Genomic DNA, 63135 nt, shown 5'->3' with positions numbered 1-63135 from the left:
CCTAAATTTAAATACAAATCGTATTTCTGAATTTCTTGGCGTGGGTTGACTTTAATTTCTTAAATTGGCATTCTCCCTACAATAATAACGAACAGTTGGAGATCGGTTTCAGTATCCTTCGCAAACTTATCGTGATCGTCAAAAGCTGCATGCGTATTTATCATAATCATTCTTGCTGTAATTTCGAATTTGTCTATCAGCGTATATATTCCATGGACTCATGTCAGTGTTCAATTAATGATTTTGATCTTTGTACGGTCAACACTTGACTAACACCAATTGGAATTTCTTAAAAATAGCAAAAGCTTAAAGTCTCTTGATGTTCCAGCAATGGTCTTGCGAAATTAATACCCCGGCCAAAGATAGGTGACAAAAATTTCTGTCGTTCATGAATTACTAAGGAGCAGTCAGAAGAGATGATATCTCAAATTTAAAAAACTTTTTTTACATCTGTCACGCCAATCTTCAAGTTCAAGTTACTACTAAAACCTGAGTGTACCCGGACCCAGTGCCGGTTACGTGTCACCGACTCGAACAATACCCACCATCAATTCAATTTTGATTTTGAGTTTATGAAAATGAGATAAGTGTGTAGGTTTTCGGTTCAAATTTCGGCATAGCCCATTGCTTTTTAACCTACTAGTTAGATGTTATGCTCTCCTGAATTATAGAAATTAATTTACTTTTCTATTGTTATTATTTTTATGTAGCATATGCTATTCATTAGAAAAATAGGCTTTATTTGAACGGTTGCTCATCAGGTCTTTTTTTTACTAATACTTTATAACTTACTAAGATTTTATTTATTCCTTTCATAATATCATCTTGGAGTTTAAAAGTGACCACAACCTTTCTAATTTGCCATCACGTTCAGACGAGTGTTTGTTGCGTCTTTTTGAGTTGAGGAGGAAAAGAGCTCTCCTGCATTTAGAACACTTTGCCCAATCGAAAATCGAATAATCAGAAAAACAAGATAATCGGGTATGTAAATATTTTCCTTAGACGGTTTTAATTAAATATTTGTTTGAATTTGTTCAATTTCGATCTCCCTGTAACCTATACACCATTGGGACGAGACGTCAATCTAAATAACTTTAATTTTTAAAAGCCAAAGTAAGAAAGGTTACAGAATTATCATGATAATTTTTTTAAATATCATAACATATATTTTATTTATGTGATTTGTCATATTTATTATTTTATATTTAAACTGATTTTATTGTATGATTTATTTATTATGTAACTGTCTGATTTCTGCGTCAGTGTAGAAAAAAGCGAGAACCAAAGGACAATTTACAGTGAAATCCTACTTGCCAGCATAATTTTGTAGGAGAAGGTTACACTGTATTAACATATATTTCGGAAAGTTTGATTGAAATTTTCTTTTTACTATTAATAAAATAAATAGAAAATCCCAAGTTGAAAATCTCACAAATAATGAAATACGTCAAATAATTTTTATTCTACCATTGTTAAAACTTAAAATATTTGTTTGATATTTTATGTTATTAATTATTTGTCCATTTAATCAATTTTATGGCATGAGTAATGGTGGACTAGATCGATACACGAGGACTTCAGACAAAAAGAGGATCCCATGACCTACGATATCTGACAAATTTTCGGCAAAGTGTAGTAAATGAAATGTGAGCTTATATTTTTACACCACATATTATCAAATTACTTTGTTAACTTATTTTTATCATACGAGAAATGAACAGAAATGTGAAATAACTTCAATTTATCATAATTCTTAATGATAAATTGGTTTAAAAAATTATATTACATATTTATCGTTATATAATTTTCAAATAATAAAATATTTATCTGATGCATAAACAAATATTCCATTAAAAAAATAATTAGTTGAATCATCCATAGCCTATTTAGCATTCCACTGTGTTAAACTTAACTGCAGACTAAAAGCGAAAATGGGCGGTACAAATATGTACGTTTGTGGGCTGATAACTTATTATTTGTTTAGCTTATTTCATCGACTCTTTTAAATTAATATGTATTAAATTGAATGAACAACCATGGTAGATGGTCTAACGTAGTACGTCTCCAGACTATAACCGAAGTTCAGTGGACAATATGTGGTCACGCTTCTCGGGGAAATTCATAGAAAATAAGGTCTAATAAACATAATTCTGTTTGTTTTGGGATCACTTCGATCCTTCATTGTCGTAGGTTTTGCCAGACGGTAAAAACCGCGGATCGTTGACTTGCAGTGCGATGACTTTCAGTCTGTTCCACAACACGTGGAAGCCACGTGTGAAATCTTTGATTAGTCATAGCTATCCTGCAAGTATACATCGGTCAACTTCACACTTCCTCGCTTTTTCACTAACGGAGCAGTGTATTTAAAAATAATAAACGCTTCAAAACTGCCGTTATATCAAGGGCGTACAGTTTAAAAGAAATGATCAACAAATAAAATTCCATAAAAACGGTAATACTGCAGCAAGTCAATGATTTTATAAAAATTTAGAATTTTACATTATTTCTATTTACCCTTCCAAGAGCAACTATATTCTCATCTTATTGCGTTTATGTGTTTAAATGTTTTAGTGTACATTAAGCCACATTCATGTAATATATGAATTTAACATAATAACATAATTACAAAAAATACATTACAGGCAAAGATATAAATTGGAGATGTAGAAAAACGATGTAAATAAGAAGTATAGAAATTAGTTTGACTCGTTCGTGGCGTGGGGTTGCCCGGGGACGGGTGAGTTTGGGTGGTGCTGGACTGTGGGGTCCGGTGTCATAAGCGGCTTGGGCGTGTTTTGCCCCGGATTCTATGGGGATGTGGTCTTTTCCATGGTGTTGTAAATGGTTTTTATCCACATCCCCGAAAATGGAAACCGTATATAGGCCCCAAAAAGAAATAAATATGTATGAGTGCTGGTCCCCTTAGGCAGGCTTGGGCATTCTCCCGCTTTCCGGCTGCACCTTGCTTGCCCCTTCGGGCTTCCACATGCTGCGAAGGAGGGAGAAGAAGAAAAAGAAATGGCGGATGCTCAAACGGCGATGCCAAAAAAAAAGTCTAGAAAGAGAGAAAGAGACAGAGTATGAAGAAGAAAGAACATACTTAAAATATTGAAAGAGAGAAAGAGGGAGAGAGAGAAAAAAAACAATAGAGAGAAACAAATAAATAGAGAAAAAGAAAACGTAAGAAAAATTTAATAAATAAAGAAAGAAAGAGGGGGAGAGAGAGAGCGTGAGAGAGAGATAGAAAAAGTGAGGGAGAGGGAGAGAATAGGCTAGAACAGAAAACTTAAGAAAAAGCAAATAAATAGAGAGTGAGAGTTAAAGAAAGGGAGAGTGAGAGAGAGGAAGTGCGAGAGATAGATAGAGAGAGAGAAAGATAAATAGATAGATAGAGAGAGAGTGAGAGAGAGAGTGAGAGAAAGAGAGAATGACGATAGAATATGTAGATAAATAGAGAGAAAGAAAAGAGGGAAACAAATAAAGACACGTAAAAAGTAAAGGAGAAAGTAAGAAAGAAACTGATAAAGAAGTAGACAAGGAGTGACAGAGAAAATAAATTAAATATACAAATTTGATTGATTGGGAGAGTCAGATAGATAGATAGATAGATAGAGATAGCGAGAGATAGCGAGAGAGAGAGAGAGAGGGAGAGCGAGAGAGAGAGAGAGAGAGCGAGAGAGAGAGAGAGAGAGTGAGTGAGAGAGTTTACTTCAACTGATCACAACAAAACATCCCGAAGAATCGAGAACACGAGCATGTGACCCCTCAAACCACTTTGATGATCGATTGCACCTGGCAGATCTCAACAATCGATCTAAAAACCGTCAAAAATCCTGCAAAAAAGTTCACCAAAGGATATCCTATCAACTTAATGATTTTAATACATTTAATTTTAGACTTATCTCACCGCAGTACTTTTTGATACATTAAGTCCCTGGCTATTACGCCCAAACGTCTCGATGTTCAAGTTGCATAATAATCGTGTCAAAGGCTGAAATTGCCAACATTTATCATGCTAGCGTCATTTTTATCATGTTTAGCGCTACTGTTGTTAAAAAATAAATAAAGTTAGATCTATTTATACAATCACTGACCATTCTTGACCTCTGCGATCATTTTAGTACGGGTTAATTTTGAAGTTTTTAATTCTGCTTATATTTTAATAAATTTTGACTGATTATTACACAAACAAACTATACCGCTATAAATCGATAAAAATATATTTGATTTCCACAAGGCTGGAAATGTTGACAAAATTTTCAATCAGTGAGCCATTTTAATATTATTTGAATGGAGCTGTATTGATTAAACGCCAAAGGGACGATGAGGATAAAGCCGTTCGGTCACGATTTCTATTAGCAGCTCCAATTTATTACTCAATGAGGATGACTTGACTGTAGTAATCACCGGCATCCTAAGCCCTACGACTTCAGCTGAACGTCGCAATTGTGAAGTTTGCCCTTCAGCTAGTCGTGAAAAAGAACCTTTATACGGTTCAAATTTGAAAGGGGTTTCATTAAACACTATCAGCGTATGTTTACAGTTTTAGAAAAACCGTTATAAACTGGCCGAAGAGCTATTGACCCCGTGCCACTGCTTGTAACATTATTGGAAATAATCTTGTACTGCCACAACAACAAATTATCAATCTAGATTGTCAAAAATAAAGTTTTCAAATAATAATTCAGTTTTTTATATGGACCAATCGATCTATTTACTTTGCTAACGATGTATCGATAACGGTATGCGCTTGTCCTGTATCGACCGAATAAGTAGTCATGGGAACGGTCATGATGGAGGCAGAGGTAAGATGCTCTACAACATATGTATATCATGGTTTTCTTCTGTATATCCACATATACAGAATAAATACAACCTAAATCGTTATGATTTAAAAACGAACCTTCCATTAAAAGAACAAAGCCACTTTTAATTCTTGAAATTATGCCTAAATTTGTTGCGCTTAGTACAAAGAAGAAAATGTGATAGGCAGTAGTTGCTTACTGACCTAGTAACGCGAAATTATTATTTTTCACGACAATAAAATTACATAATTAAGCTAATAGATTAATCTAAAATACATATTTTTTATACAATAGCTTAATGCTACCAATTATGACTTTTGTGAATAATTGGAATTATGTCAAAACAAATAGAAAACGCAGGTTATTGTCAATTTATTTAGGCTTTCTATTTATTATCTGTGCTATATTTTGTACAAACTTTAGCTAGGTAAAAACGGGACACTGATCAGAAAAACATCATCAACAAATACAAAAGCCAAAATTCATCATCATTTTTTGCTATTTGGTTAAATTGTCAATGACTGTAGACATAGATATTTTATAATTGTTGATAGGCTACACTCCTTTCAAGGATTAAAATTACATTTTCTATTTTGATTTTATAATTTTTTGAAATAAAACTCAAATAAGTCAAAATTTGGTAGTGCTGCTTCAACATCTCTTAACAATTACAATCATTTAAAGAAACTAAATTAGTCTAAATAATCCTATAAGTTAAATTAAGTAACATTTGACAGTAGTTACAATGCATCTATTGGCTATACAATTTAGATTTATATTCCTTTCTTTCTAATTACAGTTGGAAGATCTTAAATTATCTAGGTTCTAAAAAGGGATTCTGACCCCAACGGGTAGTTGAACTTTAAATCCTCCTGTGAATTACTTTACTCTTCACATAATGTTAATCATGACCAATAATGTTGAACATAACTGTTAATCCTACATCTCTACCAATGTTTTGACTTATATATTTTCAAGAACTAAAAATAAAAATAAATTAAATAACTTGTAAATTACTTTTCCGTTGTTTGATTAAATATCAAAGATTTACCAATAATGTTCAAACTTAAATAAACCTCTTCTTTTTAATGAAACCCAATTTTTTTCTAAAATTTCAACAAAAATATTAATTATTTTTTCCAATTTATGAGTAACTAATCACAAGACAGAATAAGAAAATAATATTGTATCCAAGTAGATTAATAATAATCTGGTTTATTACAGTAAGAAATAGATTTTTTTTAATTCTTTGTCTAACGTTTTTAACCTAGGTCAAGGAAGATGAACGTTATTTTTTATATAGAAAATTTTAATCACTTATATTTTTTAATGAGTTTGATAATTCTTAAAAAAAACACTTATTCTTTGTTTTTAGCCAAAGTATCGTGATACCCATTATTACAAACTTAATTAACGATTAAAACATAGTTTTTCGTCATTTATGACTAATTGTCTATTCGTATCACCTAACAAAATTCTTTTACTTAATTTGATAAGATTTTAAAACGAATACATTGACACCAGTCAAAATTTGAAGTTGGGGGGGTTTGCAAAAGTAATTATAAGTTGAGTATATGGTGTTTTTGTTTTATAATCGAATTTTTTATCGAATGTTTTATAATGAAAAGGCCACCGCGCGCCGACAGAACAATAATCAGATCAGGAAATCATTATCGACTGGAGCAAAGGGATACAATGCGATCTTAAACGGATAACAGAAAGTATTTGTAGACAAAAGGGTCCTTTATCATCCATTCCGGCCAAATCTGACACTGAGAGACGGTTCAAAGTCAGGTCATTGGGCTCGACCTGGTGACTCCGAGTGAGTAGTTGAGATGTGGCCAAAATCCCAATATCTGCATTACACTTTTGCCATTTTATTCATATGATTATGAAAAACTTTGAACTTCAATTATATTATCGTTCCTTTACAAAAATCTCTTTTTAACTTGAACAGACTGAAAATTTATATTTATAAATCAATTTCATACAAAACCTACTTAATTATATTTTTTCTTTCAAAAAGGATACAACTTCACTAAAAATTAAAACATAAATATTTAATATTGGTAATTAATTGTGTGTAATAATACTATTAATGGTATCTATAATATAACTGTAAAAATCTTTGAAGTAAATTTTTAATATATATATTAAAATTTGGAATACAGTCAAGTTGCTTCACAGAAAAATTTCCAAGACAAAATAAATTGGTGTTCAGAGCAAAAAATAAAACCAACCCTTTTTTTTGTAATTTTAATTAATAAAATGCTATGAATTGAGGTGTAACTGTAAAACATCACATACCTTCTTATTCTAATGTTCAGATAGTTTTGCATGTTGAAAGTGATTTTTTAAATGGAAGCTTTCTTTTTGATATCCTATGTCACAAATCAAGTGTAAGGACAAATAAAAGAAAAGGACAGAGTCATAAAGATTTATAGCTCAATATCAGTGATCGATATAGAAAAAGATTTATTAAGAAATTAAAATTTTGGGGTGCGGGTGTGTTTTTGTGTGCGTGCGTGCGTGCGTGTGCGTGTGCGTGTGCGTGTGCGCGCGCGCGCGTGTGAGAGAGAGAGAAAGAAAAGGGAAAGAAAACGGAGAGGGAAATCAGATAATTGATACGTAAAGACATTAGGATATTTATGAAAATGTGAGAGAGCGAGGTATATTGTAAACGTGGAATCAAATATAGAAAGTAAAAAGGGAAAAAGATATTAGAAATATTGTCAGACAAAAAAAATGTGCGTGTATATCTGATAGAGAAAGGAAGGGAGAAAAGAGAGAGAGTGAGTGTGAGAGAGAGAGAGGGTGAAAGTGTCTGAGTAGAATGAAGATATTAGCTAAATTAAAATATTAGCGAAAATAAGTAATAGAATAATAACAGTAGGTTGGAAGAGATTACAGCATTGTTGAAAGAAGTGTGAGTGGTAGAGAGTGAGAAATATAGATATAGGAGGAATCTGTATATATATGTGTATATATATACACACATATATCTGTTATATCTCGCTCTATCTATCTATCTATCTATACTTGTCTAGACGAGATTCGTGTTTTCACAAAAGATGGAAAGTAGAGTGTGAAGCAGCGAGAGTTCGCAAAACGATATTGAACGATAAATATAGGAAAAGGGTTAGAAGGAGTGTGAAAAATGAGAAAGAGAGATAAGGAAAGATAGAGAATAAAGGTTGTTGGATTGAAGAATTTGGAAAAGAAAAAGCGAAAATAAATAGAGTTTATAGATATTCAAATAGAAAGATAGTGTGAGAGAAAGAAAAAAGGCTTTAAATATAGGTAAAAAAGAGATTCTTATTATATTATTCAGTTATTAATCTTATTATCTGAATGAGATTCGAGTTATTATGTGAATAGAGAGTGGAGTGTTAGTTAGAGCGTAAAGGAGGGAAAAGAGATAGGGTAAATTAAAAAAGAAAAAGAGAGTGCGAGAATGTAACAGATAAGTAAAACATAATGAAATGAAAAAGATAGAAATCAAAAGAAGAGGAAATGCATAAAACCTAATAAACTTAACAAAAAATAAATTTATTTAGCCAAATATAGAGGTAATCGTAAATATGGTAATAATAAATAGTATGAATTATCTAACTATTTATGATTTTATTACGAATAGCAAATGTTCAATTTTCAAAAATGCATATAATCCTTGCTGTCCTCATGAGGCTAATGACCCCTTCAGCAGAATACCTGTTGTGATTTATAATCTTTTAAATAGAGGGCAAGATACCAATTAGAAGAAAATTAATCAAAAGCTATCCATCATACACCCACTCTTATATTGAGTAATGACAGTTTTTTTTCTTTCATGATTACGTCTTTGTTCGTGCGAAACGTTAATTTTGCGAGATGGCCCGACCGTTAAATGCTCGAACACATTCAAGAAATATCAACGGATAATTGTCAACAAAGCGAGATGTTACGTGCCCCGAGGAAACCCTTTTTATCCAGACAGACGTCATTGTCCTATTATTTTCACAATGCCAGATCCGTTACCGGACTGTGACTATTCCTTTCTGCTGTAATGATAAACCGATGGTTTTCGACACTGACCTTCCTTGACACACCACTTAAATTTATCTCGGGTCAAATTATTCATCACTGGTGTCGTGCATAAAAGTCAGAAATGAAAAACTTTGAAAAGAAAAAAAACTATGCGGTTTCTTCTGGGAAAACGTTCAAGGAAGAGATGTCGTAGATGGATCCGTCTTGGGGGCCTTTAAGAAGAGGTCTTTTCAATGGAAAGACGCTCTGGTGGCAAATTGATTTTCAAACGCACCTTGACATTCGCGACAATCCCATCATTATCTCCATCTGATTTAAGAATCTATTGAGCCGGCGGATTCGTCGCCCTCGTCTGCACCGTTGTCGGAGACCACGTCCGCTATTGTCAAATCCACAATTATTCGAAATCCGTACAGGCAAAAATAAAATGTCGCCAAAAATAATCATTACGATATTTTACCGTTCAAAATAAAAATAAAATTGATATTCTACTTGATACTTCAGTATTATTGTTTCTAATTTATATTGGTTGTCACTAGATGATGCAGTCGCCTCCGAAAGAAAATGGCCAACGACATGACCTGGGTAAGATACAAGGTTCGTTTTAGCCGTAATAATTTATTGGATCGATTTCCATTCTCATTTCAAGAAAGCGGACTGGAAGAGATGACAACGGCCGTAGAAGAAACATTTGTGGAAAATGGAAGCACCAAGGATGCCCAGAGTTCGAACAATAGCGCCCTATCTCCCAACGCGTCCATAGAAGACGAACATTTGCAAAGGTAAAATAATAAAATGATTAATCGTTTAATGTTGGGCAAAAATTTTTGATGTATAATATAGGAAAAGGGACCGCAGTGGCCAAGTTCCTACTTATTTTACCACATCGGTTATAACCCCGGGATAGCCCATGAAATTTTAATTGAGAATAATTTAGAAAACATTGTAGTTTGACCATTCCTTGACAACCAACTGGCCATTGGACGTTAAGCTCCATGTATGACAGGTATTACTTTACTGCAATGTAAATGAAAAAGTCCAAACGAAACATTTATCCCAACTCTTCTATTCAATAAAATCAAAGGATAATAACAAACAATAATGTTGAACCGGCACAAGGCCACTACTGGGTCTGTCTTCACTAGCGGGTTTTTTGTTTGAGTTATTCAAACGCGTTTCGGCATTACGCCATCTTCAGTGAGAAACTGTCGGTCATTTTGTACGAGTACGGTTTATATATTATTGGGTCCGTCCTATGTAAATCGTACTCGGACAAAAGGACAGACAGTTTCTCACTGAAAACGGCGCAAAGCTGAAATGTGTTTGAATAACTCAAATAAAAAAACCCACGAGTGAAGACAGACCCAGTAGTGGCCATGTACCGGTTCAACATGAATTCACCGACTCGCCGACCAAAACCCAACATCTACAACAAACAATAATATAATATATATGAACTTGAATTTTTATGTTCAACAAAATTTGGAAGAAGTACATAAAATGATACTTAAAAGATCAGAAAAACTCAAGAAAGTATACAATCACAACATATATGAAAAATATTTAAAATTTTATATGTTAATTATTTACAAAGTGACAATTTCTCAACTTAAAATTTCGAAGGGTGAGTGATTGTTAAGATCTTTAAAATCATTTATCCTCTAAAAAGGCTGGCAAATTATCTGAACGGTTTGCTATGGTTGAGACGTGCTGTAAAAACTTTCGCAGAGAAATACGACTTTTCTATTTGTGTTAGTAATCTAAAATCTAAATTTAAAAGTCACATCTAAAATGAGCCAACAAAAAAAGACATTTTTCAGTATATCATTGGCAGACTTTCAAGAAAATTTGTCTATAGCACAATGTCTCCATAAAAATGCTACAATCCGTTTGAAATTTTCTTCAAACAAAAATTATTTGATAAATGAAGTAATAAGTAAAGTAAAGCTGGTTAATGGTTTTTAATGATGAGAAAATGCCTTTTTGGTTACTTTAAGAACAATCATCAACGACACCAGGCAGGCTAATAACAATATGTCAAATGAAAATCGGAGCTTTATTCTACATCAGGACCCACAAGCACGCACAGACACGCACACATACACACTTTCGTTCATTCTTTCACTTTATATTTTTCTCTATCTGTTTCTATCTTACTCTTTCTCTCTCTCTCACTCTCTCTCTCTCTCTCTCTCTCTCTCTATCTATCTATCTATCTATCTATCTATCTCTCTATCTCTATCTATCTATCTATCTATCTCTCTCTCTCTCTCTCTCTATCTATCTATCTATCTATCTATCTATCTATGTATCTATCTATCTCTATCTATCTATCTATCTAACTATCTATCTCTTTCTATTTATCTATCTCTCGCTCTCTCCATTTTTATTTGTTTTGTTAATACTCTCTTTCTTCTCTCAGTCTACTCCTGAATCATTTTCTTTCATACTTTCCGTCTATCCGTCTGTTCGTCTATCTATGTAATGTTGCTAACTGCCTATCTCTCTCTTTCTCCATCTTTCCCTCTCTCACTCTCTGTCCAAATTTGCGGGACTTTTTAAGTATAACTATATTTCTTCCTTCGTTCATTCTTCCATCAAATTTGATTTTATTAGGACATTTACCATACATATATGCAAATAGACACTCAAATTCGTACATATTCTGATATATTTATTTACTCACGCACTCTGACTGCGGCTAGATTGGACTTCATCCATAGATCACTTTGCACTAAATCATGGTCGATTTTTTTTTCCACAAACCAACCAAACTCAACCAAATACCATCCCTTATGAACCGTTTAATTTATGGCAGTTTCAAAAAATAGTTCTTAATGAAGAGAAATAAAAACGTTTGCATGATCATTGCTGTCATATTTCTTTGATGACGCGGCGAAAAATATTCTTGAGCGTGCCAGCACAATTACATTATTCATATATACAAAATTTAGGTCAATGCATGTAGTAAAAACTTTACTGGTTAAGGTCAAAAGATGAAATATCTCTGAATAGTTGGATGAAACGTTAAATATCTTAAGGATTAATTATTTAACAGTCTGTAAGAACAAAAGCATTAGTGGATAGTTTTGAATATGTGCGTACACGTTTAAACGCTTAATTATTCGTTAACACAGGATTTACAGCGAACGTGAAGAACTAATAGGACGAAGATTCAGGCATTTGGCTAGATCATTCAGGGAAAGAACTCAGAGAGTGAGAAACCGATTTGAACTACCGCCAACGCCTTCGACGGTCAGTTCTGAGCCAGGTATTGAATTTGACAATATTTGTACTAATTTGACGTGCTAACTAGTTGATTAAACTCCTTTGAATTAGACGCTCATATTTCGATCAATAGATTAAGTTTATACAAGGTAAAAATCAATAGATATAACTAGCGTTATCAGTTTGTACTTCAATAACCGAACAGTTAGTTAACAAGTAAAGCCATCGTAAATACAAATTTATACGTCGAGTGATTTTCAGTGAGAAGTCGCGGTGTCATTATTTATGAAAAGTTTATTGACCCGCTGTCAAGTGTCGTATTGACTGTTTGTGGACACAATACGGCGTTTTAAGGCCGGCGAAGCTCTCAAGGGCCGACTCGGCGCAAACTATTTGAAAGTCATCTACCTTCCGTGGGCGCCGATACCACGACCACCGTAACGGTCTTGGGGGCCCCGTTCGCCTATTTTGTATTTTCGACAGCCGGAAACGTTTGTTTATTTATTTATTTTGCAGAAGACACGAGCTGCAAGGCAGTCAGCTCAGCGGCGAGCGGTACGGCGAGCGGGTCGCAAATTATGCATAGCTTGTCGAAGGAGTGGTCTTCGGATGATAACGTCGAATCCTCAGGTGCTGTGGTGGAACCTCAAGGTATAGTAAATATCAGTTGTCTAATTAATTTTAGTTTGAAATGAAAAACGCACACTCATTTTTAAAAGAATATAAAAATGCCGACCATTCCAATCGCTACTGTGTCCATCTAATTTACAATACTTGAAATATTTTACAGTAATTTTCGTCCTTTTTTTAAACTTTTTATTTCAATTCATTAGATTTTTATTTCTGAAATCCTAAGAATTATGTGATATCATCTTACTATCTTCATCGACTCCCTTCATGACAACATTTTTATTATGTCAAGGTTGGTAATGAGCACATGAGTAATTCTTCAACTTTATATTTCAAGTAGTATTAAGTTTTCTTGTGTTTTGAATTTGTAGTGGTTCCTTCTCATTATTTTAAGAAAAGATCATTTATTCAATTTAATTGTCTAGGTCCATGTTAGTCTATTTCCTAAACTTATCATAAGCATTTACTTCCCCTAGTCCTATATTATTTTTATTTTTAGTAATTCCGTTTTACTTTGTGTATTCTAGCGTTTGTTATTGTTTGTTTGGAGTATTTTTTTTAACCAGATAATTGACAAATGTTAACAACAGGTTGAACGAACCTACCTAGTGAGCCACTCTGGCAAATTCTTTTTGACTTAAGACTGTTTCATCCACCTTTGCCCTTGCTTTATTGTCTGGACGGATTTCTTCCAGACCTCTCGTCCTTCAATTACTGAGAACAAAAACTGTTTGCAAATTCGTCATGGGACACCGTACTCTTTAAAAAACGTAAGCAATCTAATACAGTGTTTTTTTGGGCCACAATGTACAGCTCATTTCAAACTCTTAAAAGATTCTAATATGTCATACATGATCAATTTGGAAAATTTCTAGGATTAATTAAACATCATACACTTTTATCCCCAGAAAAAATAGAGAGCAGTACATTTCAAATAATATTTCATTCTTTCATGACTCAAAAAAAGTACTAGATAGTTCGAAAAAGCTTTTTTTAAATTATTTATTAACTTCGATCAAAATTTAATTGCTTCTATTTGAATATATTTGGAAACCATATTTACTCAGTTAATAAACCAACCATTAAATTGATTATACCTTAGCGTGACGATGCCACGTGGGGTGCAGGCCGAAGGTCGTACGTGCGTTTATCGCTATGATACCTTTTGTCGACGGAAAAACAACTCAATTACACTTTTATGTAGAAGACGTGTCGGAACTTTCTATTTCTGGTCATCATGATCAAGGTCGTATGATTATGTTTATTAGGCTGCCTCTATGTCACATGGCTGACAATGGTGACGCTCTCTTTCCTCTACAACTGTTTCGTCATCCCACTGAGGACGACCTTTCCCTACCAGACTCCGGACAACACAGTGACATGGTTGGCCCTCGACTACTCCATGGACGCCTTTTATCTCCTCGATATGGCTTTGGTCAAACCGAGGATAATGTACCTGGAAGACGGCTTCTGGGTTAGAGACGTCAAACTGACGAGAAGCAATTACATGCGAAAAACCGAATTCATCGTAAGACTTTCAATATATAAAAAAATATCAGAATTATAATTATGACATATTTCAGATGGACATAATGTCTTTAGTACCGTTAGACCTTCTCTACTTCTACTACGGACCAATATACCCTTGGCTACGTATACCTAGACTACTTAAGGTAAAAATAAAACAGTGATAACAAAATTGTTCAGGATGTTCTTTAACAAAAATAAATTCATTTCTAGATACACACTTTTTGGGAGTTTTTTAACCATTTTGATAAAGTCTCTCCGTCTCCTTACATCGTTAGAACTGCAAGGACTTTGACGTACATGATATACCTGGTCCATCTGAACGCTTGCGCTTATTACGCTGTCTCGGTGAATGAAGGTATCGCCTCGAATCATTGGGTCTTCAATGGTGTAGGAAACGCGTAAGTCCTCAGTACTTAACTAACTTAAACTTAACCATATACTATACATTCAATTTCATTGATATGAATAAAAGTTTTCATTATATACGTTTCTCAATTATTTGTTTGCTATAAAAATTTGTGCATAAGGGATTTTAAGGGTGCTTAAAATTAATCCATTTCTTTATCATTCCTTCTCACCTATTTGACGTCCAACCTCATTATCCACGATCTAAAAGGTTTCTGAGTTGTCGATACTAACTGCTCTAGAGATTAAAGAATATTGTTTGAGTGCGTTCATAGATCTAGCACAGGTTTTGACATGGTCTGAAGTACCCGGGTCTACTTTATAAACTTAAACGCTTCCTATCCACTCCTTATTACCTATCGTGGAATCTGGACCTATCCTGTCTAACTGATCGCTGAACGTTCAGAGTGACGTGCGGCAACGAGTTCTGGGAAGTCGGATAAGTATTGTTATATCTGTATTTGCAAATCTGCGTCCTAAAAGAGAACATTCATGGTCCCATCCTTTATTACGTTTATGCTGATGATCTACCTATACATCCTAATACCACCTACGCTGACGACACCACAATTTTGTCTTCTGTCTCGAATCAGATCCAAGCTACCTCTAACATTTAAGAACGCCTTATCGAAGACTGTTGCATAGAGTGGAGGGCAAGACTGAATGAAGAAAAATGTACTCAGTGTACGCTCGCGTAGAAAAATCAGTCTTGACCTCCATTGTACATCAATAACATATACCGACTTCCATTCAAGTCAAATACTTAGGGCTGTACCTATTACTGCATGCCCTGGAACCCATTAGAGTGTAATCTTGTTTTGCACTCGTGTAACCTAATCTGTTTAATTTAGTTTGCAATGCAGCACGATCCTTAAGCTACCGATGTTTGAGTTTAATGTGGCTGCCCGGCCCCCTTTATTCAAATCGAACTGAGTACATCTCTCATTTTTGGATTTTGGCTTGACAAATACTGTGTAGACCCATGGGCTCGGAGTATTTGGTTTTTGGCTCCTGTACCTTGCTTTCCACAACAAAGAAATACCGACTTTAATTCAAGTCAAATACTTAGGACTATATGTAGACAGCAGACTGTCGTGGAATGTCCACACTTTAGAGACAAAATTAATAGAAGCTTTGGGCGACTATGAACACTTCTAGGACTGAAATTCGCCTTGACAATCAACACTAAACTAGCTTTATACAGGACTTACTACGACCACGTTTGATGTACAGAGTGGAACTGTGGGGTTCTGCCAGGCCATACAACATCCAGCTTATTCAATTCTTCCCATCATAAGTCTTCAGACAAATCGTCAAAACACCTTCTACGTTACTAGTATTTTTATCGTAATTATACCTAGGTTTATAACTATAATAATAAATACCTAAATAGTTAAAAGAAATAGATCATTCTAAAATATTAAAGTGAGGTGGTTAAATTGACTACTTTTCCAATCAATTGCGTATTAAATAAGAATCATTTTACACTCGTTTTTTATAAGTAATCAGCCTTATTTAAAGGTACATCCGGTGTTTTTATTTTGCTGTCAAAACTGCTACGTCTATTGGAAAAAATCCTAGGCCTGAAAACGAGGCAGAGTATCTTTTTATGACTGCATCGTGGCTAATGGGAGTCTTCGTTTTTGCCATTCTGATAGGCCAGGTACTAGATTGCTCAATAACCAAAACAAACAGTAATTTTTCAAATTACTTTTATTAATTATAGATAAGAGATATAATAGCAACGGCAACTAGGTCTCAGACGGAATACAGAAAGCTTATGGATGAGACACTCCACCATTTGAGAAAATTAAACTTGCCGCCTAGACTACTTGAGAGGGTCAAAACCTGGTTTTCCTACACATGGCAGCAACAGCACACTTTAGGTCAATTGAATTTATATTTAAAATTCACCCTGGGATAAATATTTTATTTATTAGATGAATCGAGAGTCTTGGACACTCTACCGCATAAAATGAAGACTGACGTAGCCATAAACGTCCATATACAAACTCTCAATAAAGTTCAGCTTTTTAAAGACTGCGACGAAGCTTTGTTGAGAGAACTTGTTTTAAAGTTAAGACCAGTTTTATACTTGCCGGGTGATTATATTTGTCGTAAGGTAATAAACTGGGTTTCACGATGAATTTGTTTTGATTCGATTTTGTTTTAAGGGAGAAGTAGGAAAGGAGATGTATATAGTGAAGTCGGGACAGGTGCAAGTCGTGACTGGGATCGATGGCTGCGAAATATTGGCAACATTGACTGAAGGGTCGGTTTTTGGAGAAATATCCCTTTTGGCGATTTCTGGAGGGAACAGAAGAACTGCTGATGTCAGGTAATTTTTATTACCTTGTCTCTAACTATTAGTTACTATTTATTTTTTAAGGTCTAACGGTTATTCAAATCTGTTCGTTTTGAGCAAGGATGATTTAAACGAGGCCTTACAGTTTCATCCGACAGCGCAGGAGATTTTAAAGAAAAAGGCTAAGTAAATTCTTCGCTTTTTGTATTGGTAGCAAAAACTAAAATACGTCAATTTTAGAAATTTGGTGAAGCAAAATTTGGCTAGAGAAAGGAGGACGAGGGCGGAAGTGTTGATCAAAAACCCAGACCCTGCTCGTAGACAGCCAAAACTTCTACCTATTGTCATGAAGGTTCGAAAAAACATACATGTTTGGGTGAAACTAACTACAAAATTTAAAACTGGTTAAAGGTTTTACCACCGGATTCAGGACCTGCCCGCCTGTTGAAATACGGATCGCGTTGCGGTTCGAGGGGAAGAAATAGGAGGTTGAATACAACTAACAATGACTTTCACTACAGAGAGGTAATAAAATTAAACTTATTTATCAAAAACAAATTTGATTAACCTAATAACTTGTAGAAGTCCACTGGTGGCACTTACTTTTCATATTTCAACTAAGAACGCGTGATTAGACTGTTTATACTTTTGTATAACATAATAACTCTACCATTTACAACATGCTAAAAGAATATAGGTACAAACGGAAAAAAAAGTGAAAAACTAATTTTAACACGAAGAATAACTCCATGGCCAATCAAACACATGTACAAATTTACCTACGTTTAATTTTAGCCTTTCAATCAGGAAAATGTACGAAACTGGAAAAACCATTTACTTTTCCGGGTCTGTAGGACAAGCTAGAGTCCGATGCGAAACCTGGAACTAATGTGTGCATTACATCAGGATTGAGCTTCCTATTGAGACATTTAAGCCAAGTTCAAACTATTCACAAATTCTGCCCACTCCGGAGCGGTTCTTTCATAGCAGGACCAATTTTATGAAATCCTCCATCCCTATTCAACAATGGGCATGATGTGTCCAATTTCCATACCCAATCTATCTCGAACATCTCTCGTGCCCACTGCATACATTCAAGTTCGTATAGGACGCCATCCATCGATTAAACCAAAATTACCGAGCCTTCTGTTTTCTCCATTCAGCTGAGGTACGAGAGAAAATCCTGTGTCCAGTTAATAATTTAGTAAAAAAATAGTCGACCACCTCCGTACCCTTTTATGCTTAGACAGTACGAATTTGTATCAACCTTGCTGTCCATCTACCGCACGAATTGAAAAGTAACCTCTTTTTCCAATTATGAGAGACATAATTTTTTCACTTTTTTGCCAACTCTTCACCAAGGGCACCCGTGTGATCGTAGATCCACATTCTCTACAGGGACGTTAGACGAATAGGGATTACTCCCGCTATCATTAAGTCTTCTAGTTCACAACCAGTGTAGAAGCTTGTTATTCGGAAAGACCTCCTCCGTTGTTCAGCACTTTTACTTCCGATATTTACCTCTTTTTAAAGCTCCTTACCTTCCTTAGCCCTTACCTTAAACCTGTAGCATGACTGAGTGGCAAACCGATATTAGAAGACGACGAAGGCACCATAATATTGGTCAATTAGGCTAAGGAGAGTCATTTTGATTTTAGAAGCCTTTTCCCGATGCACCCCGGACTTCTAAATATTTTACTGTGGCCTTTGTAACTAAAGGAGCTTCAACAACAAGGTAATCAAAAATAGTGGAAATACACCGTCGAATTAAAATTACCAAAAAAGTACGCATGGATTGAATCAACTAAGAGTTCCTACATGTAGGGTTTTAATTTCAACAAAAACATATTTTTTAAAGCATTTTCGAGCTTTACTTATTCTTCAGAAATGTTTAGGGTCAAAAATAATTCCTGGAGGAATAAATGAACAAATAAATAAATAGGCGATACAAACAAACCTGATTCTTTTTGTTGAAATTAAAACCCTAAACACCAGATGTGTTCACAACAACCAAGAAATATAGATGAAAAAAGAAGTGAGTTGACATTTTATTATTAATTTAAGACTATTATCAACATATTAAACTTCCAGTATAGTTAGCTTTCCGTTTTCGCTCAATTTCTTTGTTTTAATTGAAAATTTCACACACAACACTCTAGCGTATTGCGGTATTGCATTCTTTACAGGGAACGGCGAACAATCTGTTGAATTGACGCGAAAGTAAAACAAAAAGTTATTTATGCTACATTGCCATTTTTGTTTATAAATTTAGTCTTTTAAAAACTAAATTATGTATTTTCAATGTATTGTTTATATTATATTTATTATGATTTCTTAAGAACGATGTCTGTAAATGTCCAACATCCGTTAGTCTCAACAAGACCTAGAATTCTGATATATACCTTTCCCCAAGTGGCTTTACATTAAAAGTTATTTTGAAAAATTGTTACAATTGAAAAAAAATTATACAATACTTACAACGGGAAGCAATGAACGTTAGATCACCAATTTCTATACAATTTTCTATAATTATACTAAGTAGAAAAATATTAGACGCGTGTCCCAGCATTCTTGCCAATGGGCTTTAGAAATCGAGAAAAAATATTTTAAATAATTTAATTGTTATATACATAAATATCATTCGATTCATTTTTTAAGCAGGATAAGAAAATAATATGTAAGATTAGAACTAAATGAGGTTAGATAAATAAAGTTACAAATGCCATAAAACGCCTCCAGTAAAGTAGCTTTCAAAAATTATAAAAAACGAATCGGATTCGTCTTAATCACCATTTAAAGCCACTTAACATGATCTTTTACAGCAAACATACAAATAGACATATTTCTCGCTGGATTCGATGTGGGCAATTTTTATCGCCGCTGTCCTGTATTCCACTTAAACATTCATAGCTTCACTAGATTTTGTCCAAATTAGACATTTATACAACCTTTGGAAAGCAGAATATTTAATTTTTTTAAGCTATGTCAACAACGGTTAGAAGTGAGTTAAATAAGGGCCTAGCTGTATAAGGGAGCCGAGACATTTATGCCATTATGTGTCGTAGATCGGAGGCCTTTACAAGATGAAACTTTTATGGAAAAAATTATTTTTTGTTTTTCCCAAAAATTTGAGTTCTTGGATTTTTGGGAGTGCAAAAAATGTCTATCAGCTTGCTTGCAGACATAATATTTTGGTCTACTTTGTTAATTCCCTCGTTCCCAAATTATGTATACCGATGCTATGACTATCTGCCAAATGAAATTTTGGCGCAGTAACCGAATGACAGCAAAATAGATTAAAATATGATTTACAACTTATTTATCAGTTGAATATTTGAATATACAGCAATATAAATCTCGAAAAGTATAGCTTGACATTAATAAATTGCTTTAAAGAAGAAAAATCATAATAAAATTGATTTTGTTTATAACTTCTTAAAACACAAATATAAGTTAGTCAGTTTGAGATTTTTTTGTAAAAATTAACTAGCAATAAACTAAATTTGGAAAAAGGTGTCACCGTCAAGCATCTGAATCACTGTTCCATTTTCTGAATTCTTTTGTTACTGATGAATGGAGCTAATTTGTTGAATTAAACGTCCTCTATCATTTCCACTTTAAACAAAGGTGGAATTATGTTGAAATGGTTATACAATGATTATGACTGTTGAACTTTTGTTATTTGATAACACGATGAATTTGTTTTTAGAAAATGCCAACAAGGTGCCAATCTTTAGACCTCGGTATGCTGGGATTTCTAGACCGAGAGGACCGGCTGGAGAAAGACGAATCGACATTCCAATGCAACGTGACTGTGCATAGAGAAATGAGCAAATAGGCAGGCCATTAGGCTCTAATGGCCAAATCAAAATCTTTTTTGGGATAGACCAATTAGCAAAAATTCTCTATCGAGTCTCTTCACATATTTAAGTTGCCATATAGATACATGATTAATTTATTTTTTTACTTATTCAAAACAGGAAATAATTATGACTTTTACAAAATAAAACTAGTTTATTCACGTTTGTTGTTACTCACGATTTCCCCCACTTTTGTTATAGTTATCTTTGTAAACGTTTTAATATATTTTAATGAAACATGGAGAAGGTATAGAATGTACATAAAAATTATAAACATTTACTGATTCAAAACTTAACAATAACAAGTGCAAAAAATTACTTAGTAATAGGCAATGTGGTTGGCCAATGTGGTTCATGGTGGGAAACACTTTAGAAATTGTTGATAATTACATAATTGTGACTTTTAGTAAATAGAATTTTAGTGTTTTCTATTATCAGCCACCGTGCTGGTCCTGTACTTGGGCAACCTATCGCCTTGCAACGAGTACTGCAGCGTGGTTCCCGAATGACTGGTAAGAACGTCGACCTGCCCTGATGGATTGTGAACTGGACCAGTGCCGATCGGTTCACTCTCTTCCCTAAAATCATAATTAAGTTAAGCTTTAAGAATACTTGTAAATAGTAATTGTGACCTATTTCATGAACTAAGTATATCAATACAATGCACAAGTTGTTTAGTAAAGCCGTATCTTTTAATAATACAGCGTAACTATTAAGCCATAAATAACTATTATAACTTAGAAAAATGACATTTTTAAATTACTTACTTAACAACTCTGTATCCGTTTTCGTCAGCAACATAATGGACAGTCCTTTTAAAATATCCATCTGAATAGGAGTAGAGTCCTGTGAGCTTAAGTCCATCTCTGGTCTCTTGTCGAACTTGGGAATTATCGTTGATGCCATCGGCTACGGAGGACTGAAAAGAGTATTTGGCGCTTTCAGCCTGTTTTTTGAAAAGTTCGTCTTGTGAAGTTAGCACTGGGGCAGGAGGATTGTCGCGTACGGCATGGTCGACAGGGGATTCGAAGTTCTGCCTGATCCTCTGGGGCCGTCTTCTACGAGGTTGTTCATCAGCAGTCTTGAATGTATCTACCTGTTGGTTCTGCACGAAAGTCTGCTGAGTCGGCCTGAGCTGACCAAAGGATTGAGACTCAGGAGTCTGCACGAATGACGGCGATACCTGCTGAGCCGAAGGTTGTATTCTTTGGAAAATCTGAGTGTGTTCCGTTTGAGGAGGAAGGAAAGTCTCTACTCTTTGACTAGGCGTAGGCTGGTGGTTAAACGTTTGCGAGGGTACGTTTTGGAAAAATTGAGCTGGTTCGTTTTTCGGTGTGTCCAATTGCATGAAGGGCGGTGGTGGAGGAGGAAGAAAGTGTGCCGGTTCGTTGATCGGCTGGGAAGGCCTGAACGGCTCAGAGTTTCGGGTTGGTACGTTCAAGCCAAAATTTTGCTGAGGTTGGTTTTGAGTACTGAATACCTTTTGGCCGAAAGCTTCTTCTCTAGGTAGCTGTTGAAAAACCATTTCTGCAGGGTGGACCTCCCCGTTAAACCTCTGCTGATTCGCTTTAGCGATCGATTTTCTAAAATCATCCTGAGCTTTGACAAAAAGTCTTTGCTCCTCCGTCAGCTGAGGGCTGGTCCGACTGGGAGGCGTATATTGGCTATTTGTTATAACAAATCCTTTTTGGTTGTTAGGCAGGTCGGTCAACTCTCTGTACGTGACTTCTGGTTGGCTAGGTCCATTTGAAAACAAAGAAGGGAATCCGAAAAGCGACCTTCCAGTCTCCTGGCACAGCACTTGGTAGCCTAAACTTGCAATCTACAAAAATCAATGAAAAGTTACAAAATGCATACACCATAGGAAAACAAGTTTAAACCTAGGAATGAAATAACTCTTGGTGAAAGTTTTTATAAATAGCCCTAGTCCATTCTAGTTAATATATGACCCAAAACTTCTTACACTTAATCGAAAGGTTCTTAAATTATATAAATATGCTAAGCACCGTTTACTTTCTCTTGCTAAAAGGAATTTAATTGTCTTCTGATTAATACAACGGTTGTAAGATCAATATAGATGTATGTACATGTATCCATGCTCATTTCTGCACATATACTCTGCCTCCATTATACTTATTAACCTTAGTGAAATTTAATGAAAATTTTAATATCAAGTAAAGCTTTGTCTATAAGCTCTTAGTATTTAAATAAAGAGTTCTACTGTTATCAGCTTCAGAAGTTATGAAGTTAATTTTTTACTAACAATCAAAAAATCGTTGTTTTTTTTAAATAGGTATTAAAAATTTTGATTATTATGAAAAATTAATCTTGAAATAAATCGATACGTGTCAATACCTAAATAAAGTATATACGAGAAAAGAAAACTCACAGTCAGAAGGAAAATGTACGGCTTCATGGTGAAAACTGACCATTGTCCGCCGTCCTAGACAAAATTTAAGCTTTTCTCGTTCAATTGGTAGGGGAAGGAATGTCCCAATGGATTTTCGACCCACTAAGTGCTTTTCACTATTAACATGTAAACAATTTCGAAATGCCACTTTCTTCCTTTGGTTCATCTGGTGGAAAAACGTAAGAAAAATTGAAATTAAGTAAGGAGTTGAACACAATATTAATAGGTAACGAATCCATAATAATTTGGTAGCTTGCACTTCATTTTTGAAAGTATCCCAGTGACTGAAATCAATTTTTTGAATCAAGTATGGATCTCAATTTAGTGATTGGTCACTTTTCGCAGCAGACACGATAGACTACTCAAAAACATAAAACCTTTTGGAAAAAAAATCGATGTTCAAGATTTTCATTACACATTGGCGATTTCGAATAAAGTACAAGAACGGTCTTTCACAATATTTTAGAACCAGAATAAGTTGCTGACCAGTATTTTCAGCTATGTTCAATCTACCGAAGCAACCTTAGCTTTCTATATTTTTATAATTTTACTTTCTAGATCAAAATCATAAAAAAAACTGCTTGTCATAATAATATTTATATGTTGTTAAACAGTAGTTTGGCACATTGAAATTATATTATTCCAGTCAGAGAAATCTCGTTGAACAGTGTGATTTATTCTTTAGGTTTAGTTGTCACGAACGTATGACCTGGTTAGGAGAGTTTGATACCACTTTTACAAATTGGGTCATCTAATGTATACCGATTTCATGGCAGGTGATAGTTTTGATACTAAGGATAGTATTACTAATCCATAGCGCTTTGTTGAACCCTGAGATGACAAAGCGCAATAAAGGTGAAGTGTACTGCCGAAAAAATTAGATATCCTTAGTATTACTCCTGAGAGGGTTATACAGATATTCATTAGTGTACCATTACGGTAACAGATCATATAGCAAGTTAGCCCAAGATACAATTATTTTATGCTTGTGGAATCTATTGTACACTGCGTGTAAAGGCTCATGTGGATTAATGATGGAAACTACGCAAACTAAAAACAAGGAATCGGGTGTTTTGGTTTTGACCTTTGTCTTGCGTGTTCAGGTTTAATGAAGATACACACATATATTATACATACACATGTGTGTGTCTTAGGTAGTATCGGGGTATGTTGCACTCGACAATCCCAGTTATTTTAAAGTTATAGTAAAACAAAAATATTTGATCTGCATGATCATGATTATATCAACATGGTACACAAATAATTCCTATCTAAGAGCTTTCTTGGTTCTCTATTCAGTGTACATTGAGTACTATTATGACGATATTTTAATCCACACATATGCAGACGACAACCAACCCAGCCCTTCAGAAACCTCCCGTCTCTATTCTTTGGAAGAAAAGTTCAAGAAATCGGGGATTAAAATTAACGAAACCAAATCCCAGGAAAAATATTTATTTTCCACCGTATTTCTTCCAATTTACTACATCTCTGTTCCTTTTTAGGCAGTTTTATTTGCTCACCGATGTCCGATGTTTCACTTAAAAATACACCTTGCTTTGTCACCGTCAGATGTTTCAAGACTTTTTAGAAAACAGACAATAAGCAATAAGGATATTTTATTAGTTTTGAAGAATGGTATATATCATAGTAAACATAGCACAGGTAATAGACTTTGGGATTTTTCAATTTGGCTTTTTTTTGGAATTTTTTTACTCTTTTGACGGGACTGATACAATCCAAGTTTCAGTGAAAATATTGATTTTTGTACAAATCGGAGGATGGTCAGTCTATTGCAGGAATGTAGAGTGCGAACGTTACTGATGTGAAATGAACATGGACTAAGCTGTTTTCATAATGCGTTTTGTTTTTACCAAAATGAAACTCAGAAGCATTGATGCCAAGCCTTTCTTTTCTTTTTTGACTTTGTTGGCCAGTTATTAGTTTTATGGTAGGTTTGTTGAAGTTCGATTTGAATAATGAGAGTCTTTCTTTTTTTTTCTTATCACTTTTAGACGATGTTTTTATTTTTACGCATTATAATGTAATCTGCGGATTTAAGTGACTACATTATGACTATGTGTGCACGTTTGTATATATAAATTATCCTCCTTTCTTGCTTATCTGTATCCTAACAAGATTTTTTTAATATAAAAAATGGGTTGAAACATTTAAAAAAAATGGCTGGATATAGAAAAATATAAATTATATATTTGGTTTATAAAGTTTATATTGAACGTCTGCTTCAGCGGGTTTTTTCTTGTTCCCTTTTGAATAAAGCGTCTTGTTCGTGAAGCTCAGCTTCTTCAGGGGAATCCTCTCCTCCCTGAAAGATAAAAATAAACACAAGTTAAAATAAATTCAAACAAGAAAATAAATTTAAACATGAGTCATAAAAGAGGGATACATTTGCGCAATGTGGAATGTAAAGATAAGGCAAAAAGTTTATTCTGGTAAAATATCCCTGAGGTTTTTTTACCTTAATAAAACATTCTAGTTATTATCACTGTTCTTAATTTTTCAACTTACTTAATAACCCTGTACCCCTGGTGGTCTGCGGTGTAGACCACTTTGACCCAGACGTGTCCATCGGAGTACTCGTACTTTCCTTGAACCTGAGATCCCCTTTTTACCTCGGCCCTCGACTGGCTGAAACCTCTCGATGGGTCCGATACTTCGGATTTGAACCAGTAGCTCAACTGGAACGATCGAATCAATCAATCATCATAACGGTCTAATGATCGTGACATGTGATACCTCTCCATCGTGGGCTTTTGGGATTTTTCCTCCTCGAACGGTTCCACGTGGGAATTTATGTGACGCTTCCAAAGTTTCTCTCCAGAATAGCGCCACCAGAAAAAATACTTTCCACTGAAAAATGCCAATTAAAAAAAATTAATTAATCCCTTGATTGTGTGTTAATTTTCACAAATAAACGTATTTATAATGTCATTTATGACTTCGCTTTGTTCCAAATCTTTTTTTTTTTTGCAATTTCACAAGGTGATTAAATAAAAAATTATTCTAAAAATGTTATTTATTCAAATAATACTAAACTTAGCCAACAATAATTAATAGTTTTCAACCTGTTTACAGAGATTAATAATTACTGTTATCTATTTATATAGAAATAATAATCTATTATTGAATTAAGTTGCCTTTTCAAAATTCGGTCGACATTCTCGTATTCTCGTCAATTAATTAATGTGTTGTCTTACAACACTATTTTTTTCTCCTAGTCCCATTTAAAATTAATAATCTTACATAAATAACATCGTTTAGACGAAAATAAAACTATCGTGTTTATTGTATCCGCTCGAAAGTTAAAATTACAATATACAACTAACATAACTCAAACAAGAACATCATTAAAAAAAAAAAAATAGCCGAACGTCGTGGGTTCGAATCCCGGTCGTGACACTGTCTTTTTCATTTCAGCCAATACCTTACATAAAGCCTAAGGATTAATTAATTGAAATAAGTTATTTGGTCAATCCGTTCACGAAGTATAATGGAATTATTAAAAACATTGATTATATTTTAGATTATAAATGCCAGCTCAACTGTTTGTCTTTAATCACATTTTTAAAGTAATTCATTTAAATTTATTTGATTGTTGTAAACAAAAACAGATTGAATTGAGCGCTCAATTTAAAGGTTAATCCAGAAATACTTCTTATTTACCCCTTTGGGTATAAAATTAATATTAATATTTCATTCAACAATTTTTTAGTCGATTATGTACTCTAAGAGGCTTTGAGTTAAATTATTATTAAATTTTCAACGAAAAAATCAAAAAATGATACATCAAAAACATATAGGTAAAAATCCATCAAGACCTTTTTTTAATGATCTTATCTAAGATATTCGACCAAAGAGATTATTTTGGAGAGTTTCTTTTCTTAATTTTCAATTACCATAAGACAATAGATAAATAACAGTAAAAAAATAACAATTAACAGATAAATCATTAAGAACTCAGCAATAGCAGGTATTGATAATAATTCGCAAACATGTGCAAATAAGAATAAATGAATATAACGATACATAACAATATAAAATGGGAGCAAACAACCATTCATTTACTATTAAATACCGAATAAATAAATACACAACCACAATGTTACCAATTCGAGGGAAAATACAGGACATGCACCTTACACCATTCAAATGTTTATGTTGCAGACCTTGGCTAATTCGAAATATATAATAACCATCATACGCTTCAGTCTGCCTCAACCTGAAAAGTTTCAACCCAAATTGAAAAGTTTCCCGATATCAAGTCCATATAGATTTTATAAACCTCTGTCTTTGTGCTGTATTTTTTCACAGGAGAATGACAAAATATTTGATAGTTACGTATCATCTTGGCGGGTTCTGGCGGTTGCTGATTTTTATTGGTTCAGACGCGTTTCTGTATTTCGCCATCATAAGCGTTTGGTGATTTCTGTGAAAAAACGCGTCTCTATCAATAAAAAGCAGCGAGAATAGGCAGACCTAGATGATAATTATCAAATAATAGGTTTATCCCTGACCAAAAGAGAAATCTCATATAATGACAAATGCACAAGATTCTCCCCTACTCCCCATCTTTCACAATAAAGGGCACATATCAGTCAAATATTATGCAAATAGGATCCGCAGATACCATGACGGTTCATAAGCGAGAGATCGTTCAAAAAAATGCTCTTTCCCTTATTCCACCTGGAAAAACCATGTTTTTTCGAATTCTGGAAATATAATACAATAATATTTCTCTATTGTAACTTCATCATATATTATTCATATATATTTATTTACTAGTTTTTTCTTTTTCTATTAGTATAAAAATTGAAAGCTTTGACTAAAATGTAATCACAACTGCTCTATGATAAAAACATTAAAACAACGGTTCATTGACTCTCATCAACCCTGGACTAGGTCGTCTGACAATTTTATATCTATAAGATAGGAAAGGGCTCACCTTGAATAAAATCTATCTAACAACTAGTTTTATTGTCGGCCTTGAATTATGTTGAGAATATGCTTTTTTTTAATGTCTTTGATATATTATCTTTTAAGGGAAAAAGTTAGTTATTTACGACGTATTTTATATACTTTAAGAACCACCTTATTTAACATTGTAGGCAATAAATAAATACCTTGTACATTATACCTTATTATCGTTAATATCCTGAAAAATTACGCAAATTAATTTTAAAAGATTATTCAAATATATACATATATATAACATAAATATATTATCATTATATAAATGCATTAATTAAATACAAAATGTTGTGATTTTTTGACAGAGAAAGCAATAAATAAGGAATATAAATATTTATTTTTAGAGTACAAACAGGGGTTCACGACCGATAAGTAACATTTATTTGTTCCTTTAAAAAAACCCTCAATGATAAAGCTAGGATTACATATTGTCTAATAAGGTAATTGATTTGTTCTTATTTATTAGTTGACGGATAATTTATTCGATCTGTTTTTATTAACTGAATTTAAAAATAAAGTAAACCATACAAGTAGATTGCCAACTGAAACAAAAATAGACAAGAATCAGTCTTTTATATTTTTGTTTGGGAATATTTTTCATATGGAATTTACAAATTAGAAGATTATTAATTACAAAGGAACATTGATATGACAAGAATTTTAGAAAAATGATCCATATAGGACACATCCGGCTTGTTTTGACTAATTTATGTGTTGTTGTTGACAGTCTTGGAAATTTCACATTTTCAGATAATGTCTGTACGCTCTTGTGATCATTAATTCGTTCGATAATGATTGTTTTAGTTTTTATGAGATTTTTTGTGTGCTCTGCGGCGTTATGAACTGCAATTTGATGGTTTGATCTGCCAGGCGCGCTGAAGCATTTCGGCATCTTCGGGGTTGGGTCTGATTATAAGTGATTTTTGTCAGAGTTGAAAAAATTGTGATAATTTGTAAATTGGCTTCTGTACGTATTTTTTTTTTTTTTTTGAGTGATTAGAAATACTTTGATTGAATATAAAAAAATATATTTTGCATTGTATAAATTCATTTTTTTCCACATCCTACATGTATTTGTTAAATGTAAACAATGTTTGTAAATCCCAGGCCCTGAAGATGATCTCAATAAAGATCGAAACGATAAAAATGTTTTTCTGAAACCTAAATCACACCAGACCGCATCTCACGATTTCTGAATAATTATAAAATTTGTTGTTTTTGTGTATTTTCTTTTGAGTCGTTTCAATACTTTCTAAACTGTATTGCCATACGTTTGTGGGGCTACAGGGTTTGTAGTTTGTTGGTTTTATTATCAATAGCTTATTGACTTCTTATTTGTATTGGATTTTCATTTTGCCCAGTGAATTTATCGCTTGTATTATCTGTAGAAACTTACATAACGAAACAATCAATAATATTATTTGATTCTCTGAGTTGTCTATTATTTTCACACTCTCTCTTTCTCTCTCTCTCTCTTTCTGTTATTTTTCATCTTTTCCTTTCTTTCTTGCGCCTCTGATTATCATACTTTCTCTCTCTCTCTCTCTCTCTCTCTCTCTCTCTCTCTCTCTCTCTCTCTCTCTTTCTCTCCTTTCTCTCTCTATTTGTCTCTTTTTCTCTCTCTTCCTCTCTCTCTCTCTCTCTCTCTCTCTCTCTCTCTCTCTCTCCCTCTCTCCCTCCCTCCCTCCCTCCCTCTCTCTCTCTCTTTCTATTCTCTCTTTCTTCCTCTCTCTCTCTTTTCTTTCACTTTCTCTTTGTCTCTCTCACCCTCTCGCTGCCTATGTATTCTCTCTTATTCTCCCTATATACTCTCCCTGTACTTACTCACTCAGTTCTCCCTTTCCCTTTCGCCTTCTGCCCCTATTCATTTCTGCGCGTTTTTTGTATGTGTTTTTATTTTCTAATTTTCTGCTTGTTCTTCTACTCATATTTTTTTAAATTCTCCTTTACCATCTATCTCTTTCTCTCCTCCTCATATATAAATAAATATTATAATTGTAATTACACGTTTAGTGTAAGAAAGGTCTTAGAGACCTAACATTTGCGTGTATTTTAATATATCCATCGTTATTAATCAACCCTTCTTCTCTCCCTCCATCACACACTCTTTCAATCTCTCTCTCTATATATATATATATTTTTTTTTACATATGTGTGTGTATCCATTTATCTATCTATCTATTTATCTATGTATCTATTTTTTTATCTTACTCTACATATATGCCCAGAAAAGTACACACAATATCTAGATATCTCTACTTATTAGATTATTTTCTACAATTGTTATCAATAAAAAGAACCCAACTATCAGGTGCAAAGGAGTACAAAATAAAATAAAAGGAAACCCTTCATCTCAACGCACAAAATCATTTTTCCAGAATTGTATGAGATAGTATGATGTCAGGTAATTCACATAGTACAAAATCTTTATAAATTATTTTAACTTGGCTGTCACTATAACAATACTGTTTGTCAATTGATTCAATAACGGGGCTTCAAAACACGTTCTCCGTTATAAAATTTCGAAATACGTTCTGAAACAATTGGGGCCATTTTCCTAATTAGAAGTCGTGATTCAATGCGGATTTAACTGACTAATTAAGAGGTTAAATAAAATAACGGTGTACCAGAGATAAAACCGAAATGATTGTGAATTATGAAATCTATTTCCATCTTGTTTACAACCAGTTTTATATTTACACGGAGTGATGCAACGTTATAGAACAAATGGTATATTCTGATAAGATAATTTTTTTAATGAAAAAGATTTTGATGCTATTTAATTTAAATTTAAAAAAATTAATAATGGGAAATGTGACTGTTTTCTGACGTTCAAATATTGCAGTCTTACTTGACCTCGAACACCCAACCTAGCAATACGGATCGTCCATCACCAATATTGTACACCTATATATAAATATTTGAAAACGGATTTAACAAAAAAAAAGTTTCCGCAATAAATACTTAACTAGGCTGATTTGAATGAAATCTAAGAGGAAAAATTGGGTCACGAGAATAAGCGCATGTGCAGAAGGTTATTCAGAAAATAATCTCTAGAAAGTCGGACCTGCCCTCGGCGGTCGTCACTTACACGAAAACGACGACTGTGGCACCGAGCGCGATGCCCGCTGATGATGGCGTCTCTGCCATCAGTTTTCTGAACCGTTTGAAAATCATCGCAGATCCCGAAGAGATGACGAGACCCGCCCGATTAACATCGAAAGGCCCAAACGTTTCTTACATCACTGGACAAGGCGACGTTCAGTACTGCCAACGATCCCTTCCAATTTCCCCCTAGTGACCTATTTTATTAAAAGTGGTCATTCCTGATAATATTTGATATGTACATCCAGATAAAAATGACTAACAGACATGTCCTGACTCCTCCAATAAAAATACCCATTTCTTCACTATTTATAATACGAGCAAGCTCTATTTGTGACTAGTGAATGGCTAAACTTTTGTTAAATCTAAAAACTACTTTAACCAATTAATTTTTTATATTTTATATAATTAAATATATATAATGATATATAATAACATTTATATACATAAGTTTTGTATATATAATAATATATATTCCAAATTATTAATTATTTATTCTTAATTAATTATTCTTTTTGTCTAAGGTTTGGTTGAGATGAGAAATTAATGTCACGAACGGGATGCGAACCCACGACATTCACACTAATTTTTCATCTCAACCAAAAACCTTAGATAAAAAGAATAATTGGAATTATTATACTTTTTACCTAAGGCTTTTGGTTAATCCATATTTGCTTAGTGGTCATAATTTACCTATTAATTATTACAATTAATTATGATTAAAGATGAAAAATTAATTATTGTCAGCCGAAAGTCGTGGGTTCGCATCCCGCTCGTGACACTAATTTTTCATCTCAACCAAAAACCTTAGATAAAAAGAATAATTGGAATTATTATTCTTTCTCTATTATTATTCTTTTATTCTCGACCAAAAACCTTAGATAAAAAGAANAATGTAATGTATATTATATAATATATATATTATATATATTTATTTATTTATCTGGCCAGCCTCACACTATATAAAATATATTTTATTAAATTCAGTTTTTTAAACACTCCAAATTGTAATTTTGGATAACATTCGTTGAACATTTTGTTAGTCTAATACGAATCTACTTATGGATTTAATTTTGACCGAGTCACTTGGTCCGAAGGATTTGAGAATGGATAATTTGATTCTTTGGTGGTTGGAACGCTTGGTTGAACTCCACAGTTCAATTACGAACGTCCACATTAGTTCAGTCATAAAGTACAAATGGGGCGTTCGGTTTTTGATGTTCATTTTGTTCAGTTATTCTCTTTAGAGTCGAGATCGGGGGGGGGGGTTGAAGAAAATCTTTTATAAAGTCCCAAATAGTAGACGACACTAATTGCTGAAAGAGGAGCAGATTTGTAGTAAATAGTAAGAAAGGTGACACTTCGGAGAATGAAAGTTGTTTGTTAAAGTTGTTTTGTTTCGTTAAGTACGATTTTCCATTTCTTGAACCATTTTTCCTAACAACATAAATGGTTCTCAAGATTTCTGAAAAATCACTACTGGGTCTGGATGTGCTGAAAAGATGGTTTCTTCTGTGAAGGAGGAATAAGGTATCTTTACCGATGCTGTAGATGTCGACAGTCTATACTAAAAATAGAATGGAACCAAACCCTTGTGGAATAGAAACTCTGCTTCGGTGTAGTGGCTGCTTCGTGTCACGGCTGGAAAATCATTGAATCACTGTTGGACTTTACAATGATGTCGCCTGAACCGGAATTGATGGGAAGGAATGATAGTGGAGCTACTTATAGCAACAAACTAGTGGGGTGATATGTTGTAGGTATAAGAGTGATGATTTTGACGTTTCGGAATGGGTTTTATGATAGGAAATTTCCATTGGATTGGAAAGTAAATAGTTCTAACAACTTCCAATTAGTTGTCCTTAGTTTTCCTAAAAACCTGAATTTACTTTACGTTGTTAATTGAAAAAATCGTGACGATTAATTCAAAATTTGTTCATGGTATAGATATTTAACACCTGGCCAAGTTAATGTTAAAACTTATTATTACATATTAATATCTCTTAAGGTTAATGTGTCTTAAATTTTTGTTGAACTTTACTTTTTTCAAATTCTTCATCTTCAAAACTACCCGAACACCGAGGCCAGCCGCTTGATTCCTAGTCAGCCGCAAGACGACTGAAAAGTCAAAGTTAATTCAATTAGCTGTAAAAAGTTACGAGGTGAACTCAACTAGATAAACTTTGACACTAATGAGTGGGGTAAAGTGTATTTAGTAAGTGACCGTTTTAAAAAATAAATGTATTAATATTTATTGTAAAAAAAGGTTAGACAACCATAATGAAAATTATATATTAAACTAATGATACAAAAATCCTCTAGAACTAGATCATAATTTAAAAAAATTAATGCGGTTGACTAAATCTCAAAAAGTTTAATTAAATAAATAATTAAAATAATTTAATGTTATTTAATTAAGACTTGATGTGTAATTTGCTTGATTTCTAATTTTAAGATTCACGGGAATCCAACGAACAGCCATTTAATTTATTAACAACTCGTTTGTTTTGTCTTTTCACAAAGAAAGCAACTTCAAATTGCTCGATTGTTAGTTGGAATTTTAGAACGTTTGCCATAATAGTGCAACAAAACGTTTTTAGTCCATTAGCCATACAAATGGAAAACAGAAAGTAGAAATAAAAAATCCAATTTATCCAATCAAATACAAAAACGTGAGTGTTTGCATTTGTTTGTGTTCGATGTTTTGTGAAATAATGAAATCATAAAATTTATGTTGTGTTATTTTAAAACCCTGGGAGTCTGGCTCAAGAAATATGCCAAGTATGAAGAACTGTTAAAAGCGATGTTTTCGGCCGCACCTGAGGGTTAGAACCTTGACTTAGTTATTCATGACTCTTTAAGGACATGGACTCCACCAATGCAAACTACTGATGATGTATGCTCACAAACTCTAAAAGGATTGATTACCATTCACCAAAAGTTTTTATAATTTAAACGGGTAAAATATAAAAAATTTTTTAGTTATAAATAAATAACAATAGTATAGCCATATAATAAATACAAATGATAAAACAAATAAATTATACCATGAGCATCATATAATATGTAAAAAGATAATGAATGTTTCATATTTATGTTTAGAAAATCATTGTAATACGGTTATTAATTCGGATGGCTTTAGTACAATTTTATTGACATTTAGCTGAAACATATTTTCAATTTTGGGAGTGTGAAAAGAGAGACATAAAAATAGAATGAGTAATTGGTTTCATGAGTGGAAAGGAGAAGAGTGAATAGAGATAGAAACATACAACAAAGAGAGGCATAGAGAGATTGAACCAATAAAACATTCCTAACATATATTAAGAGATTTATAAAAAAATGCTATTTTCTCTTAAACAATTCACTTTCTAACGTACCATAAACAGTTCAGAGTGAAAAAAGCACGTATCCTGCTAATAAAAACGATACAGGTGGGTTCCGACGCCAATTAGCCTGAACTGGGTTGAACGATAGAAATGTATTATTTGAAATCTATCTTTGGCTCTTTTCTATGGTGCCAGATTAGCAATAACCAGCAAATTGAAAGGCAAGGCACTTCGACTTTTAAAAATTAATGCGTTCCGCAACATCCTAGTCATCCGCGTCTTGCACAAGAAAAGAATTTTAAAAAACGAACATCATTGCGCATTATCTATTACCGTTATGTCGTATAATGTATTACGTTCTATGCATCTTACTAGAGGCCTTTTTCTTTTGATCAGTTGTGCAATATTTCAAAATTGCATCTCGTGAATTAATTTCCTAGAGCACTTTAAAGCTTTTTGCAATGTTGTTTGAACCGGATAAAAACAATAATAAAAAATATTTAAAAATCTGATCGATTGTTATTATTAGCCGTATTATTTCATCTTAACATTATCACAGAATAAACAAGTATTTGCCCAAACTTTGAAAATATCTTGCCTGTCAAACATACAACGTACCAAAAAGATAAACACTGAGGAAAAATCAATATTTAACAAATTCCATCTATAACATGTAAATTGAAGGAGAAAAAAGATGCAAAAAATGTTAACATCACTAGTAAGAATTATTTTCTACGGAAAGAATAAAAGTTGCTGGGGCGTCGGTGGCCGCAAGGTTTAGTCTTTGACACGGCGCTCATCACTGTAAGGTAAAGGTCCCGGGTTCGAATCCAGCGGCCCTGCATTCGAACCCGACATACTTACAAATGGGCTTTTTTTCAAAAACACCGGCACCCTGAGGGTTTATATGACCTCTGCTGTTGCGAACCCTCGTTAAAAAAAAAAATTCTATTTTTGGAATAACTATTTCATTTTTCTTTTATTGAATTACTATTTCAAACTACATGAGTGTGAAATTTTTTTAATGGTATGTCGTCAATATTTTTTCTAATTTACAAGCTGAAATTAAACTTCCCGATGATTTTCTGACCGAAGCGCAGCGAGAACATGCGAACTCAAACCACTGCATACAGCTATTCGAAAAAAAAAAACAGCGAAAAGGAACGGAACAGAATTATAAAAGGCAATCAGACGGGCACAACGGTTAAGGCGTTGAATCGGCAACTCTTCACTGCAAGGTTCCCGAGTTCAAAATCCGATTGTATGACCCTTAAAAAAAATCGCTATCAATAATTGAGTTTATATTTATTATTTTCTATATATACTATACCAAAAGCAGAGTCAACGACACAAAGAAAAGGAAACTTTAAAGGGTGGATCACCCAGGGAGAAATCAAACATGGCGCAACGATTCTCATAGAAACGGCGAAAACAAGCGGACCAGTATTATCAGAAATCAACTATTGCGAAACTACTAAAAATAAACTTGTTTCTATATCTCTTAGAGTAGAGTTTCTAGAAGAGAAAATATATTATTTTTATCGTATCAATCGTTGTTTTAATTTTATCTTGAAAAACGAAACCAAATCCTGACAGAGCTATGTAAAAAAATAAGACACAAGTATAGTGCGAAGTTTAGATTTTCTTCGACATTCTTATCGGTTTTTAAGGAATAAAAGAATTTTTGCGTTTTGCGTTATCAATAGTTGCTTTGATTTTTGTATTTGTTTTTCTGTTTTGATTCTAGTTTTAAACTAGGGTACAATTAAAATCCTAAAAAAATTAAATGTGTTATGGCGGCACAAAGGAAACGAAATAAGTATTCTTCAAAGTTTTGATAGTCTTACAGTTGATAAGCATTTTATTTATTTCTCAACTCAAAATTACTCATATTTAAGCCATTCTAACTAAGTACACAAGTACGTATTATTAATATAGGTGAGAAAAATTTCCATGGACGATTTTCTATTTTCCAACTTTTTTTTTATTTACAGACAGAGTTGGTTATGGCACGATTCAGACGGAAACAGCAAAAAAAAAGCGAACCAGTACCATTTATCAGAAACAATCACCCTATTGTCTAACTAATAAACATAATAAAATTACATGTTCCATCCAAAGCAACTTTTCTAAACAAATCTAAAAAAAAAGTTTTATTTTTGTCGTACCAATAATTAACTGGCATACACGCCGATATATTACACCAATCAAAACCCCACACAATTAAAAAGGAAAAGGACCTACGATCACAAAGACAGACTTGAATAAAAAAGCGACGCGTAATGCACCAACGTTACGCCAGAACCAACAATTAAATCAAACTATTAAACAATGCTAACCTGACAAACTATGAAGTTTGAAAACATAAGATCTTACGGTTGTCCAGCATTTTTCTAATTTACAGGCCAAAATTAAAATCAGTGAGAACAAACGGACCAGGATATACTTAAATGAAAGTATTTAAGAATAATATAAGTAAAAGGTTTTTAAGAGAAGTTCTTTCAGTGTTTCAAACACTTCCAAATTTACTGAAAGCAATGAGCAATGGCAAAACGATTCTAACGGAAACAACGAAAACAAGCGGACCAGGATACAGTTATAAGTAAATTATAAGTAGGGTAGGTGTTAAATGGTAGTATTTATAGGTTTTCATATTTACACATAGTAGTTGTTAATTGCAAAACGATCTGTCAGAAAAAGCGAAAACAAGCGGACCAGAATTATCAGATAAAATCGAACTATTAAGAAATTATACATGTTTTCACTCCTCTCTATGTTTATAAACAAGATAGTTATAACAATAACAACTTTGTTTTTATCGTAATAATGACAGATGATTTAGTTTTATTTATTGTGTCTGAGAAGATTAAACTTATATGAATAGAATTATGAATTATCAACCAATACATTATTATCATTGTACTTTTTACATTTTTTTATTTAGATTTCTACACACAATTTTGAAATTTAACTGTTATAAATACGTAATTAATAAAATGATATTAACAGTTTTATATGTTTGTATTTCAGGAGTTAAAGTCTACTTACATATTTCGTCAGATGCATACCCATAGCAGATCCTTAGTCGAATGGAAACTGAGTCGAGAGTTGGCGTCCTTCCTTCCGAAGAGAAGGCTCTCTCACACCACAGAAGGCTGAAACTTAAGTAGGAGTTAATTTTTCATGGGTGTTATTCCGAGCACACTGATCATGATGTCAATTCTATGATGCCATAACATAAATTATAAAATTTTGATACAATTTTTGCGAAAACGTGCTTGTAACGTATTTTATTTTATGTGTTTCAGCTATGTTACATAAAACGGATCCTAATTGCGAATAGTAGAAATATTATATTTTTCTAAATTAGTTGGAGATTACAATTCTTTTCGATTAAACACATAAATTGGCCAAATTTTATCCATCATTTCAAAAACAGATTTCTATTTTATCATGAAAGTTAGTACAGTTCTTTAAACTTCGAATATTTTTCTACTAAATAATTAAACAAAAATTACATTTTTTAATTAAGTTTAATTTTATGCAATATATTTTGTATAGATATAATATTTAGAAAATAAAATAATGAAGAGGAATTAACAATTTTCGTCAAAACAATTAGACAGCATAATACGTCCAAACTTTACAATGTTTCGTGAAAATGTTTATTATTAATTATATTTTGCTGTGATGCCATGCTCCGATTAGCTGACTTTCCAAACGCTTGTATGCATGCTAATCGTCCTCATTAAAAGGCAGGAAAAGATCCAAATAATTAATTAGCCCCATGTCAATATTTAAGTCTTTGTATGTATGATGATGCAAAAACTTAATGTACTACAACTCCAAATCGGCTTTCGTGCTGAAAACTTTCTTGGGTTGCTGACAGATTTCACAGAGCATTCTATCCAAATATTGGAGACTCCTATAATAAACAGCAATTTTTTTCACCCACTGCTGATTATGCTTTTCACTTTCTACACACCTCTCTCGCATATTGATGATTTGTTCTTCACCGTCACAAGTATCCAAAACAACCTTGGTACCTATCTTTAACCGTCACCAAGATGGGTTACTAACTTCCAAACCCAGGAAAAAAATCAAATAACTATCACTCAAATTAGTTGACTGTCAGTATTCTAGTATTCTTACAAACAACTCATCGTCAAATACAAAAAGTTGCTACAATTAAGTCGTGCAAAAGAATTCTTGTGTTACTGGCCGTTGCACAATTTATATCCGAATATCAATAAAAATTATTTGGCTGAACCATGTATCTCAAGTTGCACCTTTATCTACGAACGAACTAATACTAGTATTAAAATAGCTAAAAGAAAAAAAGGTGCCAGTTCGTGATGGTATAAGATATGAATTTCACAATAATGCCTAAAATGAACATTTTATTATTTTATTTTACGAGGCCTTGTTTTAACGGATAATATGGATCTAGGTATGGTCTGGTAGAAAAAACAAATTCAATTTTTATATGCAAGCATTCGGCCTATTTTAATGTCATAATAAGGGCAAAACAATCTTCAGGATGTCTACATAATTGGTGTAATTAGGTTTTAATAGGTTTCAAATTTTTTTGAAGGCCGGCTCAGTCCCAACATTGCCAACAACTTTGGCATCCACAGCCTTAGGTTTTTAAGAATTTTAGGCTTCACTTTTAAAATATTGAATGTCATGAAATCAATGTTTGGACTGGAAGTCTTGGCTGTACGACATAAAAATCGTATTTTTTCAGGTTAAAACTGAAACAGACTGCCTGTTACCTTCTTGAATTATAGGAGGTGTAGTATTTAAGATTGTTTTATACAAGGTTACTAGTAGAGAGCATCGTGGAACTACAAAAAACAATCAACAAATTAGAGCCTTTTTTGACCAAAAACCAATATAAAGTAGAGAGAGAGCAGTGAGATATAAACCAAAAGCGAAAATGTGACTTAAATAATCATCAGTATTGTATTCCAAATACCATTTTGTAAACGAATATTATCACTACCACAAAAAGATGTTTAATTTACTTGACAAGTGTAGACAGGATAGCACGTTTTTACGTATTTACCACACCCGGCGATGATAGGTACATTATCATAATTTTGAACATAAATGCTACTAATCAGTTAATTTTAACGTGACTTCTGGCGATTCCAGTCACAACGATTCGACCCAACTGTTCTGTTTAAATTGAAAATTACACGGGAAGAATACAGTTATTAAACTGGGTTTATATCCTTCTGTCACGGAATATTATACGTTTTCAGCTTCTTCCACGTCCAAGAACGTATTATTAATTTGTTATGGGCTTTTATGAATTTTTTTGTCGCAGCGATATTTCACCTGCATTAACATGCATACTTTTGTAAATCATGATAAATAAATAATTAGCAAGATATATAAAAATAATAATGGCAGGTCATGGAGAAGCAATTGTAATGGACCATAATAAACTTATAGGTAAACAAGTACTTAATATTAGCATAAATAAAAGGTTTTGAATGTAAATCTTTCAGTTTTAAAATGCTTTTTAATATTGCTGGCAGCGAAACAATTCTAAGGGAAAGCGAGACTAAGCGAACCATAATATAGTAATAAGTAAACAAGTACTTAATATTAGCATAAATAAAATTTCAAAGTCTATGAAATACAGCAACCTTATTTGCTACATTAATGTTGTTTTATTACTGGCCTAAGTGCTGTTTTTCCAGCTTAATTCTGAACTGTACATATAATAAAAAATTTTAAAACTCTTTCATTCGAACACACACACTCTCTCCTTTTTTCTTTCTCGCTTTCCTTCTTTTAATACGTTTATAGAGCACCTTAGCACCTTACTAATTATGTTGGGATAGCCTTTCAAATTGATTTGTATAGAGATATCGATGTAGATCAGATTAAATTATTGACCTCGTCTTCGAGGGTAGGTCACATGTCATAGTGCCATTCGTCTTCTTCTCGGATCACTTTCAGATATCTGATATCTTTCTAAACCCTAATGGAAAACTGTCTTCCCTATTTTCTGATAAGGTGGACAGAATTGTTTAACCGGTGTTGTTGTTGTATCTCAGCCGTTTGAGATTCGTTGCTGGATAAAATTGTTTATGGGAGTGTAAAAAAACACAACGCGTATTTTGTGATTCCTTAAAAAAACAGATTGGTAATTCTTTTTATAGGTTTTCTACCAAAATAGACATTTAAAAAAGAAAAAAGTTGTTCTATTATGACGTTTATGTGTAAGGCCGTCTATTCATTAACTCTAATTATATGAATACAAATTGTGGAAACCAGTCGTTTTTGAACAAACCAGGAAATAGTTTACAGTGGTGAATCAATAATAATTATAATTACATCGCATTCTGAACCACAGATTAATAACATTATGACAGGCATAAACATATAACATTATAAATTTAACTAATAAACAATCTAAACAACTATAAAACCAACATTTAGCAGTGTTTTTCTTCAGAATTATTGCCAAGAGAAAAAGAAAAAAATAATGATGTAATTAATTACCAATTTTAAAAATAAAAGTCAATGTTTTCAATTAAATAACTTTAACGGGACTTCTTTACAAAAACAAATACTGGTCAGTTTGAAAAGTTTTACCAGTTGCCAACCTTTTCCTGATCGACAGACTAAAATGAAACAGGGAAATTACTACACGAACCTGACTGGAACAAACAGCGAAAACAGTGACAGCGATTATCAGGGCCGATCAATCTGGCGACAGACTAAAAATAACAAAAAATTTCCATTCCTTTCAAACTTTCTAAAAACTTTTTTCCTTTGGCGGTTGTTTAAATTTTCCGCTGGTTATCATAAAATCATATAAACAAAATCAACAGACAACAAATAATGTTCTATTGTACTTATCATCTGCCTCCTCCACTGTGGCTCTTTTTGTATATCACTGTGAGTCGTTGCATTCACAGGCTTTTTTTGTCTAGAATATTTGCCTAATTGTATACTATTGCATATATTGAATTTCCAATTGTATATTATTTATGACGCTCAGGACAGTTTAAATAGGTCTTTCAACCAGTTGGTAGGCTTTGGAAGATTTTTGGCGATTCTTCGAAAGAGAGAGATTGGCTTTCTTAGGTTTCGCTAAAGTAATAAGTACTTAAGTCAATGAAGATGGGTTTGGAACTGCCAGTGATAATGAAAACTGATATGTCACTTTTACTTAGACCTGAAGGATCTATAAAATCAAGGTAGATAGAACGTACGATATTACAAGAACCTTTAGTACTCATCCTGAGTTGTACGTTATGTATAGGCTGACATTTTTGATCTGGGAGGCATTTCCTAAACTGCCGAAACGTTCAGATGTGGGAAAAATTAAAATACCACTTATTTCAAAAAGTAGTAGTATTTTCAGCAGTAGTTCGGACGTCTGAAAGTTCACCAACAGTGAGAGAATCTACTCACTTATGCACTTATCGAGAATAACAACGGGCTTAATTCTCGCACAATGAACTCTCAGACTCTCCTTTGGCCAATTTGTTCTCTCGTTCATTACCCAGTACTCCTTTGTGCCCTGGAACCCAAGATATTGCCAAGTTGTTATTTTTTTCCATGTTTTGGAGATTTTGGATTAAACCTTTAATTTGCTAAAGCTTTTGGAGTTCCTGGATTGTGTGATCTTATGAGGATTTTTTGGTCAGTGTAACCGCTTTTGAAATTTTCTGTTGCAAAAACATTGATAGCATGTATTTCAGCATGTAATGCCGAGGTGTACTTTAATAATGAGTTTGATTGCTCATACTTTGGTCTCGCACAGAATATTCCTAATCCAGTTTCATCATTTGTTTTGGAGTCATCATATCGTCGATATCATATCATTGAATCTGATCTCCCTTTATAATCTTGTTAAGAATATAGGATGTTGCAAAGGATGTTTCCAGGATCATGTAATCGGTCATTATTTCTAGGAATCGATAACTGATTTACCATACAACGGTAGTCTAGGTCGAAGCTTTACCAAGGAGGAACCAAACATGTACTACGCCACATTTGACGGAAGTATGCCATACGCGGTTTAGGGGAGGCAGTATGATATTGGCTGCATTTTTCCTGAACCTTTCTCATTACCATCAGATTCGAAACTCTTAATCACTCGCATAATGGAATTGGTTGATGAGCTGGTCACCTGGAGTAGTCTTCTTCACATTTTTTCTACCAGGTTACGAAAACCCAAAACACCACAATGTTGTGACAGTCCTTCGTGAGATACTGCTCGTGAAGCTGTACTTTAGTCGTTACCGATCATGTTGTTCTGCCAATAATAGAAATCTCATAGAAATATTAAAGATGGCGAAATGACGAAACGCGTCTGACAGAGGAGTATAGACGGACCAAAACGATCGGTAACGTCCAAATTATACGGTAATATTGCTTTACCCACGCCACGTTCTCCTGAGCGGGTTACATTTTGGACTAGGTATTTGTCAATGCTTACCAAGAAATTCGTTTTAGGTAGAAAATTAAGAAAGCACCAGTCCAATTAAGCAGGTAGTGTTGTATTTTCCTATGGTACGTCAATAAAATGCACCACCTTGCATTATTGTATGCAATTGAAGGAGCTAAAAAGAATTTTATTTGGAGAGATTCATTTTTAGTAATGGTGTCTTTTGTTGTAAATTGTGCGGGGGGTCTATTTTTACAGTAAAATCATCGTCATATCACGTTATCCTCAAATATATATTACATAGTGTATATTAGTCGGATTTGTTTTTTTCATTACGGAACCTGATTTATGCTTTCGGATGCTGACTAAGTTGGTGTCCACATGTTGTGTTTCGCTTCCATCCACCGTATTGTCCGTCAATAGTCCAAATCTGATGTTTATGTGTTAACAGTGACTTTTGAATATCCGAGTTCAGATAATGGTACAGAGGCGTACACTGGAGTCGTGACGGATCGGCACCGGTCGGAAGGCGTCGACTGTGGAGCCACGGTACAGAAAAGCCAGCGAGGGCGGCAGTCTGTGAACAGCCGCCCCCACACAAAGACGAGAAGGTAAGTCTGCTTTCTTTGAAGAGCCGGTCAATTGAAAAGTTAAATCAAAAGCTTTCTACCTTAATTAGACGACGCTTTCTAAACTCGATGTAGGAAGACCATGCTGGCTATGGTAAAAGTTTATTATTACAAAAATTTCATCCAATATATCAATTTTCTGGAAAGAAGGAGTTGATAGATTTGTGTTTTTTTGTGTACCAACTTAGAACTTTTTTTTCAAATTGCCCCTTGACATGCAGGAAAGTCTAATTGGTTTCACAACCGTTGTGCGGGCTCAACGGACTTGTCAATCGATTCTTGATTTTTTCATCCGATTTTATATTACTTATGATCTCATTCAAGATTTAACATTAACATTAAAACTGACAACAGTAAAAATACAAAAATAAACAATACACCACAAAAACAAACCTAAATCAATTTAAATATTATAAACTTAATCTATATGCACAGCACACTATAGTTGATTCCGTTTCATTTTTATAAATATATAAAATCATTGGCCAGTTAGAAAACAAAATTTTGGTGTTTGAAAGTTGAATTTTACAATACAAAATCAAACTGAACTGTTTTTATTACATTCAACCCGTACGCTTAAGTCAATCATCAAAAATAAAAAAATAAAATAAATAATGCCAATAAAGCAATAAAGAATGTTAACTGAAGCTTACATTTTATAAAAACAAGAATAGGCCAAGTGAAGTTGACACATGACATTTACTTTTGGGCCAAAGCCCTCGTATGTGTCCGGCATGTCCAGAAAGGTTGCTTGATGTATGAGACCTAATTGAAAGGCTCAAGAGTGGCTCCATATAGAGAGCGCGTGGGATTGACACCCGACATGAGAATTTTGCTTGAGCACGTCAACTATCTGGGTCCACTGTACCGATTCTTGGAAGGAACAGGGACATTTTATTGTATATGGTAATAATAGTTTTGTGTCCCTAGCATGTGCAGAAAGTAAATGTATTTATTAGCGTGAATGTGCAATGTGAGGGTCGATGGCGGAATATTCAGTACCCTATTAGGTTAGTTATAGGTTTTAAAGGATGATGGAGGAATATCGAGTACTCCACCTCCCTAACTGAGTGAAAGGTATAGGAAAGAATGTATTTAAGAGTGAGTGAGCGTGTGAGTAGGTTTGGATTTAGGAAGTGAGTGCGTGGTGCTGAAATGGCCTAGCTGTTGACAGCACTCAGAACCTAACCTCGGTGGCTGGACGGATAATAGCGAGGTCTGACCACGGACTGCCAACACCCAGGATGTGTGATTCTGGACGCCTGCCGGTAATTCATTGTAAAGTACAAAAGTTGGAATTGCCGGTGGACTGTGGGAAGTCAACTCTGTATACATCAATCGGCAATAAGCGTTTTATGAAAACGTTTTGGTTCTTTTATTCCTATTCATTTAACCGATAGGAACTCGACCGAAATAAAATCAATACCATTCCTCTTTTATTACTCTCCTTCTTCGTCATTTGTGATTAAATGAATTTTTCAAAATGAACAATCACAAAATTAAACTGTACTGTTTTTATTACAATCCCTTTTATTTAAACGGTTGGATGATTCGTCGGATTTAATGATTACAATTGTTTATTTCTCATGCACAATTGCTTTTGAAGTTTAATTTTACTTTATAATTTTGTTTATTCAACATGTTTTTTTGGGAATACTGATTTTGCACAAACAAAAAACCTAAATTTAAGTTATTTTTATGGTCGAATACTTTCTAATAAATTATATTGTGTTGTTTAGCACTTTCAAAGCAAAAAGGATTGTTCAGTCTACAACAAAAATAAATATGTTACTTTTAAAGAAGTTGATTGTTTATCAAACAATATTTCTATACTGGCTTTTTTCATCTTTATTGATTTGTTTTCCTATAAAGGACAAATTTAATACGAAATCAAAAGTATGTAAAATTAGCATATCTTTGACTTACTCCTATTTTTGTACAAGCCCGTTCTAAACTAAACATTAACGAATATTTTGCTTCAGCCAAGCATTATTAAGTATTCTAGTATTAAGTATTAAGACTCATACTGCTGACTTGGAATGAATTCTTCTTCATTGTGTTCTCTATTCGTTAATAGACGTTGGTCATCATGATCGCAACGCGCACTTTGTCAATAGACAAAAGCCTTTGAAAGGGTCTGGAATCGGGGTGGACTGTGGAAGCTCAAGATATCTGACCTCATATCTGACCAACCATTTCTACCACCCCGGTCAGCCAGGGAACATCTTTTTTGACTACTATCCTGTTAAGGCTGGAGTCCCACGGGATATCCGTGGTCCCATCCTTTATTCAACATATACTGATGACCTCCCTACTCATCCCGACACGACATTCGCACTTTGCAGAAGGTACTGCTATCCTATCCCCCAATAAACATCCCGTCTTATTACTACCACCCCACAGGCTCATCTATTCAACATAGAGCCTTGGCTGAAAAAGTGGTGGGTAGCATTTTTTTTATAAAAAAGTAAATGTTGACAAAAGTCAAAACATAACTTTTTCCTCCGACATAGAATAATGCCACCACATCATATACCTTTTTTCTACAGTTAACTACATCGCTACTCGGACTATATATTGACGAAAGACTAACTTGCAATCCACATACATGACTAAAAACGCAAGAACTGACTAGACGTTACAAAACACTCTCACGACTTCTAGATAAAGATCAAAACTGACGCATAATAACAAAAAAACTGATAGATATATACGAGACGATAATAAAGCCCATTTGGATGTACGGCGCTGAACTGTGGGGTTCAACCAAACATTAGAACTAACGTACATCCAGATGTCCTGATCCAATGTACCTCCAAAAATTAGTAAACGCTCCCTTCTGCGAATCCACATTGACCAGAAAATTCCTTCTGTGAAAGATGTCATTAAATCCCGATACATTAAAATTCCACAAATCCCTTTCATTACACCCCAATCCCTTAATTTAAAAGCTTAACATCCTACTATCCCTAGCATTCCCCCCAGGAGATTAAAGGGCACTGGCCTCTCGCCCTGTCGAAAGGAGACGTACTCCCTAGTAGAAGTGTCACCACAGAGTGATTCTTCGTACCCAGAGCGAGATTTTGTTTAGTTTTATTTTAACTTTGTACTATCAACAATTTTGCTTTAACATACAAAAATAAATACTGTTGTCGAAAAGAATAATTGCATTATGTTTTTTTTTTATTTTTTTTACTTTTTATTTTAACTTTTAATCTCTGATTTGTACTTTTATATTATTTATAATTTATTACCTAGTTGGCCTTATTTTGATATAATTGTCATTAATAATATTCACCAATTTATTCATTTTTTGTGATATTATTTAGTTTTAATAGCGAATATTAAATATGCATTATTTTATAGCCCTATTTTGGGATCTGGGATCACAAGTTTTTTCCCTTTGTAATATGAGAAAACACACAACTATGTTTTTCGTAAGGTCAAATGTATTTGAAATAATAAATTTAATTTTAGAAAAATTATTTTGCATTTTCACATATCTAAATTATCAAAATGCATAGCATAGTTACTTTAAGACAGAATTACTGGTTCTTTTTTGTTATATTATACCAGGCAACGTTCAGATTAGCATTTTGTGCATCTAATTTTATTATCAATAAAGCTTATAATCTATGAGGTTTCGTGGTCCGATTTACCAAATAAATTATTTTCAATTAATTAATCTTTAATTAGTTGAAAAGTTTATAATGCTGACCGATATAGTGACGACGATATACGTTTTGTCTTCATTGTTGACGTCTCGCATATTTAAACTTCATATTTTGACTGATACGTACTAATTTTGACATTGAAAATTCAATCAATATGAAAGTAACACGAACAGAATCATTTTATTTTGTAAATATTTTAACTTAATGAATAAATGATTATTTGGAGATCGTGAGGTGCGGTCTGGTGTGAAGTAGGTTTTAGAAAAACATTTTCTTTATCGTGCCAACGTTTCGAGCTTTATTGAGATCATCTTCAGGGCTCAAAGTGTTTGTTTTCTGTGTAAATATGTCATTCTTATGTGTCGTGTTGAGAGTGCCCAATGAATCATATAATTAATGAATAAACCATAAAGAAGATATTCTAAGATTCATTCAGAAACGTGAGTTCTTATTTATTTTCCAAGCTTGTTTTGAAATATTCAAATATCGTAATAAATATCACGTGAATCATTAAAATTAATCTCTCCTTCTGGAAAAATATTTTCGCAATTTTTCAGCTTTTAAAAAGATTGTTATGAAAGAAAGGAGTCTTCAAAAATGAAGATTTGAAGCAACAAAACTTTACTTATTGTTTCTCTTGAATGTTTGGTCATGTAATAAATGAACCATGAAGTAGTGTAGTTGGGTATTATTAGTACTTTAGGCTATTTGAGTGAATTTAAGAAATCTGGAAAAGGCAGGCTTCGAACTGTCAAATGGCTGGAATATTTGTCAATGTACTAATCCAAATGTATCGTTGCACAAGAGAAATCAAGTAACTTTGTTCAGCTCTAAACGTTTGAACTTACCCAAAGTGAGGCATGATCCGAAAATTTAGCGTAATCAGAAGGAGCGAGATCGTGTTGTTATGAGATTTGTTGGATATGGAAGTAGAGCATAATTAAATTAAGTGTAGTCTTTAAAATGAAGACTTGTTTGGTGGGTTGAAACAAACTGTCTTTTATTTCTTTTTCAATTTGAGTATTTTTTGTTGAGTTGAAGTTGATCAGAATAAAGTTTCAAAATAACCTCAGAACCACCAGAAATCAACTTAAATTTAATCACCGATTCGAAATTTCAAGCACACAATACTTTTCTGGGAAGAACTGTAAACCCAGGCTTAGAAAATTTCTTTAGTGTGGGGTTGGTCGAAATAGATCCAATATTCATCGATATTTATGGTTTCCACAAAAATCTGAAAGTTTTGAAAAGAGACAAAGCGTGTCAATGTTGCATTGCAGAAATGAAAAATCCTGGATAGAGGGATTAGAGAATCACGTAGAAGCCATCGACAAAACATGAGAATTACTTTATGATCAACTGTGATGAGGCTAACTCAGTTATAGTTGAAGTTGATCATTTTCTCTTCATCAAAAAGTAAATTTAATCTTTTATATTTTAAGGAAATAAAAATCATTAATTCTCCTACTGCATTAGTGGTAAGATGAATGGCCAGATGAAACGTTCCACGACACGATATTTGGATGACAATTTTCTGGTGGAATAGGGGAAAATATGTCATTTAATGAACATGAAACATTTTATTGGGCTATATCACGCTAACAGATCCAATTCAGGGTAATGTCATCCCTTTCTTCTACCGTTCTTTCGAACGATCCAATCTATTCTGACGTTAATTTAAATAAATGCAACCTGGATCGATTATTTTCTAAAAGGTGGGTTTAATTCAAAGATTAATTGTTTGGTCTTTCCTTTCTTTTTCTTTTTGGGACAATCAGCCGATATCTAAAGGTCACAGGTGGGTGAAAAGCTGATAGTGTACAATACAAATTCGACGATGGACCTAAACAATTGAACGTTGAATCTATTTGTCATTAAGCCCAGACTTAGCTGCTTGTGTCAAACTTAAGTAAATTAATATTCCACGGAAAACATATTAAGAAAACTGACTTATTAAATATATTGTTTTATTTTCATTTTAAACAATCCGACTTGATTTATGTTAAAGCCACCCCTTCTAAAGGCTAAGATGTACAATACTTGACCAATCAGCTTACATTTTATTTTTATTCTGTTTAGAATGAACAAGCTGAAGAAAAGAAGGGAAGTGCGGCAGAAGGAGATAACTAGAAGGATTCACCTCGAGGAGGCCTACGGACATCTTAAGCAACAAGTTCCAAACTTGGCGTTAGCTTCATTCAATCTCGTAAGCTTGACAATGAAAAAAATTTTACTGGCGTTTTTCTATTTGAAAATATTTCATTTAGAACCAAATAATTGCAAAATAAGCAAGCAGCAAAAGATAGATTTTCCTCCTTATCTTTACTACATGCAAGGCAATGGACGTAGGATCACCGATTTTAATTAAACTTTTCTCGTGATGCTAGGTCAAAAAATATTAGACTCGGTACCAAGCTATTTTTTCCAATTGGTCAACAAGCCAATACAAAGTGAAGCTTCGCACTCGCATTTGTTCTCATAGAATAACATTAAACCATGGAATCTAATCCCTCCTTACATCGATTTTTAATTTACCTAACCAATAATAAGTAATAAAAGACTTGGGTCGATGGCGGAATATTTATAAAAGTACCCCATCGACCCCAAACAGATTAGTTTGTTATTGTATGCACGTCGGTGGAGGAATAATGAGTACTCTATCTACCAAATAGAATGAATGCAATGTATATAAGTGTAAATGTATTTATTTGTGTGAATGCGTATTGCGTGTGTGTTGTAATATTTCGCATTCGGAGCTGAAATGACAAAACTGTCGGAATTGTTGAAAATATGAATAATAACCTTTCGTTCAGCTCATATCAACAACTTTTAAATTTTATATCATTAGGAATGAGAAAAATAACGATGAATATAAATTTTTGAAAAACTAAAAAAAAAATCTTCAAAGGTTTTGCCTTCCTTCCCCAATTTTTTACAAAAATCACAAATTAAAAACGATTCCACCGATCCACAGACATGTTTTCAGGAATTTGGAATTGGAACTCTATAGCATACAAATAAAGGCACAAACGTGGTCTCCGTAATTACATCAAAACCGTAGATATAACATAAAAGGTTTGAAGAGGTTTTGTTAATTTTATCCATATTTGTTCACTTATAATGGCATAAAAACTACAGATTGTTGATATAGGCTGTAAAAAAACAAACGCAGCTTTCCAACGGTTTTAATAACGTGGATGTTGGACAAATTCCACATGAGTTATCAATTTTATAAGTGGAGCACAGGACATCAGAGAGAAAAAAAGGCCCAAAAATGTCTTCTTTTTTTTTTAATATACAAATTCATTTTTACGGGCTTTTAAACGTTTTCAAAAAAATTTTTCTGCCTACTTTTCTGCAAGTCGCTTCTGGTCTTTGTAATTTTTGTAAATCTAATCTCATTTAATACGATCCTGCTCATTATTTTCTTATCCTAGGTAAAAAAAATCGACGGGTGGAGTACATTATGAAACAACATATGTAACTCAACATGAACCCACACATGCATGAATGTATAGATTAAGTGACTCGTACAGTCAATTAATCCAGTAAGCACATTATTCTTATTCATGGACCAAAAATAGCACTTTTTGTAAGTCGAAATATCAAAATGCAACTTTGAATATCACAATGGGTTTATTTGAATTATTCGCGTGTTTTCTGGACGTTTGAGAACAACGGGGTAACAAATCAATTTAAAATATACAACGGGCCAAATGGGAACACGAGTTGCTCGTCCGTTTTTCCTATCTGATGACGCGATGAATAAATTGCACCGGTTATTAGTCTGCGTCCAGAAAAAAAATCAAATATATAAAAATATATAGCGTTATAATTGGACTTCTGTTTAACATTCGTTAATGGATTCGTTTTCCCCCAGCTGCGGCCGGTTTAGTCTTCTTTTAAAGACGCACGATTGATTATTGATTAAACTTGAAGTCAAGTTGATCTTGTTAATCAACTCGATAAAAGTTTTCCGGTTGAAAAGTCATGTTTTGTTCGACTATTGCGGTCGACAGAAAGAGGTCGTAAAGTGGTAAATTAACTGTTTGAACTTATATTGGAAACATGTTTCAAAACCTTTTCCAAACAAGTCGAAAATGTGGAAATAAGATCAGGAAAAATAAAGCTTGGGTTCAAGTGAAAGTTGTATTTCGTTAATCCCATTTAATTTCATCTTGATGGCTTCGAAGTTTTCAGCCCTAAACGTCTTCATTTTGTACAACTTTGGCACATTTTATTTATGTGTTTCTATTGAAATTGGAACGATATCGGTACTGCTCAAAAATGAATAGGGATATTGCCAATTTTGTAGTATTTACTTTTTCTAGCATTTTTGTTATAATTTGCATTAAAATTTATTAGAAATTATTGTTTTTTACTAGACGAAAATTTAATTAAGGGATTTTGAAAAATAACAAACTAAAAGGTTTTAATTCCATGATTTTGTTTAGTGGACACACAATGTTTTTAAACAATTAACGTGATTGAGGCCTAGAGATAATGTGCGAAGGGGCAGATGAGAATTCCCAGGTTTTCTAAACATAGATGAAGAATTGTGCCTCTATGAGGTCTGGCATTGTCATCCAGAAATCGAAAATCCTTGCCAATGAAATCCCTGGTTTGAGCGATGTATTCCTTGAAAATTTCTTGGACATGACGGACTGCGGTGAGTTTGCCTTCAACAATGTGGAGTCCAGTTCGTCCTCCTAAATCCCAACGCCTCCTCCAAACTGCATTGAAGGGAGCACGACCTGGGGCATTGTACGAATTCCCTGTTATCGGTAGACTCTTCGGCGCCAGGTATCACTATACAGACCGAAACGTGACTCAGCAGTAAACAAATGAGCATTCCAATTGGTGTGGTTCTAGGCGCTAGCTGCACCATATTCTCCTGAGTTGCTGGTGGCGAGCTGTTGTTGCAGGTCGTCTCAAAGGGGCTTACGACATGAAGCCAACTTCCCACAAACGATTATGAATCGTTTGCGCTGATAAAGGCCTTGCCAAAACAACTTGTACTTCATTTCGGATCTGGCGAGCACTATGGAAAGGGTTCCGTCTAGCAACTATGACAATATTTCTGTCCTCCCTTAGCGATATCCAAATGCCGGTGACCTCGATGACTCATTCTCACAATAACATTGCGAACTTCTGGTGCAAGATGATGTCTCTACATGTTTACTATTCTTAAGTAAATCCGTTATTAAAATGAGGATTAACAGTTCTTTTTTTTTTGGTTTGTATTTTCTATTGTGTTTTATCCTACAAGAATATCTCTATTCATTTTTGAGCAGTTTAGGTAGTCTGCAGTCCGCCGACCCTTGATTGGAACTGGATTAAGTTTTTGTACATAAGAAATACAGCGGTGGTATGGCTAAACATGTTTCAACTTTTAAATTTAATCGTATAATCTTGAAAATCTCAATCATTACTCGCCTTGAGGATGTCAATAAATTTGACGAAACGTCGACATATCCAAAAACGTAGTTTTCTCCTGTTTTCCACGTCTACCTGACCTAGCATCCCAACCTTCAAAAGAGAACTTAGTCGAAGTAGCAAATTCTGCACGAAATTTTGCCGTACATGTACTTCAATAATGTCAAGGCTTATTTAATTAGCCCCGGCCTACAACCAGCACTTTTATTTTATTAAAACAATATGAAGAAGTCGCATCAATCAAAATAATGGGGCTGGAAAAAGCTGAGAAGATAATTGCGTCGTGAAACTACTGGAAGAAGACATGGACTGTTTTCTCCAATAATTATCTAAATATCTTTCCAATTTCAATAGAAACTTATAATCAAAACGTGCAATATTAGTACAAAATAAAGATATTTAGGGATATCTATAAAGCCACCAAACCTAAATACTGAAGCTGTTAGATGATGAACCCGGCATCCATCTCCAGCTGTTATTAAACCCAACCCATCCAAATTGCACAAAATAGGCTAAAACAGCCTCGCTCTTCCCATTAATTTACTAATCAGTAATATTCAAATTATTAACTTTTCAATTTAACTTGAGTTTTACCTACCAATTGATTCTGTTCTGTACAATTTGATTTTTGTGTTCCGGATTTCGTAAATGAAGTTAAAAATAACTTAAAACAACCTATGGTTTTTTTCATTGTGATATCCCCCCCCTCCATCATCTAATTAGGAATGGACTAGCTATTTTATTTTAAATACTTGAATGAGAGGGGTCCGCCCTGGATTTTGTTCTGTGAAAGGGGTCTGCTGGCTAAAAATTTTGGAAAGCCCTACTTTGGAATATTTCTTGATGGCGGTGATGAGGATACTGAAGGCTTCTGGCTTATTTTCCAAGTCCTTAGTTCAGTTCAATTGACTCGATCCTTCTTTTAAGATCTAGTAAGTTATGGACTGCCATTGCTGCAATTCATTTTCCCTGGTCTCTTTGGTACCCTAGTTTATGTCTACAATGGGGGTTGCTTCCATACCAAGATAATATGAGTGACAGTTTCTTCCTCCTCATTGCACCTACAAATAGGGTTATCATTGAATACATCCATGTTGCATAGAGGAACAAATTCCAAATAATGGTATGCCTGATTCAATTGGAAGAGATTTGTCCTTTTATTATCAATAAAAGTCTGTCGAAAAATAAGAATTTATGGCCCTGAATTATTGAATTAATATGATATATAATAAAATATTTCAATATCTTCAAATTAAAAACATCCCTAAACCCTAACAATAAATTTAATCACACCAATGCTGCATACTTCAAAACCATACTTTGTGATATGAAACAAAGTTTGGTAAATAAAGTGTATAACAACTATTTCTTTTAATATGGCACCTATTTAAGTAAAAATTTCTATTGAATATTTTTTACAATTTTCAATAGAAATTGTTACTTAAATAAGTGTATAGGTGGCACACTAAAAGAAATGGTTGTTATATACTTTATATATATCTTACAATAAAAAATAACTATACAGTTTGTTGGTTAAAAAATAAAAAAATAATAAAACAGGCGAAAATTTTCATGTTCCGGTCTTCAACAAATTAGTGACAAACTTATAATTATGTTGTGCAAGCAGATTGACTTGTTTAGATCGTCAGCATGGCAACAGAGCTGTGAAAAGTAACGCCTAAAAATACCTTTAGTTACCAAAAAAGGAATCAATCATGTAAGTAAAATTTTACTTTTCTTACTTTATAATGAAATTAGATTTTCCACCAGCCTTTAAAACAAAGTAGTCTTGACATTAAAGCTTCATAGTTATTATTGATTTTAGTTACAAATATCACACCTTAAAATTACCTTATTAACATTTTAAAATGGATAAAAGTTTTGGATTTTTTCCACCAATTTAGCATTTCAAATTTTAAAACATACAATCCATATTCTTACCTATATTTGTTTTATTTTGTGTCTATAATATTGATTATTAATTTAATCCTTACATGATAAAAAATATATTTTAAAAAAGAACACAAATAAATACTCAAAATTACTATAACAAGTATAAAATATTTTTACAAAAATTGTGAATAATCAAAATGGGTTAATAGGATTCAAGTGGCATCAAGGGTCACCAGGGACACAGAGGTGATGTCCTCGTTCCTTTTTATGGCCGAAGGTGGAGAGGATAAGGACACCAAGGAACAGGCATCACACGCTCATGCCCCACCCCCGCCAAAAGAGCCTCCTATCACCTCAGGACCGGCTCCACCTGGAGGTTCGCACGGTGTTTGGCAACTAAGCAAAGAGCTTAAGCTGAAGTCAAACAAAGCAAAGAAAATGGGCAGGACCCGCTACGAAGAATGTTACACTGACAAAGATAGGGCTGCAGCAGTCAACATGGGCTCGAGAGATATTAAGCAGTCTCTGAAAATGAAAAGGAAACAAGAGAAAAGCAAAGCTCTCCAGCTACCAGAGGAGACCGAACCAGGCGCACTGCTTGCACTTGCTGGATATGAAATGACTGCAAAAAGAACCGACATTGCTCTTTCTTTTATCAACAAGGCATTCATTTATTTCTTTTTAGAGGAAAACAAATATAAATTTATAAAGATGCAGTTTTTTATTGTTTTATTCAAAAATGCCTTTTGATTTAAAGTATTTTATGTATATATTAATTAACATGTTTCTTCAGGCTTTGGATTTGAACCCAGAAGATAAACAGGCTCTAGTAGCAAGAAGCAAATGTTACCTTCTACTTGGCGAAGCAAGAAAAGCTCTTCAAGATGCTGAAGCTGCACTTTCAATCGATGCTTCATTTATTAAAGGTACAATGAAAATACCTTTTTAATTTATTTGGCCATAAATTGATAAAAAGCTTTAACTGCAGACTTATTTTGCATTATCAACTATTTGTCATTTTAATTAAGTATTTATTCAGAGTTAATCAAGCAACTATTGGCTTTTCTTATTTTTGAATATAGGTTTATAGTTGTGCAAATGGTATTGTACACATAAAATCCTTTCTTAATTATTCAATTCAATTTATTTATATATTTCTAGCCTTATTCCAAAAAGCGGAGGCTTTGTACTATTTGGGTAACTTTGAACACAGTCTTATGTACTTTCACAGAGGACTTAGACTCAGGCCAGATATGGAGGGTTTCAGACTTGGTGTTCAAAAAGCTCAAGAAGCCATTGAAAATATTATTGGAAGTAAGTTGAAAATTGTAGATAGACAAAAAGACAAAAAAAATAATGATATCATACTACTCGGTTTAGGTAGAACTACAGGATTACTGGCTTCAACGGAGCAAATTACAAATATGCTGAAAGGTTACAAAACGGTCGAGGAACTTTATAAAACTGCCGTATTAGACTTGGGCAAGCCAACAACAGAGATCACTAAAGGAAAAAGTCAAAATAGCATTCAGGGAGGGCTCAAACTCAAGAAAAAGAACGTCGGGTTGAAAAAAGCTGAGAAGCACCTCCTAGGAGAGCTTTATGCTGATAAAGTTTATTTAGAAGAGTTACTCACAAAGAAACTAGGTATTTTATCTATTTTAACAACAAGTACATCATATTAATTGAAATTGATTAATGTATTTCAGATGTGATATCAATAAATCAAGATTTTGCTAATAATGATGTTGCGCTTCATGCCAAAGAAGGAATCGATTTTCTAACCACACGACAAGATTTCTGGCGTCAACAGAAGCCAAAGACATCAGCCCCAATAAAGTTCAAGAATGGCGAATCCAAGATTAGATAATTGAAACAGCTTGATTCAAATTAATTGTAAAATGTGATAGTTTAATAATAATAACAGCACACTAAATGAAAATGGTAAAACTGCTATATTTATTGTAAAATTTTCTCACAATAAACAAAAACAAGGTACAATGTAAATGTAATTAAAACTAATTAAGCAAAATATAAGATGTGATCAAATATTTTGTATAATTATTACACTTTCTCTGATAATACTGACAACTATTCTATTATGAAAAATGATTTTTTACTGCATTTTTTCTTTCTTTTTTTTAATATTGCACCAAAGCTAATTCATTAGATTAAGTAATAAATTATTATAAAAAGTAGACAAAAGGCCTAATCAGGTTTAATGGTAAACAAATATAAATAACAAATATAAGCGTAAACAATGTTAGTTTATAAATTATAAAACTGAATTGTGTGTGAATATATATAACATATACATATTTATAGAAAGATAGTTTAGAAATATCGCCTGAATTCATTGTTTAGAGTTTTACAGAAAAAATATGAATACTTTCAAATTAGTATCATACAACAAATTACCATTTTAAACAAACCAGTGCTGAAGATAACCAAATGCATTTGAGATACAATCCAAGAGAGATAAGACAAAACAGGATGAGAGAACACCAATCTACAGGCCAACGCTCTCGCAGACCTCAACACAATATCTTAAAAAATTAATAACTGGTTATGCCAGTCAGATCAAAAGATTTTGTATGTATGGGACAGAATGCATTTCTCAAAACTAAAACAATGACAACCCTCATCTGCGAAGAATTGTGTATAAAAATTAAAAAACAAAAAACAATGGCCATCTATGTGTGCTGTAATGTGTTGTCTAATAATAAGTGATGGAGCTCAAGCAGAAGCCCTCTGCATATCACATGGAGAAGTGCATTTTCTTTTTTCACTAAAAACTGGTCATCATACTCAAAAGTAGAAAGTATTCTTGCGTTGGTTTAAATTACACAATGTACACTTAAATTCAGATTATTTCCTCCCAACTTAACATTTACGTTTAGATGTTTGGTTCTGATTTTAAAAATTCTCTGAATAGTGAACAACAAATTACTTTCATTTATATAATTTGCCTTTTTTAAATTTAATTTTACAGTCTTCTTTTCATTGATTCTTGTGCAAAAGAGTTTGGACTGTTGATTAGGAAGACGTTTTCAGACCTTTTGTGTGAAGGAATGAAAGTGAATATCACGCTATTTTGTTTTCTAGTTCTAGTTGTAGTTAGGACTGGTAACGAGATCATCCTATGGTCAACCAGCATATTTCTCCACTTGGGCAATACACAAAATGTTGGCTTGTCAAGAAAAAATTCTCATCCTCTCATTCAGTTTTTATTTTTACTTTTTTTTATTCTCAATAAAAGATACCACTTAAATACAAATAAAAAAACTCACTTATGAATGGATAATGTGTTTAATTTATGAAAAATACCATTAAAAATAAGTTGCAGAAGTTTGCAAAAATGTTAGAAAGAAAATAATTAAACAGAATATTTTTTTTATCAAATTCAAAAAATTGTGTATCAAACATGTCTTAGTGTATAAATAATCATGAAAAAATAGGCACTAGGATGTTTGTTAGGTGACAATAAAATTGAGCTTAGAAATTTATTACTCAATAAAGCAGAAAATTCCACCTACCATATCCTGTATAAAAATTTAACACTAGATTTAGGCAATGAAACTAATGACCATTAGTTTCTGATGCAAATAAGTTGAATTATATGTTAAATTTTAGAGGGAGACAGTCAAACATGCAACATATATGTGTAGTAAAAATAAAATTGAAAAAATGAGTGCCCAATAATTAACAGGAAAGTATTAGTTAGAAGTTTTTTTTTTTTTGCTTTCTTTTGGAACATTCTGCAAGAGTATGCATCTATGAAATATCAAATTCCATTTTTTAACTTGACTAGAAATTCAGAATCATAAAGCAATAAATAAATAACAAGTAACGAGAGCAATATTGATCAACACAGTAAGTACTAAGAATCAAAAATTCGGTACGAAAACGACAACAAAGGATAAATAAACACAAACAACAATGAACAAATTAAAGTGCAGACCTACCAAATAAATTACATTTTGACAAAACTAACAATTTGAAGACACAAACTAATAAATAACAAGTAACAGATGCAATAATTAACTATCAACTAACTACAATAAATACTGCAGAATAAATAAAGATCAAACACTCGGGAAGCCAATAGCCGTCCTACGATTTGGAAGAAGTTAGATGTGTTATTCTTCCTCGTAAACGTAGTCATGGAGGCAATACGGTATCCGGTTCTCTGGTTTGATCCCCGGGGTATTTTATCTCGCCATTACTTTTATGAGTTTGAACATTCCATAGACAATATGCCCTAGTGGAAGATTCAACTTTCCACACTTTTTCAAAAATAAAAATACTTTATCAGGAGAAGTCAGTAAGAAGAGCTGGTGTATAATCATTTTCTTTGTATAGAATTCTTCTAGAGTCAGATATGGAATTCGGTGTTTTTGGCTACAGCAACATGGATTGAATTTGAGCCAATTGAGTTTTTCAAGAGAGGTGAGTTGTTTCTCAATTATTTTCCCTTGTTGAGTAAAGACCCACTCAGGGAAAGATGTTCTCTGCGTAATTTGAATTTAGGTAAGACCATCATTTCTTTGTGAATGCCTTGTGTTGGCCCATTCACTGATTCTACATGGGATGTAGCTACCTCTTTGAACCAGTAATTTTTTTTTAAAGATTTTATTACATGGAATAAAAGCAAAGAGTATTATTTCAGATCGTAATTAGATTTAGGGCCTATGTGTATTGCATGTTACATAACTTTAAAGTTAATGAAATTGTGTTGTTAAAATCAATATGCACAAATAATCTGATCTTGGTGCAGTCTGGTGCAGATTTACAAATATAATTATCTGCCAACTTCAACTTAAAATAATTCATCAGGGCAAAATAATTTTAAAATCTATAAATTAACATAATTAATTTTTTAATAGATAGTTGCAAATTTCTTTGCAGACCGACTCAGTCCCAATATTAACAAGTTCTGTGATTCACAGTTAACATTCACCATACTGAGACCAAGATTATTCGTGAGTAAAAATGTGGTCGATACATCTAACATGAAACAGAAAAAGAAACACCAAAGTCTGGCAGACTATGCCAAGCTTGAAATTTAATGTAATTATATTTTGTAAATTGTTAATTTTGCCAATAAAAATTGTTTTCTTTCTTTTAATTTGATTTAATCCTAATTTAATTATTTAGTAATAGCTTCAAATGTTAATAATTAATTAAACAGACTACATCATGAAAAAATTTTGTTTGTGAAACCAGCTGTCAAATGAAAACCTTTGCAACTTCTTTTGTATGAGATTTTTTTAAGTAGAAACTTTTTCCTTTTAATCTTGAAGTAGTTATCAAAATATAAATGGTAAATTATTATTATTTACAAATTTGAAAAGACCAATAAAATCAATTTCTAAGATGATCCATTTTGTACTATTTGAATCATGAGTTAAATTGAATGTGCTGTGTCAATTTAAGTGTTTATTTTTGTTTAAATGAACCTCATTATATCATACACATCATTTTATTTGTCGATCTTGATTTGTTTTTTTAATAATTGCTGTTTTTGTGAACAAAGGGTACTTAATGAATCAATTTCTCAGAGTGCTTGGCATAGTGTCTGTTGGTATTTACCCTCTCCAAAAAAATAAACTTTTGAGTCATGTTAAGATTTTAAATTATATATAACTGATATATAACTTACTGTATTGATTAAGCATTTTACTGCCAGTTTTTAACACTTGACTTGCATAGTTTGTATTTTTTTTAAATCGGATGTAATTATCTTTTAGTTTCGCGTTCCGCCGTTTATCAAGTAACCTCAGCCGCTTCGGTCCGTCCAACATGGATGCTTTTTATCTGTTTGAGTGTACTAGGAAGTGGCGAGTGGTGAACTTTTCAAATTATTGCCATAGAACTGAACAAGAGTTTGTGTCATAATTCTGGTAAGTATGACTTAAGCCAGATGAGTATGGAGTTTTATTTCTGGCTGTTAGACGAGCCGCATATGCCTTTAGCCAATTTTAACACAAGAGGTTTTCAAAAAAAAAATTTTTTTCTCACCATCCCAGGACTTAACTGTTTTGATTTTCTATGGTTTGCGTTTTGTCCGGCTTGTATCTTGGATTTGAAGCTGTTTCCAACTGTGATAGTTCACTGGCCGGTCCCCATCAGGTTATCCCACTTATGGATTTTCCCCTCCATCACAGAAGATCCATTGGTGAGAAAATCAACTTGAGATTTCGGACCTGGTCCGTTTTTTTGTAATGTAAGCTTTGCCCTCTAAACGGGCTTAAAACGCGTTCAGAATGTGAGTAGAGCCAGGAAAAAACAACCCCAAGTTGTTGGTTTTGAAGAATTAATAGAATCAGATTTTTGTTTCTTTTTTGAAAAGAACAGATCAATTTGTAAGTCGAGTTTATTATCTCATTAAACAAATCATAAAGACGTGCTAATTAAAGTAAATAAACTTAAGATGACAAATGCATCCATTCTGTTTAATGCTGACTTCTTTCTGAATTGCTCTGGACATGCATTCCATTCTGAATTCTGATTGGATGCTAATTTTGAACTTTGACTGGTCAAAAATACACATCAGGGCATACATAAACTAAAGATTAAAGGATGCTGTGTTGAGAAATTTGTCGAGTCAAATGAGTTTTGTCATCTCGCCATCTTTACTGGTGGTTTTGAACACATCACCGTACAACACAGCTTACCATTATGTGCTACATCAGCTGGAAAGTCTGCATTCAACCCTGACGACATTGGTTCATATAAACATAGGACGGGAGTATGCAACTTACACAAGCTAACGGATCATCATTCGAGTTTTAGTATATGTACTGCACAGAAGCAAGTAAAGCTAACATCATGAGATATGATTATCATGATTAACGTAGATTCTGTTCATGCAGGGTTGCTTTCTTTAAAACCTGTTGTCTCGCAGAGGTTGATTTTCAGTTTATTGTGATGGTGTGGGGTGGTGTGTTATCTTAGTATTATAGATAAATATGTAAGTCAAGTTTGTTGTTTGATTAAATAAATCATTCAGTCATGCTAATTAAAATAAATAAACTTAATATGACAAATACATCCATTCTGTGTAATGTTGACTACTTCTTTCTGAATCGCTATAATTCAGCTCACCAATATGCTCTGAATCAGCTAGAAAGTCTGCATTCCCTGACGACATTGGTTAATATAAACATAGGACCGGTAGTATGCAACTTTCCCAAGCTAACAGATCGTCATTCCAGTTTTAGTATATATACTGCACAGAAGCAAGTAAAGCTAACATCATGAAATATGATCATCGTAGATTCTGTTCGTTCAGGATTGCTTTCTTTAAAACCTTCTATTTTCAGCTTTGTGTGATGGAATTGGGTGGCATGTTATCTTGGTCTTACAGATCAGTATGTAAGTCAAGTTTGTTATTTGATTAAATAAATCATTCAGTTGTAAAATAAATAAACTTAACATGACAAATGCATCTATTCTGTTTAATGCTTACTACTTTCTGAATCACTACAGTACAGCTCATCAATATGCTCTGAATCAGCTGGAAGTCTGCATTCAACCCCCGACATCAGTTCATACAAACGTAGGACGGGAATGTAAAACTTACCTGAGCTAACATATCATCGTCCCAATTTTTGCAGAAGCAAGTACAGCTAAGAGATCATGAAGTATGATCATTATAGATTCTGTTCATTCAGCGTTGCTTTCTTTAAGCCTTTCATGTCGCTTAGAGGTTAAATTTCAGCTTATTGTGATAGAACAGGATGGCGTGTTATTGTTGTATGCAGCTTTTGGTGAGCATTTGTCATTTTTTGGAGTCATTTTTCCAGTCAAAAAAATCATTTGTATAATTTAAGTTCGATTCAGCCACCACTGCTACTCATACTTTGGAGACGGTTTCGAAGATGGGTATGGACGTCATATCTTTTTCCCCCACATTCCTCAATTAAAATTTCAAGGGTCAAACCCAGAACCCACTAACTTGGCAAATACAAAATCTGTTGGCCCTACCATCCATCATAGTCCATCACCACTACTTTCATTTTGTGGATCAAACGAAATTTGTTCAAATTCCTTGCACCTGAAGTAATATGGAATTAAATAGTTAATTTAAGTTTTATAACATATTAAAAAAAGCATACATTAATAATAATAATAATTTTTTGTTACAGGTTTTTCTAAATTACATTAGTGGTGTTTGATAATTAGTTGTCATGCCTCGTAAGAAACGGGCGAAACCAGTATCTATGAAACGGACATCTGAGAAAAGTGAAAGTGATCAAAGTGTAAACGGTATCGATGATGATAATGAAAATGGGGCTGGTGAAGAAGAGTCACCGGGAAAAGTGGTCGAATCTCCTACGTCAGCTCGTGAAGCTGAAGCATCTGAGACTAACGCCTCCAGCAATTGTACAGTTTATAGTAATTTTAGCTACATGGAAAACACAAGGAGGTACAGCACGAGCAGCCAAGAGGACGAGGATGAT

The 63135-nt window shown here is 33.4% G+C and overlaps 5 protein-coding genes across 7 annotated transcripts in view; 3 read left to right on the top strand and 2 right to left on the bottom strand.

Moving 5' to 3' along the window:
- The first annotated feature begins 4786 nt into the window (after positions 1–4786).
- Positions 4787–20947, top strand: LOC106666829 (cyclic nucleotide-gated cation channel beta-1). Its single transcript, XM_014394306.1, has 16 exons — positions 4787–4805; positions 9371–9416; positions 9481–9613; positions 11969–12102; positions 12576–12710; positions 13958–14217; positions 14273–14362; positions 14430–14617; positions 16146–16287; positions 16351–16510; positions 16565–16746; positions 16799–16962; positions 17014–17115; positions 17170–17281; positions 17341–17454; positions 20639–20947. Exons 1-16 carry the CDS (start codon positions 4791–4793, stop codon positions 20765–20767), a joined length of 2106 nt encoding a protein of 701 aa, XP_014249792.1. The 5' UTR covers positions 4787–4790; the 3' UTR covers positions 20768–20947.
- A 103-nt stretch (positions 20948–21050) lies between these two features.
- LOC106666830 (putative uncharacterized protein DDB_G0294196) lies at positions 21051–23274 on the bottom strand. The gene is made up of 3 exons (XM_014394310.2): positions 23179–23274; positions 21557–22611; positions 21051–21367 (listed from the first exon to the last, which is right to left on the bottom strand). The coding sequence occupies exons 1-3, from the start codon at positions 23203–23205 to the stop codon at positions 21208–21210; spliced, it is 1242 nt and encodes a 413-aa protein (XP_014249796.1). The 5' UTR covers positions 23206–23274; the 3' UTR covers positions 21051–21207.
- A 2114-nt stretch (positions 23275–25388) lies between these two features.
- LOC106666754 lies at positions 25389–37772 on the bottom strand. The gene is made up of 4 exons (XM_014394163.2): positions 37671–37772; positions 25957–26070; positions 25729–25898; positions 25389–25525 (listed from the first exon to the last, which is right to left on the bottom strand). The coding sequence occupies exons 1-4, from the start codon at positions 37692–37694 to the stop codon at positions 25405–25407; spliced, it is 429 nt and encodes a 142-aa protein (XP_014249649.1). The 5' UTR covers positions 37695–37772; the 3' UTR covers positions 25389–25404.
- Positions 37773–54357: 16585 nt separating this feature from the next.
- LOC106666753 (tetratricopeptide repeat protein 25-like) lies at positions 54358–56692 on the top strand. Its single transcript, XM_014394161.2, has 6 exons — positions 54358–54494; positions 54880–55333; positions 55464–55596; positions 55832–55984; positions 56051–56317; positions 56380–56692. Coding segments are annotated over exons 1-6 (1170 nt in total). The 5' UTR covers positions 54358–54492; the 3' UTR covers positions 56541–56692.
- A 3735-nt stretch (positions 56693–60427) lies between these two features.
- The window catches only part of LOC106666752 (histone-lysine N-methyltransferase SETD2), a 16643-nt gene continuing 13935 nt past the window's right edge, over positions 60428–63135 (top strand). For 2 of the 3 annotated variants that reach the window (XM_014394159.2, XM_014394160.2), the window contains exons 1-2: positions 60428–60573; positions 62821–63135. The exon at positions 62821–63135 is cut by the window's right edge and continues 1712 nt beyond it. In XM_014394159.2, coding sequence (XP_014249645.1) covers positions 62863–63135 — 273 coding nt within the window. In that variant the 5' untranslated portion in view covers positions 60428–60573; positions 62821–62862. The remainder of the gene's footprint in view (positions 60574–62820) is intronic. The other variant, XM_014394158.2, reaches the window with a different exon arrangement.

This window comes from Cimex lectularius, unplaced genomic scaffold, assembly GCF_000648675.2.
Source record: "Cimex lectularius strain Harlan isolate CLEC.00 unplaced genomic scaffold, Clec_2.1 scaffold2, whole genome shotgun sequence".
Taxonomy (NCBI): Eukaryota; Metazoa; Arthropoda; class Insecta; order Hemiptera; family Cimicidae; genus Cimex; species Cimex lectularius.
This window is presented reverse-complemented; position numbering and strand designations above follow the sequence as displayed.

Excerpts from the sequence above, each read along its gene's own strand:
- LOC106666829 (XM_014394306.1), top strand. Across the intron at positions 14,363-14,429 it reads GTATACCTAGACTACTTAAG|ATACACACTTTTTGGGAGTT; the intron begins GTAAAAATAAAA and ends ATTCATTTCTAG. Across the intron at positions 17,455-20,638 it reads ATGACTTTCACTACAGAGAG|AAAATGCCAACAAGGTGCCA; the intron begins GTAATAAAATTA and ends ATTTGTTTTTAG.
- LOC106666830 (XM_014394310.2), bottom strand. The coding sequence starts at position 23,205 with ATGAAGCCGTACATTTTCCTTCTGACT. Across the intron at positions 22,612-23,178 it reads CGTACATTTTCCTTCTGACT|ATTGCAAGTTTAGGCTACCA; the intron begins GTGAGTTTTCTT and ends TGATTTTTGTAG. Across the intron at positions 21,368-21,556 it reads AACGGATACAGAGTTGTTAA|GGAAGAGAGTGAACCGATCG; the intron begins GTAAGTAATTTA and ends TTATGATTTTAG.
- LOC106666754 (XM_014394163.2), bottom strand. The coding sequence starts at position 37,694 with ATGGGTATGCATCTGACGAAATAT. Across the intron at positions 26,071-37,670 it reads GTATGCATCTGACGAAATAT|TGGAAAGTATTTTTTCTGGT; the intron begins GTAAGTAGACTT and ends GGCATTTTTCAG. Across the intron at positions 25,526-25,728 it reads CAGGGGTACAGGGTTATTAA|GGAGGAGAGGATTCCCCTGA; the intron begins GTAAGTTGAAAA and ends TTTATCTTTCAG.
- LOC106666753 (XM_014394161.2), top strand. Across the intron at positions 55,597-55,831 it reads CGATGCTTCATTTATTAAAG|CCTTATTCCAAAAAGCGGAG; the intron begins GTACAATGAAAA and ends ATATATTTCTAG. Across the intron at positions 55,985-56,050 it reads CATTGAAAATATTATTGGAA|GTAGAACTACAGGATTACTG; the intron begins GTAAGTTGAAAA and ends TACTCGGTTTAG.